We start from the raw sequence: 72089 nt of genomic DNA, 5'->3' as shown, positions 1-72089 counted from the left end.
CTGATTCTCTGTCACTGGACTTATCATGAATTGTGAGGAGTATTCCATCTCGCGGGACAAATCCATTCGCCGGCACTTGCTCAACCCTCACCTCCTTGATTTCCTTCGACACTGTAGGTATTTGACTAACAGGAACCTTGTTATCTCTATCCTTTTTAGACTTCTTCCTTGAACTAAGGCAAAATGAGAGCACACAAAGGATCACTATAATGAATAATCCAACCGCAATTCCAATTACTTCCCAAACCTTAATACCAAAAATTGGAGTTTTCTTGGACAATTCAACTTTCAGATCAGAACCCATGTCTTAGAAAAAGCCTTGATGCCTACAATATATGTAACAAAACAAACAAAATTTGGATAAGAAAGAAACATTAAACAAATCGCATCAGCTTTCAATTTTTTTCGTTTAGTAATAGGTAACATCATGCATATATCAGACCCCTGGAATCTTAATTGATGGATACCATTTAACTAAAAAGCAATGTGAGCAAGCATCATAATGCGTTACAACAACACAATTAGGCTAAAAAAGGAAACAGAATATTCAGCACTTACATCATAAACCAACTTGTGTTACTAGATATTATTACATAAGCATAAACATTCTAAGTAATACAAGCATTCAAACATAGTCTTTCTAACTCTTACCTATCTGTACGGACTCAGATTCACAAGGTCAAAACCACAAATCTCAGATCTCTGAAACCCCTTAACATGAGTCACCCCTTTTACACAAAGAGACCAAACCCAAAAATCTCAGATCTTTGACTATGGGTAACACACAACAAAGAACCCAAATCTACCCAGTTCTCAAAAAAGTAAACTTTTTATATGGAAAACAGCGAATGCTTCCTGGGTATGGCAAATGTGAGTGTAAATCTGAACTTTCAGCGGTGGTGGATGAGAATTGAGAAGAAGTAGAAGAAAAGGGATGTGAAGTAGAAGAAGTCAGTGGTAGGTTTTGAGCTTAAGCAAATACAATAGATGCATTGGAATTTTCTCAAAATTTTCTCCAATGCAGTTAAAGAAAGAAAGAGAGAATCATGCAAATGCAAAACTTGCAAAGAAATGAAGAAATGGTTTGCAAACTCTGCATCTGCATCTGCTAGTTGCTATTGGGATATTCCTCAGCTGTCTGTCAGGAACATGACTGATGATTATTGCCAATTATTTATTTTTTTGCACCCTTTTTATTTATTTTTGGATTTGATTGATGGTTAGCTTTGTAATATTAGTTACACTCTTGTTGTCCGATACCTTAACGAGTGCCTCATAAGTCATAAGTTCGGAACAGGGTCCTTACGTTACTCATTACTCGAACCCAACAAATTAAAATTTATTGCACATTATTATACGCCGAATATTGCCCCGTCATTCTTATCCAACGCACTTTTGTTTTAGAGTGCTTCAGTGCTTTTTTTTTTTTTTTTGAGTTGGACTTATAAATTTTTAACTTAAAAAAATAATAATAAAATTGATAATTAGGTTTTTGAACATGTCTTGCTTAAAATTTCGTTAGTTTTGTTTTTGTGATTTTTTCTGTTTATATTATACTTGCACGTTAATTAATATATCATCATTCACTTCTAAAATAGGAATAATAATGCGTGAGAATTATTTAAAGAAAATTGTAATAAGGCATTATTTATTTATTTATTTACTTATTTATTATTATTATTATTATTATTATTATTATTATTATTATTATTATTATTATTATTATTATTATTAATTTTCCATGATATTTCCAAACTTGACAGAACAAAAATTAATTCGTCGAGAGTTTGAATTTTATTTAAGTTAATAAATTACAAGGTATGATTTGAATTCTCAATATTTGCTTAAATAGAGTAGTGAGCTTTTTTTATTATTATTATTAACAATGAGCTTAAAGTCTAAGGAAAAACAAACTAAAAGACATCAGCTCTTCAAAGTAAGATGTCGATAAAAAGGAGGGGCACGGATTCGGTATACCGTCCTCTTTTGGACACCGAAACGCCAAAAACTTATTTGGCTTATTGGTGAGCGTTTTCAATAGAAAGCCATTAGATCTTTTATATTTTTTTTTAGTTCAATGGTGAAGATTATCCTAAATGTAGTTTGATGTAATTGGTTATTTAATATCTTTTTGCAGCTTTTGTGTTAGTGAGTTGTTTGAAAAATATTATTTTCTTGATGGTTATTATTGTTATATCAGAAATATATGTGGGTTTATATCAAAAAATTAAGAATATGTAAGATTAAATTAATTAGAGCTAAACATTTTCTATTATGTTAAGTGCCATCTTCAACTCCTTCAACCTTTTAGCAGTGAAGCCAAACCGTCCATTCTTCAATACTTCCCTAACACTCTCCAACATCTCATTCGCCACAAGAACTATCCTCACAAACCTTTAACAGCTCCTTCTTCTCCTAATCTCTGCCACAACCTCGCGCACCTCGGCATCAACCATCTAGTCGGAGATGAGCTTGAGGACTCCGACGTGGTTGTCGGAGAAAAGTTGGGACTGAAAAATGGCGCTATTGGCGAGAAAAAAGAGTGACTCGAAGTTGTCGCAGCGGGAGAGGATGTAGGATTGGACCTTAGATCAGATCTGAAGGGAATACGATTAATCGCTAGATGACGAGGCGGAAATTTAGTGTGGAGAACAGCATTGTTGGATCGGAGAGGTCGTGCATCGAGAGATCTCATGACAGAGATAAATTCCGTAATCTCCACCATCGAGTATACACGCACCACTGCAGGGTCACTGCAGTAGGAGTACTTGCCAGAGCCGGAGGAGGGAGCGTGTCGAAGAAGACGGTGCCGAAGCCGTCATAGGAGAGCGCCGGAGAAACCGGTGTCGAAGCCGCCATGGCCGAGTGGAGAGGAGAAGGAGTTGGTGGCGCGACGAAAGAGTGAGTAGGAGAGGTGGTGGAGAACTTTGTTGTCGACACCGACGGTGAAGATAATAGAAGAGGTGGTGTGCTTACGACAGCGGAAGAAGAGAACGAGGAAAAAGAGAGAGGTGGTGGTGACAGTGACAAAAGGGAGAAGAATACTGTGGTAGTGGTGGTGGTGAGGGAGATTCGGTATTAGTTTTTAGAAGTTCAACATGAAAAGTAAGGGTGGAGGAAGTCGGAAGATATGGAGACCGACGAGAAGGTTATGAGATAATGATGGAATGGACACCGTGATTAAAGTGAATAAAATAAAAAGAAAAAAGATAAAAAAATGAAAACATCCCTCTCTTAAAAAATTATAACAAAAAGGACCCGTTAAAGTAAAATATTTTATTTTGACCAATTTAGCTTATTGGTCCGCCAAATAAGTTTTTGGCATTTCGATACCCAAAAGATGCCGACATACTGAATCCGTGCCCGAAAAAGAGAGAGATAAGAAGATAAATTTGATAGTTAAAAAGTAAACTATGACTATAATTAGTCATTCCATTTATACAAGAATTTGTTTATTAGAATTGATGTTGTATTCTCCAATTGATTAGTTCTGTTGCACCTTTTTTTAATTGTCAAAATAAGGACTCGAAAAAATGCAAATCAATTTCATCATAAATAATAAGCCTTATTATTACAATAACTGAGTCTATCTCCATAATCACATAATTATATCTTAAATTTACAACAAAATTTACACCCACTAAAATTTTTTAAAATTCTACTAAAGTAACTAAGATAAAAATTAAGTTTACACTAAAATTAATTAAAAATCTTATACCTAATTATTGAACTAATCCAAGTTAATTATTATTATTATCCTTTTAGTATGTCTTTATATATAAATAATTTTTTGAAATTTTAACTTAGAAATATAAATATATTTTTAATATTGTTTCTTAAGTTCATTTTTTTACATCTTTAAAGGAATACTATGTTTAGACAGAAAAGTGAATAATAAATTTGGAAAACAAAATTCAACACCTATGATAAGTTATATTTTACAAGTACTCCTAAAAATGAGTAAATTAAATTTGGATATTTTGATTAGCTGTGCAGAAAGTTTAAGATGTGTTATTTAATTTTATTATTGAATTTACTGGTTCTATTTAACTAGCCTTTTAATATTTTATGGGCATCCCATTATTATTTCCTTTTAATGTCTTTAATTATGTATATAATAAATATTTAAATGAGTCAGTAACAAAATTTAGATTAAATATTAATTTTCAATAATTTTTTATTATTTTATAATTTTTTAAAGTTATTTTTATTGAAAAACATTGGTTCATCTGTCACTACTTTTAATAAAAGTTCTAATATATGTATTGAATAAATAAATTTCTAATAAATTTTATTACAAAAAAATTATTGAAAAACAAATTAAATCCCTTACAAACTGATTAATTTGTCTCAAAAACTTCTATAATAATAAAAAATTTTAGAAACAAAGATATCCAATTTAAAAGTTTTTGAAAATGTATTTGAATGTTCACTGCTCTTGATATTAGTACAATTCTTGTGCTAGTTTTTGATAAACTATATGAAAATAAGGTTGCATTATTACTGATTATTACTATAATTTTTAGCTTAATTATAAGTGTTTGACTTAATAAATAATATCAAGAGTAAAATCATTTCCAACTTTTATCATAGTAAAAGTACATCAGGTGTATATATGTTACATAATAAAATGTCTCTTACCAAATAATAATAGGCAAATTACACTTACCTTACTTGACTCTGGGTAAAATCTAACCTACCTCCTTTCCTAAACACTTTTATAAGATGGATAAACAGACAAGAGCCATAAATTTTACTAAACCTCAAGCTAATACAACTTGGGCGATATTCATTGTGGAATTACCAGATTGTCTTTAGTTATTTATTTATTTATTTTTGCAGCATACGAATTAACCCCTAAGGTCCAAATTTAACATATTATTTTTTTATTAAAAAAATGACAAATTAGTTTTAGTTTCTAACCCTTCGAAAAAAAGATATTTGACAGCACGATTAAATTATTATTTAATTATTAAAAAATTAAATAGTTTTTTGTTAAAAATTATTTTATTTAAAAAATATTATATTTATATATAAGCATTGCAAGTTAAATGCTCCCCGGTGACACATAACGAGAACCCTACAATTTCAATTGATTGCATAGGAAATCTAGTATAGAATTTTGGCATTTTTTACTATTTTATTATGAAACATTTTTGACGTGGTATTATTAGTGATCGCTGATTCCTCCATGTAAATGTAAATACAAAAGTTGTACGGCGAAGACAAAGTTGTAATGAATAATTATTTGATGATTGTCCAACTTTTCACGGTTACATCTATATCGTCTTGAAGTATACTAATTACGGGATAGTAATTTCTTTAATAAATTAGTGAATAAGCTACTATTTTTATGTATAAATGTTTAAAATATTAATAAATAAGTTATTCTCCACGCGGTTTATAAGTTATTTATATTCATGCGCTTTTATGTTTTTTTCTGTGTTACTTTTTTTTCTTTTTTTCTCTATGCCTCTTCTTTTTTTCTTCTTCTTCTTCTTCTTCTTCTTCTTTTTCTTCTTTTTCTGGGCCTCTTTTTCTTCTTCATAATTTTTCTTTCTCGTTATCGTCGTCATCAACACCACCTCTTCCAACTCCTCCTCTTCCTCCTTTTTTTATTTATGGAAATTTCTTCTCCTCTTTTCTTTTTCTCTTTCTCCTTCGTCATCAGTTATCTCGTTGTTGAAAATAATAAATAATTTAAGTTCAGATTGTTAATTGAAATAGAATGAAATTGATTATTGTTTTAAATCCAATCAAACGGCTAAAGGTGTGGTTCAATTAAAAAAAATATAGCATTAGAGATAATATTTTTCTACAATAAATTTGGGTGTAACACGAAGATACATGGGTGTAATACGAAGATATTTGAGTGTATTTTAAGAATTTTTGGGTGTATTTTTATTTTGATAAGTTTTGCATAATTCAAAACTCTTCCTGTTCCTCCTTCTCATCTTTTACTGTTTTTTATCATCATCACCATCTTCTTTTTCTTTCTTATTCATCTTTTCTTTTTTATTTTACCTTCTCAAGTTTCTTCTTGTTTTACTTTCTTAACAAAAATAAAAACAAAAGAATCAAACAAAGAAAAAGAAGAAACACATAATGCTGCATAATTACTTGGAAGAGGATGAACTTACATTCATTTAACTAAAAGAAAGAAAGAAATAAAGAAAAAAAAAGAAGAAAAAAACGCAGCATTAGAAAAAATATTTTTCTATATTTGCAGCAAATTTGGGTGTAACACGAAGATATTTGAGTGTAACACGAAAATATTTGGGTGTATTTTTATTATGATAAATTCTACATAATTCAAAAATCTTCCTCTTCCTCCTTTTCATCTTCTACTGTTTCTTTTTTTTATCATCATCACCATCTTCTTCTTTTTTTCTTATTCATCTTTTTCTTTTTATTTTACATTCTCAAGTTTCTTCTCTTAACAAGAATAAAAATAAAAAAATCAAACAAAGAAGAAGAAGAAACACATAATGCTCCAGAATTACTTGGAAGAGGATGAATTTACATTCATTTAACTAAAAGAAAGAAAGAAATAAGGAAAAAAAGAAGAAGAAAAAAACGTAGCATTAGAGAAAATATTTTTTTTGTATTTGCAGCAAATTTGGGTGTAATACGGAGATATTTGGGTGTAGCACGAAGATATTTGGGTGTATTTTAAGAATTTTTTGTGTATTTTTACTCTGATAAATTCTGCATAATTCAAAACTCTTTCTCCTTCTCCTCTTCATCATCTTCTACTACTTCTTCTTCCTCATCTTCTTATTTTATTTTCTTATAATTCTTCTTAGGGAAAAAAATCAAACAAAAAAGTATATATAATGTTGCAAAATCAATAAAAAGAAGAGGAGAAAAAAAATGAAGCAACAACAACAGTAATAAAAAAACAACGATGAAGATAAAACACGCAAAGAAAAAGAAGGAGACGAAGAAGAAGAAAGAGGAGGAGGAAAAGAAGGAACGTGAAGAAGAAGAAGTATCTTCTATAATGGCGAGTGAGAGCGCGTTTTGAAAACAGTTGAGTGACGCGCGTGTTATCACGCTCCATTAGATGAATGTAATTTTTGTTAGACTTAGCCCAACTTATAAGACTTGTAAGTCAAAAAGACTTGTATATATAGTAAAACTCTTTAAAACATGAAATAATAAATATTATATTCATATACAAAAAATAAACTCTAGTTGGTAAAATTATCCAAATGACCGAATCTATATTAGAACACCACTTTTATTTTTCAAAGTACCATTTCGAACAATTTAGTTTAACCTAACTAACTCTAAATTTCCAGTTATATGTTTGTGGTAACTTCAAGTGGGATAAGTTGGTGGCAGTAAGATTTGGAGATTTGGGATCGGATGAGGTAGAATTATTATTAGAGTTCTAATTAAAAATTTAGAGTTAGGTTAAATTATATTTGAAGGAGTAATTTAAAAAATTTTAAATAATTTTTTAGAATTTAAAAAGTTTTATCAATTAAAATTTATTTTTTATGAATATATTTTGAGTTTTTTATTTTATAGATAAATTTGTCAAAATATTTGTGAGTATAAATAATATCTTATTCTAAATTATGTTAAAAAAAAGTTTATTGAATTAATTATTCATATATATATATATATATATAATATAATATAATAACTAATTTTCGTATCCACATATATATTTTATGGTTATTTTATTGTTTGATTAATGCTGTGATACCAATGGCTATTGGAGTCATTTTACCCATAGACATAGATAAAAGAAAAGAGAAATGGATAAAAATTCAGACTATGTGACACAAAGTGATGAAAATGAAAAGAGTAAAAAAAGTTACACACAAAAGAGGGCCAATTCTCAATTGAGGGATTATGTGATTGAAACTTATAAAACAAAGAAAGGCACATGTTGACATTATGACTCGTATGATTCTTAATTCCTAATTTTGGGAATGCTTCTTCTTCCTTCCTTCTAGCAATAACACCAATTTCTTTGCCAATTTCAGGTGTGGCTTGGAAGTCGATGGTGCTTTTACTTCTTATCTATTTTTTTCTTTCTATTCGGTCATAAACTATTGGTTATACCCATCTCTGTTCTTACTTGTTTTTCCTTTTCTATTTGGTCATATACTCTTGTTGCTAAATTTGTTTTCTTACTACTCACCTAGTATTTGTTAAGATACTGGTTTATCAAACTTTATTCTTATAAGTTAATACTATTTGAGAAGTTTTTATAATTATTTTGCTAGTGGGTGCTACAGTTGTTTTCGTCAACACCATGGCTGAAAATACAATGGAGGCGAGAAGAAAAGCTCTGGTTAGTTACTGTAAAAAATGGTATGTCAGAAAGGAAGTTCATTGGAAACAGATGTCTAAGTCTCGGCATGTTAAGTTGATGGATAAGAACACCAGGTACTTTCACCATGTTGTCTCTGCAAGGAGAAAAAACAATTGTATTGAAACTCTAGTGATAAATGGACGGTTGGTAAGGAATCATGTAAGGATAAAAATTGTAATAAAGGACTTTTACAAAAACTTATATCATCAGGAAGCTTCGGTGCTGGTTGGTTTTCGTGATGGGTTGGTTAATCAGATATATGAAGATGAAGTGGCTGCGTTGGAGATAATGTCGTCGATTGAAAAAATAAAAGAAGCAGTTTGGGATTGTGAATCGTCTAAGGCACCAGGTAATGATGGTTACAATATGAACTTTATCAAGAAGTGTTGGAGAGAGATTGGGTCAGAATTCACTACAGCAACGGTGGATTTTTTTAAACTGCAAAGCTACCGAGAGACTCTAATGTTACCTGGGTGGCTCTGTCTCCTAAGTTTGTTGGGACAAAGGAGATAAAAGACTTTTGCCTAATCAGTATGGTAGGATATGTGTATAAGGTCATATCAAAGGTATTGGTACGAAGAATAAAGAGCTTAATGACTGGATTAGTAGGAAAGACACAACTACTTTTGTGAACATGAGGAAAATACATGATGGAGCTTTGATTGCTTGTGAGACTTGGTTGAAGATGAGGAAGAAGAATGCAGCGATAATCAAGTAGGATTTTCAAAAAGCATATGATATAGTCAAATGGAGTTTTATGGATATAGTACTGCAGAAGATGGATTTTAGTACTAAATGGCAAAGTTAGGTCAATGAGTGTATTTGCTCAGCAGCTATGTCGATTCTGATAAATGGTTCGCCATCTAAATCCTTTAAGATGGAATGAGGTTTTAGAAAAGGAAATCCTCTTTCCCTTTTTTTTTGTTCTTGTTGTTGATGTGCTCTATAGGATGGAAGCTGAGGTTGTGAGGAATAGCAGGATCTCTCTATTGTTGGTTGGAAGGCACAACACTGAATTGTCTCACTTACAGTTTGTGGATGACACCATCTTGTTCTGTCCACAGTATGAGGATACAATCAGAAATTACAAAAGGCTTTTGCGGTGTTTTGAGATGATGTCTGGGTTGAGTATTAATTTTGATAAATCCAGCTTGATCCTAGTTAATTGGAGAGGGAGTGGACGCGAAGGATGTGTAGTTTGTTGGGGTGTAAGGAAGCATCCTTACTAGTTAAATACCTTAGTGTTCCATTTGGAGCAAACTCAAGACTTGTCAAGACATGGAAATCGATTATAGATAAGGTGGAAGAGAAACTCAGTTTGTGGAAAGCAAAAACGTTAAACAAAGCTGGTAAACTGGTTCTTATTAAATCAGTACTTAATAGTCTGCCAATGTACTACCTTAGCTTGTACAAAATGCTAAAAGCAGTAGCAGAGAAGTTAATCTCACTGCAGAGGAGATTTTTATGGAGTAATGAAGATGGTAATCATGGGATACCATTAGTGAAATGGGAAATAGTATAAGTTCCAAGAAAGCTAGGAGGTGTAAAACCTGAGAAATTAGTAAATGATTAGCCAATAAATTAATTATTAATCAAATAAATTAGAAAATAGAATTTATGATTTAGTGAGGTAGAACTAATTAAAATAATAATTTTGACACTATATTTAAATAATTTGACCCAGGATTGGGCCGAACCGGACCCGTATTGGGCCCAAGGCCCAACCCAAAGCAATAAAATGAAAGAGCTTCAGCTCTCTCTTTCCCATTACATACAGATACACTCTGGAAACTTAGAGGGAGAAGAGTGGAAGAACATGCAAACCCTTGGCTAGATTTCAACTTTATATAACTTTTGATCCGGAGTTCCAATCGCCACACCGTTTGTGGCCACGCAACCGCAGCATCGAGCTCTACAAAGCTCAGTGGTCAATTAGGTAATGAAGTATCAGTTTTAATCTCAGTTTTTCCTTCCCTAAATTTTGAAAATTATATGAATTGGATGTTGTGATTTTGGTTAAATTGATGTTCTAGGGCCAAATTAACTTGATGAATTTACGGGTCTTGTTTAATTAAGGCACGAGTGAGGTAAGGGCTCTCTAAACCTTGTGGATTCTTGGATTTATATGTTGAGTATTGAATTTTGGTCTATGGATGTGGTCATGTGTATTAGGTAGTGAATATATGATTGTGGAACACTCTTGAAGAGATTGAGAGCTTGAATTGGGTATCTTGGTGGCTGAATTTTGTTTGGAGTGACCATGGGGCTATGGAACTTTGAGAGTCGGAGACCTTGAGTGTCTTTGGGCTATATGAGGAAATCGGTCAAGGTATGGTTTAGGTTTCTCATATTTAATATGTAATGTCTAGTGAAAACTTAGGTTAGATGACCATAGGATAGGTTGAAATGTATGAGTATGTTTAATGCTTAGCACCTTTGATGATGATTGTGATATAAATTGAGTATTTGTTGGATGATTGTTGTTTATAATGATAATATGATGTTAAGTGATCAGTTGATGATGATTGATATGATGACATGAATATATATGTATATTGAGTAGGTGGATGATAATCTTGTTGGTATATTTGAGAAATTGATGCATGAGATTGTTAAAAATTTAAGAATGATGAGGATGAGAGAGTAAGGATGATTTATAATTAAATGAGATATATGTGACCGGGTAGTAGACAGTGGCGATGTCCACCTGCTTTGGGTATGAGATAGGGAAGAAGAATTATGAAAAATGAATTTAATTATAGAGTTTTGAATGAATGTATGTTTGTGATACCTGGGTAGTAACAAGAATGGTGGTTTGTCCCGCTTGCTCCAGGTTAATGTTTGATATTTGATAACGATGATGCTTGATTTAAACTGTATGAATATATGTTTGAGATACCTAGATAATATCAAGGGTTGTGGTACGTCCTGCTTGCTCCAGGTCAATGCTTGAGATTCCTAGGTAGTAGTTAGGAAGGTGGTTCGTCCCGCTTGCTCCAGGCAAGTGATTGTGACGTCTGGGTAGTAGCAACGGTTGTGGTTCCTCCAACTTGCTCCAGGTGAGCTTTTAAACACCTGCTTGGGTAGTAGCCGCAGTAGTAGTTATTCCATTGGCTTTGGGTTAAGCGAGTAGTAGTAAGGGGGTTGTAGCTTGGTGCACGAAATTGTGATCTCAATGGCACTAACAACTTGGTACGCACAATTATAATCTCAACTCTTTTTCACAACTTCACACAACTAACCAGCAAGTGCACTGGGTCGTCCAAGTAATAAACCTTACGTGAGTAAGGGTCGATCCCACGGAGATTGTCGGCTTGAATCAAGCTATGGTCATCTTGTAAATCTCATTCAGGCGGATTTAAATGGTTATGCAGTTTTAATAATTAAAATATAAATAATCATAAAATAAAGATAGAGATACTTATGTAATTCATTGGTGGGAATTTCAAATAAGCGTATGGAGATGCGTTGTTCCTTCTGAATCTCTGCTTTCTTATTGCCTTCATCCAATCCTTCGTACTCCTTTCCATGGCAAGCTGTATGTTGGGTGTCACCGTTGTCAATGGCTACTTCCTGTCCTCTCAGTGAAAATGGTCCTCTACGGTCTCTGTACGGCTAATCAACTGTCGGATTGCTCGTCTCGGATGAAAAATACCATGCACAGATATCGTATGGCTAATCAGCTGTTGGTTCTCGATCGTGTAGGAATAGGATTTACTATCCTTTTGTGTCTATCACCACGCCCTACAGTCGCAAGTTTGAAGCTCGTCACAGTCATCCCATCCCAGATCCTACTCGGAATACCATAGACAAGGTTTAGACTTTCCGGATCTCAGGAATGCTGCCAATGAATTCTAGCCTATACCACGAAGATTCTAATCTCAGATTCAGATGCCCCATTGTCAGAGGGGAGTCGATGTGAATCATTGATTAGAAAACCAAGAGATATACATTCAAGCTTGTTTTCATGTAGAACAGAAGTGGTTGTCAATCACTCGTTCATAAGTGAGAATGGTGATGAGTGTCACATAATCATCACATTCATCATGTTCTTGGGTGCGAATGAATATCTTAGAATAAGAATAAGCATGAATTAAATAGAAGAACAATAGTACTTTGCATTAATACTCAAGGAACAGCAGAGCTCCACACCTTAATCTATGGTGTGTAGAAATTCCACCGTTGAAAATACATAAGAACAAGGTCTAGGCATGGCTGAATCGCCAGCCTCCCCAAATGGCATATGAATTTGAAAAAATAGGGAATAAGACCTGATCCCAAGATCAAGGATGATCGAAAGATGTGAGTACAATAGTAAAAAGTTCTATTTATACTAAACTAGTTACTAGGGTTACAGAAATAAGTAAATGATACAGAAATCCACTTCCGGGCCCACTTTGTGTGTGCTTGGGCTGAGCATTGAAGCTTTCACGTGTAGAGGCCTTCTTTGGAGTTAAACACTAGTTTGTAACTTGTTTCTGGCATTTGACTCTAGCTTGCAACTTGTTTCTGGCATTTAACGCCAGAATAGGGCAGAAAGCTGGCATTGAACACCAATTTGCGTTGTCTAAACTTGAGCAAAGTATGAACTATTATATATTTCTAAAAATCCCTGGATGTCTAATTCCCAAGGCAATTGATATCACGTCATTTGGACTTCTGTAGCTCAAAAAAATCCATTTCGAGTGCAGGGAGGTCAGAATCCAACAGCATCTGCAGTCCTTTGTCAGCCTCTGAATCAGATTTTTGCTCAGGTCCCTCAATTTTAGCCAAAAAATACTTGAAATTACAGAAAAACACACAAACTCATAGTAAAATCTAGAAATGTGAATTTTGCTTAAAAACTAATAAAAATATACTAAAAACTGACTAAATCATACTAAAAACTATGTAAAAATAATGGCAAAAAGCGTATAAATTATCCGCTAATCACAATACCAAACTTAAATTGTTTCTTGTCCCCAAGCAACTAAAAAGAAAATAGGATAAAAAGAAGAGAATATACAATGAATCTCACAATATCAATGAAACTTAGTCCCAATTAGATGAGCGGGGCTAGTAGCTTTTTGCTTCTGAACACTTTTGGCATGTCACTTTATCCTTTGAAATTCAGAATGATTGGCATCTATAGGAACTCAAAATTTTAGATAGTGTTATTGATTCTCCTAGTTCAGTATGTTGATTCTTGAACACAACTACTTTATGAGTCTTGGCCGTGGCCCTAAGCACTTTATTTTCCAGTATTACCACCGGATACATAAATGCCATAGACACATAACTGGGTGAACCTTTTCAGATTGTGACTTAGCTTTGCTAAAGTTCGCCAATTAGAGGTGTCCAGAGTTCTTAAGCACGCTCTTTTTGCTTTGGATCACGACTTTAACCACTCAGTCTCAAGCTTTTAACTTGGACCTTTATGACACAAGCACATGGTTAGGGACAGCTTGATTAGCCGCTTAGGCCTGGATTTTATTTCTTTGGGCCCTCCTATCGATTAATGCTCAAAGCCTTGGATCCTATTTACCCTTGCCTTTTGGTTTAAAGGGCTATTGGCTTTTTCTACTTGCTTTTTCTTTTGCTTTTTCTTTTTCTTTTTTTTTCGCCATTTTTTCATTGCTTTTTCTTGCTTCAAGAATCAATTTCATGATTTTTTAGATTATCAATAACATTTCTCTTTGTTCATCATTCTTTCAAGAGCCAACAATTTTAACATTCATAGACTTCACTATCAAAAATATGCACTGTTCAAGCATTCATTCAGAAAACAAAAAGTATTGCCACCACATCAAAATAATTAAACTAATTTCAAGATAAAATTTGAAATCTAAGTACTTCTTGTTCTTTTGTAATTAGGCACATTTTTCATTTAAGAGAGGTGAAGGATTCATGGAATTATTCATAACTTTAAGACATAGACACTAGACGCTAATGATCATGTAATGAAGACACAAACATAGATGACACAATAAGCATAAAAATCGAAAAACAGAAAAATAAGAACAAGGAAACCAAAGAACAGGTCCACCTTAGTGATGGCGGCTAGTTCCTCCTCTTGAAGGTCCAATGGAACGCCTAAACTCCTCTATGTCTTTTCCTTGCCTTTGTTGCTCCTCCCTCATAGCTCTTTGATCTTCTTTAATCTCATGGAGAATGATGGAGTACTTTTAGTGCTCCATCCTTAGTGCTTTAGGTGCTCCTATCCTCAGTAGCTCCCAATAGTTGTGTAGAGGACAATGTATCCCTTGAGGCATCTTAGGGATTTTTTTATGAGGGAATTTCTCATGCTCTTGTTGAGGTCCATGAGTGGGCTCTCTTGTTTGCTCCATCCTCTTTTTAGTGATGGGCTTGTCCTCTTCAATGAGGATGTCTTCCTCTATGACAATTCCAGCTGAATTGCATAAGGATCACCTTTTTCTTAGCCACAACTTCATAGAAGTGGTCTTGATGGACCTTTGAGATGAATCTCTCCATCTCCCATGACTCGGAGGTGGAAGCTTTTGACTTCCCTTTCCTCTTTCTAGAGGTTTCTCCGGCCTTTGGTGCCATAAGTGGTTATGGAAAAACAAAAAGCAACACTTTTACCACACCAAACTTAAAAGGTTTACTCATCCTCGAGCAAAAGAAGAAAGAAAGAAGGGGAAAAAGAAGAGAATAGAGGAGATGGATGGAGAGAGTGAATTCGGCCAAGGGGGTATAAGGTGTTTGTGATGTGTGAAAATGAAGGAGTGAAGAGGGGTATTTATAGGGAAAGGGAGGGAGAGTGGCCTAATGGAATTGGGTGGGTTTAGGAGGAAAAATGTTTGAATTTTAAAGTGAGGTAGGTGGGATTTTTAGGGAAGAGGTATGGAGGTGATTGGTGAAGAGAATATAGGGAAGAGGATATGATTTGATTGGTGAGTGGGAGAGAGAGACGGCGGGGTAGGTGGGGATCCTGTGGGGTCCACAGATCCTGAGGGGTCAAGGATTTCTCATCCCTGCTCTAATTAGGTGTGTAAACGCCCTTAGTGTGCAATCCTGGCGTTTAACGCCAGACTGCTGCTTGTTTCTAGCGTTAAATGCCAGCTTTTATTCCTTTCCTGGTGTTAAACGCCAGGCTACAACCTGTTTCTGGCGTTTAACGCCAGCTTGTTGCTTCTTTATGGCGTTTAACGCCAGTCTGGTGCTTCTTTCTGGCGTTTAACGCCCAGAATGGTGCCAGACTGGGCGTTAAACGCCCATTCTGCTACCATTACTGGCGTTTAAATGCCAGTAAGTTTCTCCTCCAGGGTGTACTATTTTTGATGCTGTTTTCGATTTTTCTTTAATTTTTGCAGTTATTTTTGTGATTCCACATGATCATCAACCTAAAAAAAAGAAAATAACATAGAAAAAATAAATTTGGATTGCCTCCCAATAAGCGCTTCTTTAATGTCAATAGCTTGACAGTGAGCTCTCATGGAGCTTCACATATGTTCAGAGCATTGTTGGGGCCTCCCAATACCAAACTTAGAGTTTGAATGTGGGGGTTCAACACCAAACTTAGAGTTTGGTTGTGGCCTCCCAATACCAAACTTAGAGTTTGACTGTGGGGGCTTTGTTTGACTCTGCATTGAGAGAAACTTTTCTTGCTTCCTCTCCATGGTTATAGAGGGAGATCTTTGAGTTTTAAACACAAGGTAGTCCTCATTCAATTGAAGGATCAACTCTCCTCTGTCCACATCAATCACAGCTTTTGCTGTGGCTAGGAAGGGTCTTCCAAGGATGATGGATTCATCCTCATCCTTTCCAGTGTCTAGGATTATGAAATCAGCAGGGATGTAAAGGCCTTTGACCTTTACTAGCACGTCCTCTACCTGTGCATAAGCCTTTTTCATGGATTTGTCTGCCATATCTAATGAGATTCTTGCAGCTTGAACCTCAAAAATTCCCAGTTTCTCCATTACAGAGAGTGGCATGAGGTTTATGCCTGACCCCAGGTCACACAGAGCCTTCTCAAAGGTCATGGTGCCTATGGTAAAAGGTATTAAGAACCTTCCGGGATCCTCTTTCTTTTGAGGTAATGTATGCCTAATCAAGTTATTCAGTTTATTGGTGAGCAAGGGGGTTCATCCTCCCAAGTCTCATTACCAAATAACTTGGCATTCAGGTTCATGATTGCTCCAAGGTACTTAACAACTTGCTTTTCAGTAATATCTTCATCCTCTTCAGAGGAGGAATACTCGTCAGAGCTCATGAATGTCAGAAGTAGGTTCAATCACTACAAGAAAAATACCCATTCAGCCACACTTTTTTTAGGCTACATTTGAAAAGCGTAGCCTATTCATAGAATAGGCTACGCTTTTTCCCGTGTTGCCTTTTTATAAGAGAAAAGGATACACAAATGCGGCATCATTTAAAAAGCGTAGCCTTAGGTATTATAGAAATCACTTATAAAGCGTAGCCGTAGGTTGATATCTATAGGTTCACTTTTCGTATCAAAGGAGACGCTTTTAAAGGGTAACCTATTTGTTAAGTTTTGGGTGCATTTTAAAAGTGATGCCATCGCTTGCACTGATTGAAGCTGTGCCGCCCTCACCATCATCGCTGTGCAGCCCTCACCATCGTTGCTGCGCCGCTCTCACCATCGTCATCTCCGTGCTTCTCATCATCGTCTTTGCTGTGCTCACATCATTGAATAGGTATGTATTGATTTCTATTTGCTTCTGAAATTGATCAGTGGCTTAGGGTTCCTATTTTAGGGGTTTTAATCTCTCAAAATATGGGTTTGTGAACTGTAATTTGATAACATGCATGCTGTTGTTGATGAAGATGTGTGGTATTTTAGGGTTTGTGAACTGTGATTTAATATATAGCTTGTCTATTTTCTCTGTATTTTTGTTTCTGAGACTGAATCCAAATGCAGCGTTAATAAGCTTTTGTTTCTGTGATTTCTCAATGAATAAGTTGGCTTCCGTTTTTCTGTTTTTAGCTTCCTATTTTTAGCTTCCTGTTTTTAACAGAGTTCTTGCAGTTTGAACGGTTTCTTGGTTAGCCAGAAACAGAACTGGTGTGAAGAATGTAAAGAATGAAAGAAGACAAGGAGTAGAGAAGTAGAAGACGAAGAAGAAAGGTGAGCTGAATGAGCTATAACATTTGCACTCATTGACTCCATTGACGCCACCGCAGCAAGTAATCCGTTGTAGCAGGTAACTCTTATGCGCATTCTCTTTTTCTTTTTTCTGTAGCCTATGATTGGATTCAACAATGGAGCTTCTCTTTATATTATTTCACTTTTGCGATTACGTTTCTCTGTGTTTGAACTTTGAAGTGAAAGTGCAAAATCTCTTTAGGACTCGCTATTCAAATTTATAATGTGTTTCATTGCTTGCTTCAGTGTGTAATTTCATGATTTAACTTTTTTCTATATTCAATAGGTGAACGGTGAGCATTTAGGACCAGAATGATTGAATGTTGGTTGTTGATTAATAAATTACTGTTTGAATTTGCATTGTAATAAATAATTGAGTTCATATTTAAACAGCCTAATTACAGAATATTAGGCTTTAATGAAGCTTTTTCGCCAATGAGGTTTTCTTTTCTATGATTTATGAGGAAAGTTCATTTTGAAAATTAAGCTTATTTTGTTTGGTACACAAGTTAATAATAGATTTACTTGGGATTTGATTACTCATCCATTTGGTCAGTTAATTTGTTGCATTTCATTCTAATTTTTGAAATGGCGAAAATATGCACGTGCTGCATTCTATGATTCTCTGCACTATGTACTTATTTCTTCTTGTTTTCCAGTTGAATCAAAGTATTTTCTGGAAAGTTTTCTCTGCTTTCATCATAATTCATAGCTGTGGGTTTAGTGTTGGTCTTTGATTGTTGGAGCATTTTGAGGACTTGCTCATTGAAGAAGCAAATTGATGCTGAAGCTCATGCTGTTCATGTTTGACTTGCAGAGCTTAGTTTGGTTGCTTCCTTCAAAAGGCATGTGACGTGAGCACAAGTTTAAATAAATACATAGTGATGAAATTGAAAACTCATTAAAATAATAATAAGGTTTATATAATATGGACCTGTAAGTGTAACAAGTGGCTTGATTCCTGCATGTTCAGCTAGTGCCTTTTATGCACTGATCTTGACTCATATGAAATAGCAAGCATCTCTCTATAAGATTCTGAACCTGCATTATCATTATTTTCCATGCATGTCAATATAAAATAACTAGTACTAAATTAGAACCAATGTCCAAAATGTAAAGAAATTAAAGTATGAGTGAAAAAAACTAGTTATAATAGTTAGAGTAATTATCTATTATTAGAAACTACTTTTTGTTATTTTTGTTAACTTGAGGAGTATATATAAATAGCTCTTCTATATACTTGTGTGATAGATAACAATGAATATCCAATACAGTTTTCTAATATTTTCTTTTTCATAATCTTTTCCTTTCTGTCAAATATTTGAATTCTTTCTCATGAGTTCAAATTCTGTTCTTAGCTCAAACACTATCAGTTACTTTTAGAATTTCATGTTAGTGATATCAGAATTACATGATTATGAGTTCAAGTTTTTCCATATTATTTAATTAATTAATGAATTTGTGCGTGATTTCTTTTTAGGAAAGGGAGATTTAATAACATGTTCTAAGCAAAAGAATTCAGAGTTATTTCACGCGGTTCTTGGAGGCTTAGGACAATTTGGAGTTATAACAAGAGCAAGAATTTCTCTTCACCCAGCACCCACAAAGGTACGTTTCATTTTAAAAAATATAAAAAAATAATTTATTTTTAATTTTATATTTTTTAAATTAAGATTTAAAACTTAAATTTTAACATATATTTTATACTGATCATTAATCTTAGTGGCTGATTTTAGTGACTTAACATAATCGTATCAATTTATAATGCTATTTTATACAAAGATATCAACATGAGAGTATTCAATGTATAATACTATTTGGGTTCAAATTTAAATATGGTGGTGACTTTTACACCAAGCAATGCAAAAGGAAAAACACTATTCGCCTAATTAATTTTTATTCAAAAAAAAAATGTCGGTGTGGAAGCTATAGTTCCAGCAGCTTCAATGTATATTATGATGATAGTGGAAAAAGAAAATTATCATGTGCTCGTTATTGGAATATGAAATTATATCCTCTTTCTGTAGAGCAAATAAAGAAGTTTTAAATTAAAATAATTATTTTAAGTAAAATATGATCATTTTTATTTTACGATAATAATATTAATAGTAGTTTCTAAAACTAAAAAACCGGGTGTTGTAATTTAAATTTAATCATTATAATTAATGTATTAATTCTAGTGTATGTAAAACAATTTATGCACATGTATAAGATATTAAAATTATAATCTTCTAACTAAGCTGCACGAACTCGGGTAGGTTAATGATGATTATTGTGGGTCACCTTGTTCTTCATAATATTAGTACTAATATATTATAATAATAATTTAATTATTCTGTTTGTCTTCAATTAGTTGTTTCTGAATTGTGACTTCAACTCTTTAGAATATTTTATCACTTGAGAAATTATACTATGTTATAGTTGATGTTCTGAAGAAAAAACTAGAGTATAGACTCTATTTGATTTGTGCATTACTTCAAAACTTCTTGATTTTTTCTATTTTGGATTCTTCTTCCTTTTTTCTTGTGAGATTCATGCTTTAGATTTGAATTTTGGGCTGTTATCAGATTGCTTGAGAATAGATACTCTACAAATTAAAATTTTTTTAATCCAACTGTTTGATCATTTTCTTGTTCCAGATTTGAGCTACAATAGTCAATAGGTTATTGAATTTAGAATGATAAGTAATGTCATTCAAATAAGTTTAATAAATATCTCATAAAGTAATTTCACCTTCTTTAATTTCTCGTCTCTGGATGCCAATATTAATTACTTTTTCACCTTCATTTGGGCCTTACACACACACAATCCCATGCCATTTGTGGACTCCCTAATTGACCCCCTTTTCCGACGCCCATGAGTCACCCCTACCCTGCTGCTTCTATAGTTATAATTAACCCCTTCCCCTAATCTGCTTTTATAGGCAGAATTTTAATTCCACTTTACATCTATTCTATCCTTTTCTTTTTTGGTGCTCTCTCTATCATTTGGATTTGCTTCCTTTTGCTGCAATTCCTTTTGTATTTTATTTAATTTTCCCCCCTTAAAATTCTCCTTTTATTCTTGTTGCTTTTGGACATAAAATTATTATGAAAAACCCACTTGATCTGTTACACGAAATGACTTAAAAAAGCATGCAGAAATTTCTAAACTCAAGCAACAACACCAAGAGGAAGTCACATCTTTGAAGGCTGAACTTGGAGACATGAAAGCCAAACAGCAGCACCAAGAGGCTGACCTTCATGGATTGCGAAACATGATTAAGTTACTAGTTCAGCGATCTGAACCTGGAATGAGGCCGGAAGAAATTGAAGCTTTGTTACAAGATGCCCAACACTCTCCAATTGATGCAAATAGCGCTCATGGATCAACACATATTCCAAACATAAATATGGTATGACCAGTTTTTTTTTATTCCCTAATATTTGTTTATATATTGTTAATTGTTAATTAGGATTCTGAATATCTACTGTTAAATTTAAAATTTTTATTTGTTAGAACTTAGGAGGATGCCAAATTTTTTAATTTGAACTGAAATTGAAAAAGATGAAAGCTGTGATTTGGGCTTTTTGGTTTTGTTTTTTCGTTATGTAATTTTATTATTATTGTTATCAGGGTGGAAGTTGTAATTTTTCTGGTTTTTCTGATTTTTCTGGTTTTATTTTTTCATGCTATTATGCGCTGCTTGTCACTTGCACAATGTACTTGAGTTTCTGATTTTAGTTCCCATTTAGTATGAAGTCGTGTTACTCCGTTTTTTAGTTATGTCCTTTATGGTGATTTATAGTATTCCCTGAATATGATTGTTATTTTAAAGCAAAAGACTTTGGTTTATTTAATTATTTATTCAAACATAGTATGGTTTTGTTTCTTATTTTATGTTTTTGGTGAAATGAAAAGAAGAGTAGTTTCAATTATCCTATGCCGCTCGGATATTGTATATGTTATTAATATGTTAATAATTACTTTTTTCTTGTTGTACTTTTTCAAATTATAATAATTTTTTATATAATTATGCAGGATAATTCTGAAGATGCGAGTGAAGATTGAGATGCTGATCATGATGGTTTAGTGACAAAGATGGAAATTGAAAGATGTATGGTTGATGATGATATCTTTTATTAGAAGCTAAGATACATTTATATGATATAATATTTTGGTTTTTCCTAGTTTATTAGCAGTAAACTCTAAGTGCATTATATGAGTATACTTATTCTAGTTTGAGATGTATGAATACTCAAAATTATGATCATCCCAATATTTTTGTTTCATTGTATAATTATATTTTGTTTCAGTATAATTTTTATTATTTAAAGATTATTGTATAGTATTATTATATATGTATTCATTTTTATTTTATAATAATTAACTAATTTAATTAAAAATACAGGATTATATATATAATTATATTCTCAAATATTAGAGTTTAAATAAAAAAAATTGTTAGAAATTTCTGTTTATATATATATATATATATATATATATATATATATATATATATATATATATATATATATAAACAGAAATTTAAAAAAAAATGAGAGACAAAAGGCTACACTTATATAGAGTAGCTATAGGTATACTGTTTGCTACATTTATAAAGTGATGCTGTAGCCCTCAAAAGTGTAGCCTATTCTTCAGAATTACGGTAACTATTAGTGCTGAAAAGCGTAGCCTTAGGTCCTGAACAGCATCACTTAAAAAGCGTACCCTATTCTCAAAGGCCAGAAGCGTAGCCTTTGATACAGAAAAGCGTAGCCTTTGAGAATAGGCAACACTAGTATAGGCATCCCCTACAAAAGTGTCTTCGAAGCCTAAAAAATGTAGCCTTTTCCTAAGGCATCACTTTTTTTCGTTTTTGGCTACACTTTTCAAATGTACCTGAATGGGTGTTTTTCTTGTAGTGAATGAAATCTCTATGGTCTCTAGATGAGCCTTAGATTTAGTAGGTTCCTCAATTGGGAACTTCTTTTTGTCCAGAGGACGTCCCATGAGGTCTTCCTCATTGGGATTCACGTCCTCCTCCTCTTCTCTAGGTTTGGCCACACCAAGTAAGGTTATGGCCTTGCACTCTCTTTTTGGATTCTCTTCTGTATTACTTGGGAGAGTACTAGGAGAAGTTTCAGTGACTCTTTTACTCAGCTGGCCCACTTGTGCCTCCAAATTTCTAATGGAGGACCTTGTTTCATTCATGAAACTTAGAGTGGCCTAAGATAGATCAGAGACTATGTTTGCTAAGTTAGAGGGGCTTTGCTCAGAATTCTCTGTCTGTTGCTGAGAGGATGATGGAAAAGGCTTGCTATTACTAAACCTATTTCTTCCACCATTATTAAAGCCTTGCTGAGGCTTTTGTTGATCCTTCCATGAGAAATTTGGATGATTTCTCCATGAGGGATTATAGGTGTTTCCATAGGCTTCACCCATGTAATTCACCTCTGCCATTGCAGGGTTCTCAGGGTCATAAGCTTCTTCTTCAGAAGATGCTTCTTTAGTACTGTTGGATGCATTTTGCAAACCATTCAGACTCTGAGAAATCATATTAACTTGTCGATTCAACATTTTGTTCTGAGCCAATACGGCATTCAGAGCATCAATTTCAAGAACTCTCTTCCTCTGAGGCGTCCCATTACTCATAGGATTCTTTTCAGAGGTGTACATGAACTGGTTATTTGCAACCATTTCAATGAGTTCCTGAGCTTCTGCAGGTATTTTCTTCAGGTGAATAGATCCACCTGCTTAATGGTCCAATGACATCTTAGACAATTGATGAGCGGATAATTTATACGCTTTTTGGCATTGTTTTTAGGTAGTTTTTAGTAAGTTCAAGCTACTTTTAGGGATGTTTCCATTAGTTTTTATGTTAAATTCACATTTCTGGACTTTAATACGAGTTTGTGTGTTTTTCTATGATTTTAGGTAATTTCTGGCTGAAATTGAGGGACTTGAGCAAAACTCTGATAGGAGGCTGACAAAGGACTGCTGATGCTGTTGGAATCTGACCTCCCTGCACTCAAAATAAATTTTCTGGAGCTACAGAACTCCAAATGGCGCGATCTCAACGGCGTTGGAAAGTAGACATCCAGAGCTTTCCAGCAATATATAATAGTCCATACTTTATTCGGGAATTGTCGACGTAAAGTGGCGCTCAACGCCAAGTACATGCTGTTGTCTGGAGTTAAACGCCAGAAACACGTCACGACCCGGAGTTGAACGCCCAAAACACGTCATAACTCGGCGTTCAACTCCAATAAAAGCCTCAGATCGTGGATAGATCAAGCTCAGCCCAAACATACACCAAGTGGGCCCCGGAAGTGGATTTATGCATCAATTACTTACTCATGTAAACCCTAGTAGCTAGTCTAGTATAAATAGGTTAATTTACTATTGTATTAGACATCTTTTAATCACTTTAGATCTGAGGATCATCTCTGGACGCCTAGTCCTTAGACCAGGGGGGCTGGCCATTCGGCCATGCCTGAACCTTTCACTTATGTATTTTCAACGGTGGAGTTTCTACACACCATAGATTACGGGTGTGGAGCTCTGCTGTACCTCAAGTTTCAATACAATTACTATTATCTTCTATTCAATTCTCTTTTATTCTTATTCCAAGATATGCGTTGCACTTCAACTTGATGAATGTGATGATCCGTGACACTCATCATCATTCTCACCTATGAACGCACGTGACTGACAACCACTTCTGTTCTACCTTAGGCCGGGCGCATATCTCTTAGATTCCCCAACAGAATCTTCGTGGTATAAGCTAGATAGATGGCGGCATTCATGGGAATCCGGAAAGTCTAACCTTGTCTGTGGTATTCCGAGTAGGATTCCGGGAATCTGGAAAGTTTAACCTTGTCTGTGGTATTCCGAGTAAGATTCCGGTATTGAATGACTGTGACGAGCTTCAAACTCCTGAAGGCTGGGCGTCAGTGATAGACGCAAAAGAATCAAGGGATTCTATTCAACCTGATTGAGAACCGACAGATGATTAGCCGTGCTGTGACAGAGCATTTGGACCATTTTCACTGAGAGGATAGGATGTAGCCATTGTCAAGGGTGATGCCTCCAGACGATTAGCCATGCAGTGACAGTGCATAGGACCATTTTTCCGAGAGGATGAAAAGTAGCCATTGACGATGGTGATTCCCTACATACAGCTTGCCATGGAAAGGAGTAAGAAGGATTGGATGAATGTAATAAGAAAATAGAGATTCGAGAGGATTGTAGCATCTCCACACGCCTATCTGAAATCCCCACCATTAATTTACATAAGTATTTCTATCCTATTTTATTTTTTGTTTATTATTAATTTTCGAAATCCATAACCATTTAATCTGCCTAAATGAGATTTACAAGGTGACCATAGCTTGCTTCATACCAACAATCTCTGTGGGATCGACCCTTACTCACGTAAGGTTTATTACTTGCACGACCCAGTACACTTGCTGGTTAGTTGAACGAGATTGTGGAAAGAAAGTGCTGAGTTAATGTTTTTATGCACATGCCAAAGTGCCATTATTGTTGATCACAATTTCGTCCACCAAGTTTTTGGCGCCGTTGCCGGGGATTGTTCGAGTATAGACAACTGACGGTTCATCTTGTTGCTCCGATTAGGTAATTTTCTTTTCAAAAATCTTTTTCAAAATTTTTCTTTTCTTTTTCGTTTTTCAAACTTTATTTTCGAAAAATATAATAAAAATCCAAAAAAATTAATAAAATCATAAAAATAAAAAATATTTTGTGTTTCTTATTTGAGTCTTGAGTCAATTTTTAAGTTTGGTGTCAATTGCATGCTTTAAAAAAATTTTTCTTGTATTTTTCGAAAATTCCATGCATTCATAGTGTTCTTCATGATCTTCAAGTTGTTCTTGGTAAGTCTTCTTGTTTGATCTTGATGTTTTCTTGTTTTGTGTTGTTTGTTGTTTTTCATATGCATTTTTCGTTTGTTAGAGTCCATGCATTAAAGATTTCTAAGTTTGATGTCTTGCATGTTTTCTTTGCATCAAAAATTTTTCAAAATTATGTTCTTGATGTTCATCATGATCTTCAAAGTGTTCTTGGTGTTCATCTTGACATTCATAGTGTTCTTGCATGCATTCATTGTTTTGATCTAAAAATTTCATGCATTGAGTATTTTTGTTGTTTTTCTCTCTCATCAATAAAAATTTCAAAAATAAAAAAATATCTTTTCCTTACTTTTCTCCAAAATTTTGAAAATTTGAGTTGACCAAGTCAAAAATTTTTAAAATTAGTTGTTTCTTATGAGTCAAGTCAAATTTTCAATTTTAAAAAATCTTATCTTTTCAAAATCTTTTTCAAAAATCATATCTTTTTCATTTTTTTCCTTATTTCTGAAAATTAAAAAAAAATTATTTTTCAAAATCTTTTTCTTATCTTTATATCTAATTTTCGAAAACTAGCTAACAATTAATGTGAGTGGTTCAAAAAATTTGAAGTTTGTTACTTTCTTGTTAAGAAAGGTTCAATCTTTAAGTTTTAGAATCTTATCTTGTAGTTTCTTGTTAGTTAAGTCATTTTAAAAATTAAATCTTTCTCAAAATATCTTTTTCTTAAAAATCTTATCTTTTTATCTTATCTTCTTATCTTTTTATCTTATCTTTTTCAAAATTTGATTTCAAAATATCTTATCTAACTTATCTTCTTATCTTTTCAAATTTGATTTTAATATCTTTTTCAACTAACTCTTTGACTTTGTGTTTATCTTTTTCAAAACCACCTAACTACTTTTCCCTCTCTAATTTTCGAAAATACCTCTTTCTTTTTCAAAAATTCTCTTTAATTGTTTTAAATTTTAATTTTAATTGTATCTTATCTTTAATTTTCGAAAATTACTAACCCTTTTTTTAAAATTATTTTCGAATTCTATACCTCTTCTCTCTTATTCTATTTAATTATTTATTTACTAACACTTTTCTTCACCTCTCTTCATCTAAAAATCCGAACCCAATCTATCCCTTGTGTTTGGATTCTTCACTTTTCTTTCTTCTATCCCCTTCTTTTTCTACTAACATAAAGGAATCTCTATACTGTGACATAGAGGATTCCTCTTTCTTTTCTTGTTTTCTTCTCTTTCATATGAGCAGGAACAAGGAAAAAGACACTTTTGTTGAAGCTGATCCAGAACCTGAAAGGACTTTGAAGAGGAAACTAAGAGAAGCTAAATTACAACAATCCAGAAGTAACCTTTCAGAAAATTTCGAACAAGAGAAGGAGATGGCAGCCGAACCCAATAATGATAATGCAAGAAGGATGCTTAGTGACTTTACCAAGCCCACGTCCAAATTTGATGGAAGAAGCATCTCCATTCCTGCCATTGGAGCCAATAATTTTGAGCTTAAGCCTCAATTAGTTGCCTTAATGCAACAAAACTGCAAGTTCTATGGACTTCCATCTGAAGATCTATATCAGTTTTTAACTGAGTTCTTGTAGATTTGTGAGACTGTAAAGACGAATGGAGTAGATCCTGAAGTCTACAGACTCATGCTTTTCCATTTTGCAGTAAGAGACAGAGCTAGAATATGGTTGAATTCACAACCTAAGGATAGCCTGGACTCATGGGATAAGCTGGTCACGGCTTTCTTGGATAAATTCTTTCCTCCTCAAAAGCTGAGCAAGCTTAGAGTGGATGTTCAAACCTTCAAACAAAAAGATGGTGAATCCCTCTATGAAGCTTGGGAAAGATATAAGCAGTTGACCAAAAGGTGTCCATCTGACATGTTTTCAGAATGGACCATATTGGATATATTCTATTATGGTCTATCTGAATTTTCAAAAATGTCATTGGACCATTCTGCAGGTGGATCCATTCACCTAAAGAAAACGCCTGCAGAAGCTCAAGAACTAATTGACATGGTTGCAAATAATCAATTCATGTACACTTCTGAGAGGAATTCCATGAATAATGGGACGCCTCAGAGGAAGGGAGTTCTTGAAATTGATGCTCTGAATGCCATATTAGCTCAGAACAAAGTGTTGACTCAGCAAGTCAACATAATCTCTCAAAGTCTGAATGGATGGCAAAATACATCCAACAGTACTAAAGAGGCAGCTTCTGAAGAAGCTTATGATCCTGAGAACCCTGCAATAGCAGAGGTAAATTACATGGGTGAACCTTATGGAAACACCTATAATTCATCATGGAGAAATCATCCAAATTTCTCATGGAAGGATCAACAAAAGCCTCAACAAGGCTTTAACCAGGGTGGACGCAATTGGTTGAGCAATAGCAAGCCTTTTCCATCATCTTCTCAGCAACAGACAGAGAATTCTGAATAAAACACTTCTAATTTAGCCAATTTAGTCTCTGATCTGTCAAGGGCCACTTTCAATTTCATGAGTGAAACAAGATCCTCCATCAGAAATCTGGAGGCACAAGTGGGCCAGCTGAGTAAGAAAGTCATTGAAACTCCTCCCAGTATTCTCCCAAGCAATACAGAAGAGAATTCAAAAGGAGAGTGCAAGGCCATTGATTTAATCAATATGGCCGAATGCACAAGGGAGGAGGAGGACGAAAATCCTAGTGAGGAGGACCTCCTGGGACGTCTCTCAAGCAAGAGGGAGTTTCCTATTAAGGATCCAAAGGAATCTGAGGCTCAAATAGAGACCATAGAGATTCCATTAAATCTCCTTCTGCCATTCATGAGCTCTGAAGACTATTCTTCCTCTGAAGAGGATGAAGATGTGATTGGAGAGCAAGTTGCTCAATGTTTAGGAGCTATCATGAAGCTGAATGCCAAGTTGTTTGGTAATGAGACTGGGGAAAGTGAACCTCCCTTGCTCATTAGTGAACCAGATACCTGGATTCAGCAAATTTTACCTCAAAAGAAACAAGATCCTGGCAAATTCTTAATACCTTGTACCATAGGCACATTGACCTTTGAAAAAGCTCTATGTGATCTGGGGTCAGGGATAAATCTTATGCCACTCTCTGTAATGGAGAAGCTGGGAATCATTGAGGTACAACCTGCCTTGTTCTCATTACAATTGGCAGACAAGTCATTGAGACAAGCTTATGGAATAGTAGAGGACGTGTTAGTAAAGGTTGAAGGCCTTTACATCCCTGCTGATTTCATAATCTTAGACACTAGGAAGGAAGAGGATGAGTGTATCATCCTTGGAAGACCTTTCCTAGCCACAGCAGGAGCTGTGATAGATGTCAACAGAGGTGAATTAGTCCTTCAATTGAATGGGGACTACCTTGTGTTTAAGGCACAGGGCCATCCCTCTGTGATAAAGGAGAGTAAGCATGAAGAGCTTCTCTCAGTTCAGAGTCAAGAAGAGCCCCCACAGTCAAACTCTAAGTTTGGTGTTGGGAGGCCACAACCAAACTCTAAGTTTGGTGTTAAGACCCCATATCCAAACTCTAAGTTTGGTGTTGGGACTATACAACATTGACCTGATCACCTTTGTGGCTCCATGAAAGCACAATGTCAAGCTATTGACATTAAAGAAGCGCTTGTTGGGAGGCAACCCAATTTTATTTATCTAATTTTTATTTTATTTTATTTTATTGTTATTTTGTGTTTTATTAGGTACATGATCATGAGGAGTCACGAAAAAATCATAAAAAATTAAAAACAGAATAAAAAACAGCAGAAAAAATTCGCACCCTGAAGGAAAGGCAGACTGGCGTTCAACGCCAGTAAGGAGCATCTGGCTGGCGTTCAACGCCAGAATAGAGCATGAATCTGGCGCTGAATGCTAGAAACAAGCAAAATTCTGGCGTTTGAACGCCAGGAATGTGCCTTGAGAAAAGCTGGCGCTGAACGCCAGTAACAAGCATGGAACTGGTGTTCAACGCCAGAAACATGCTACACATGGGCGTTGAACGCCCAGAACATGCTTCACATGGGCATTAAACGCCCAGAACGTGCATCACCTCGTTGTTTAAACGCCAGAATGGTATGCAAAGGCATTTTACATGCCTATTTGGTGCAGGGATGTAATTCCTTGACACCTCAGGATCTGTGGACCCCACAGGATCACCTCAGGATCTGTGGACCCCACAGGATCACCTCAGGATCTGTGGACCCCACAGGATCCCCACCTAACATATTCCCACCTTATCTCCTAATCCTATTTCACTCTTCCCCATGTCACACTTCCCATCAACTTCAATCTCTCTTCCCAATTACCCCCTTCACCACTCACATCCATCCACTCTTCCCCAAAAACCCCACCTACCTTCAAAATTCAAAAACACTTTCCCACCCAAACCCACCCTAAATGGCCGAACCTACCCTCTCCCATTTTCCTATATATACCCTTCCATTCTACTTTATTTTCCCACAACACAAATCCCCTCTTCTCCACCTTGGCCGAAACACCATCTCTCCTTCTCCTCCATATTTTCTTCTTCTTCTTCCTCTCTTCTTTCTTCTATTGCTCGAGGGCGAGCAATATTTTAAGTTTAGTGTGGTCAAAGCATAATCTTTTTTGTTTTCCATTACCATCAATGGCACCTAAGACCGGAGAATCCTCTAGAAAAGGAAAAAGGAAGACAAAAGCTTCCACCTCCGAGTCATGGGAGATGGAAAGATTCATCTCTAAAAGCCATCAAGACCACTTCTATGATGTTGTGGCAAAGAAGAAGGTGATCCCTGAGGTCCCTTTCAAGCTCAAGAAAAATGAGTATCCGGAGATCCGACATGAGATCCGAAGAACAGGTTGGGAAGTCCTAACCAACCCCATACAACAAGTCGGAATCTTAATGGTTCAAGAGTTCTATGCCAATGCATGGATCACTAGGAACCATGATCAAAGTATGAACCCGAATCCAAAGAATTATCTCACAATGGTTCAGGGGAAATACTTAGATTTTAGTCCGGAAAATGTGAGGTTGGCGTTTCACTTACCCATGATGCAAGGAGATGAACGCCCCTACACTAGAAGGGTCAACTTTAATCAAAGGTTGGACCAAGTCCTAATGGACATATGTGTGGAAGGAGCTCAATGGAAAAGAGACTCCAAAGGCAAGCCAGTTCAACTAAGAAGACTGGACCTCAAGCCTGTGGCTAGAGGATGGTTGGAGTTCATTCAACGCTCCATCATTCCCACTAGCAACCGATCTGAAGTTACTGTGGATCGGGCCATCATGATTCATAGCATCATGATTGGAGAGGAAGTAGAAGTTCATGAAGTCATCTCCAATGAATTCTACAAAATAGCCGAAAAGCCCTCCACCATGGCTAAGCTAGCTTTTTCTCACCTTATTTGCCATCTATGTTACTCAGCTGGAGTTATCATAGAATGAGACATCCCCATTGAAGAGGATAAGCCCATCACCAAGAAGAGGATGGAGCAAGTAAGAGAGACCCTCCACGGATCTCAAGAGATGCATGAGGAAGCTCATCATCAAGAAATCCCTGAGATGCCTCAAGGGATGCACTTTCCTCCCAACAACTATTGGGAACAACTCAACACTTCCTTAGAAGATTTAAGCCACAATGTGGAACAATTAAGGGTGGAACATCATGAGCACTCCATCATTCTCCATGAAATAAGAGAAGATCAAAGAGCAATGAGGGAGGAGCAACAAAGGCAAGGAAGGGACATAGAAGAGCTTAAGGACATTGTTGGACCTTCAAGAAGAAGACGCCACTAAGGTGGATTCATTCCTTGTTCTTATTTCTTTCTGCTTTTCGGTTTTTATGTTGTGTTTATCTATGTTTTGTGTCTCTACTTCATGATCATTAGTAGTTAGTAACTATGTCTTAAAGCTATGAATAATTCCATTAATCCTTCACCTCTCTTAAATGAAAAATGTTTTAATTCAAAAGAACAAGAAGTACATAAATTTTGAATTTATCCTTGAATTTAGTATTAATTATATTGATGTGGTGACAATACTTTTTGTCTTCTGAATGAATGCTTGAACAGTGCATATTTTTGATCTTGTTGTTTATGAATGTTAAAACTGTTGGCTCTTGAAAGAATGATGAACAAAGAGAAATGTTATTGATAATCTGAAAAATCATAAAATTGATTCTTGAAGCAAGAAAAAGCAGTGAAAAAAAAAAAGAAAAGCTTGCGGAAAAAAATGGCGAAAAAAATAGAAAGAAAAAGAAAAAGCAAGCAGAAAAAGCCAATAGCCCTTAAAACCAAAAGGCAAGGGTAAAAAGGATCCAAGGCTTTGAGCATCAATGGATAGGAGGGCCCAAGGAAATAAAATCCAGGCCTAAGCGGCTAAATCAAGCTGTCCCTAACCATGTGCTTGTGTCATGAAGGTCCAAGTGAAAAGCTTGAGACTGAGTGGTTAAAGTCGTGATCCAAAGCAAAAAGAGTGTGCTTAAGAGCTCTGGACACCTCTAACTGGGGACTCTAGCAAAGCTGAGTCACAATCTGAAAAGGTTCAGCCAGTCATGTGTCTGTGGCATTTATGTATCCGGTGGTAATACTGGAAAACAAAGTGCTTAGGGCCACGGCCAAGACTCATAAAAGTAGCTGTGTTCAAGAATCAACATACTTAACTAGGAGAATCAATAACACTATCTGAAATTCTAAGTTCCTATAGAAGCCAATCATTCTAAACTTCAAAGGAAAAAGTGAGATGCCAAAACTGTTCAGAAGCAAAAAAGCTACAAGTCCCGCTCATCTAATTATAATTAATATTCATTGATATTTTGGAATTTATAGTATATTCTCTTCTTTTTATCCTATTTGATTTTCAGTTGCTTGGGGACAAGCAAAAATTTAAGTTTGGTGTTGTGATGAGCGGATATTTATACGCTTTTTGGCATTGTTTTTAGGTAGTTTTTAGTAAGTTCAAGCTACTCTTAGGGATGTTTTCATTAGTTTTTATGTTAAATTTACATTTCTGGACTTTACTATGAGTTTGTGTATTTTTCTGTGATTTCAGGTAATTTCTGGCTGAAATTGAGGGACTTGAGCAAAACTCTGATAGAAGGTTGACAAAGGACTGCTGATGATGTTGGAATCTGACCTCCATGCATTCAAAATGAATTTTCTGGAGCTACAGAACTCCAAATGGCGCGCTCTCAACGGCGTTGGAAAGTAGACATCCAGAGCTTTCCAGCAATATATAATAGTTCATACTTTAATCGGGAATTGTCGACGTAAAGTGGCGCTCAACGCCAAGTACATGCTGTTGTCTGGAGTTAAACGCCAGAAACACGTCACGACCCGGAGTTGAACGCCCAAAACACGTCATAACTCGGCGTTCAACTCCAATAAAAGCCTCAGATTGTGGATAGATCAAGCTCAGCCCAAACATACACCAAGTGGGCCCCGGAAGTGGATTTATGCATCAATTACTTACTCATGTAAACCCTAGTAGCTAGTCTAGTATAAATAGGTTAATTTACTATTGTATTAGACATCTTTTGATCACTTTAGATCTGAGGATCATCTCTGGATGCCTAGTCCTTAGACCAGGGGGGTTGGCCATTCGGCCATGCCTGAACCTTTCACTTATGTATTTTCAACGGTGGAGTTTCTACACACCATAGATTAAGGGTGTGGAGCTCTGCTGTACCTCAAGTTTCAATACAATTACTATTATCTTCTATTCAATTCTCTTTTATTCTTATTCCAAGATATACGTTTCACTTCAACTTGATGAATGTGATGATCCGTGACACTCATCATCATTCTCACCTATGAACGCACGTGACTGACAACCACTTCCGTTCTACCTTGGGCCGGGCGCATATCTCTTAGATTCCCCAACAGAATCTTCGTGGTATAAGCTAGATAGATGGCAGCATTCATGGGAATCTGGAAAGTCTAACCTTGTCTGTGGTATTTCAAGTAGGATTCCGGGAATCTGGAAAGTCTAACCTTGTCTGTGGTATTCCGAGTAAGATTCCGGTATTGAATGACTGTGACGAGCTTCAAACTCCTGAAGGCTGGGCGTCAGTGACAGACGCAAAAGAATCAATGGATTCTATTCCAACCTGATTGAGAACCGACAAATGATTAGCCATGCTGTGACAGAGCATTTGGACCATTTTCACTGAGAGGATGGGATGTAGCCATTGTCAAGGGTGATGCCTCCAGACGATTAGCCATGCAGTGACAGCGCATAGGACCATTTTCCCGAGAGGATGAAAAGTAGCCATTGACGATGGTGATGCCCTACATACAGCTTGCCATGGAAAGGAGTAAGAAGGATTGGATGAATGTAATAAGAAAATAGAGATTCGAGAGGATTGTAGCATCTCCACACGCCTATCTGAAATCCCCACCATTATTTTACATAAGTATTTCTATCCTATTTTATTTTCTGTTTATTATTAATTTTCGAAATCCATAACCATTTAATCTGCCTAACTGAGATTTACAAGGTGACCATAGCTTGCTTCAAACCAACAATCTCTGTGGGATCGACCCTTACTCACGTAAGGTTTATTACTTGGACGACCCAGTACACTTGCTGGTTAGTTGAACGAGATTGTGGAAAGAAAGTGCTGAGTTAATGTTTTTATGCACATGCCAAAGAGCCATTATTGTTGATCACAATTTCGTCCACCAACAATTCAGACAGACCATCATAGAATATATCCAGGATGGTCCATTTTGAAAGCATGTCAGAAGGACACTTTTTGGTCAGTTGCTTGTATCTCTCCCAAGCTTCATAGAGAGATTCACCTTCTTTCTACCTGAAGGTTTGAACATCCACTCTAAGCTTGCTCAGCTTTTGAGGAGGAAAGAACTTGGCTAAGAAAGCCATGACCAGCTTATCCCAAGAGTTCAGGCTATTTCTAGGTTGAGAGTCCAACCATGTTCTAGCTTTGTCTCTTACAGCAATAGGGAAAAACATAAGCTTATAGACCTCGGGATCAACTCCATTGGTCTCAACAGTATCACAGATTTGTAAGAATTCATTTAAGAACTGAAAAGGATCTTCTGATGGAAGTCCATAAAACTTGCAATTCTGTTGCATCAAAGAAACTAATTGAGGCTTTAGCTCAAAATTGTTTGCCCCAATGGCAGGGATTGAGATGCTTCTTCCATGGAAGTTGGAATTTGGTACAGTAAAGTCACCAAGCATCTTCCTTGCATTGTTGTTGTTGGGTTTGGCTGCCATATCCTTTTTTTGTTCGAAAATTTCAGTTAGGTCCTTTTCAGAGTACTGTGCTTTAGCTGCTCTTAGCTTCCTCTTCAAGGTCCTTTCAGGTTCATGATCAGCTTCAACAAGAATGCCTTTTTCCTTGTTCCTGCTCATATGAAAGAGAAGAAAAAAAGAAAGTATGGAATCCTCTATATCACAGTATAGAGATTCCTTTATGTGAGTAGAAGAAGAAAATAATAGAAGAAGGAGAAGAGAAAAATTTGAACACAGAGAGGAAGAGAGGGTTCGAATTTTAAGATGAAGAGAAGTGTTAGTGAATAAATAAAATAAATAGAAAGAGAGAGAGGGAAATTTGAATTTTAATTAAGAAAAAAGAAAAATATTTTTGTTTTTATTTTAAAATATAGTTTGAATTCGAAAATTAAGAGAATAAATAAAATTAAAAGTTAAAATAATTAGTTAAATAAAAAGATTTTTGAAAAAGAGAAAGGTGATTTTCAAAATTTAGAGAGAGAAAAGTAGTTAGGTGGTTTTGAAAAAGATAAGAAATAGTAAAACAAACAAAAAGTCAATTAGTTAGTTGAAAAAGATTTGAAAATCAATTTTGAAAAGATAGAAATTTAGAAAAGATTTTTTGAAATCAAAGTTTGAAAAAGATATGATTTGAAAAAGATATGATTAAAAAGATATGATTGAAATTTATTTTGAAAAAGATTTGAAAAAGAAATTTCAAAAAGATTTGATTTTGAAAATTGAAGTTGATGACTTGACTAACAAGACACTAAAAGATATGATTCTAGAATTTAAAGATTGAACCCTTCTTAACAAGAAAGTAACAAACTTGAAATTTTTGAATCAAAACATTAATTGTTAGTAATAATTTCGAAAATTATGAAATAAAGATAAGAAAAAGATTTTAAAAATCAATTTTAAAAATTTTTCGAAAAACATGAAATAAAAATGAAAAAAATTTGATTTTTGAAAAAGATTTTGAAAAGATAAATTTTTTAAATTGAAATCTTGACTTGACTAACAAGAAACAACTTATTTAAAATTTTTTTGACTAAGTCAACCCAAAGATTTCGAAAATTATGAGTAAAATAAGGAAAATATATATTTTTTTATTTTTGAATTTTAATGAGAAAAGAGAAAAATAACTAAATGACTCAACACATAAAAATTTTGGATCAAAACCAATGATGCATGCAAGAACACTTTGAATATCAAGATGAACACCAAGAACACTTTGAAGAACATGATGAACCTCAAGAACTTATTTTTGAAAAATTTTCAAGAAAAGAAAAACATGCAAGACACCAAACTTAGAGATTTTTCATGTTTAGACACTAACAATTCAAAAATGCATATGAAAAACAACAAAAGACACAAAACAAGAAAATATGAAGATCAAACAAGAAGACTTGTCAAGAACAACTTGAAGATCATGAAGAATGCAATGCATGAATTTTTCGAAAAATGCACAAATTTTAAAAACATGCAATTGACACCAAACTTAAAAATTGACATTAGACTCAAACAAGAAACACTAAATATTTTTGTTTTTTTGTTTTTATTAAATTTTTTTTGAAAATTATTTTAGAAAAATGAAAAAGAAGAAGAAATTTTTTTTGAAAGATTTTTGAAAGTTTTTTGAAAATAAAATAAAGGTTGAAACAAGAAGAAAATTACCTAATCTGAGCAACAAGATGAACCGTCAGTTGTCCAAACTCGAACAATCCCCGGCAACGACGCCAAAAACTTGGTGCACGAAATTGGGATCTCAATGGTGCCAACAACTTGGTACACACAATTGTAATCTCAACTCTTTTTCACAACTTCGCACAACTAACCAGCAAGTGCACTGGGTCGTCCAAGTAATAAACCTTACGTGAGTAAGGGTCGATCCCACGGAGATTGTCGGCTTGAAGCAATCTATGGTCATCTTGTAAATCTCAGTCAGGCGGATTCAGATTGTTATGGAGTTTTAATAAATAAAATATAAATAAATACAAAATAAAGATAGATATACTTATGTAATTCATTGGTGGGAATTTCAGATAAGCGTATGGAGATGCATTGTTCCTTCTGAATCTCTGCTTTCCTATTGCCTTCATCCAATGCTTCATACTCCTTTCCATGGCAAGCTGTATGTTGGGTGTCACCGTTCTCAATGGCTACTTCCCATCCTCTCAGTGAAAATGGTCCTCTGCGGTTTTTGTATGGCTAATCAACTGCCGAATTGCTCGTCTCGGATGAAAAATACCATGCACATATATCGTATGGCTAATTAGCTGTTGGTTCTCGATCGTGTAGGAATAGGATTTACTATCCTTTTGCGTCTGTCACCACGCCCTACAGTCGTGAGTTTGAAGCTCGTCACAGTCATCCCATCCCAGATCCTACTCGGAATACCACAGACAAGGTTTAGACTTTCCGGATCTCAGGAATGCTGCCAATGGATTCTAGCCTATACCACGAAGATTCTAATCTCAGATTCAGATGCCCCATTATCAGAGGGGAGTCGATGTGAATCGTTGATTAGAAACCCAAGAGATATACATTCAAGGTTGTTTTCATGTAAAATGGAAGTGGTTGTCAATCACGCGTTCATAAGTGAGAATGGTGATGAGTGTCACATAATCATCACATTCATCATGTTATTGGGTGCGAATGAATATCTTAGAATAAGAATAAGTATGAATTGAATAGAAGAACAATAGTATTTTGCATTTATACTCGAGGAACAGTAGAGCTCCACACCTTAATCTATGGTGTGTAGAAATTCCACCGTTGAAAATACATAAGAACAAGGTCTAGGCATGGCCGAATCGCCAGCCTCCCAAAATGTCATATGAATTCAAAAAAATAGGGAATAAGACCTGATCCCAAGATCAAGGATGATCGAAAGATGTGAGTACAATAGTAAAAAGTTCTATTTATACTAAACTAGTTACTAGGGTTACAAAAATAAGTAAATGATGCAGAAATCCACTTCTGGGCCCACTTGGTGTGTGCTTGGGCTGAGCATTGAAGCTTTCACGTGTAGAGACCTTCTTTGGAGTTAAACGCCAGTTTGTAACTTGTTTCTGGCGTTTGACTCTAGCTTGCAACTTGTTTCTGGCGTTTAACGCCAGAATAGGGCATAAAGATGGCGTTGAACGCCAGGTTGTGCCATCTAAACTCGGTCAAAGTGTAGACTATTATATATTGCTGGAAATCTTTGGATGTCTACTTTTCAACGCAATTGAGAACGCGCCATTTGGACTTCTGTAGCTCAAAAAAATCTATTTCGAGTGCAGGGCGGTCAGAATCCAATAGCATCTGCAGTCCTTTGTCAACCTCTGAATCAGATTTTTGCTCAGGTCCCTCAATTTCAGCCAGAAAATACCTAAAATCATAGAAAAACACACAAACTCATAGTAAAGTCCAAAAATGTAAATGTTTCTTAAAAACTAATAAAAATATACTAAAAACTGACTAAATCATACTAAAAACTATGTAAAAACAATGCCAAAAAGCGTATAAATTATCCGCTCATCATAGCTCAAACCCACTTGCTCTGCATGGGTGTTTTTGTCCATGGTCAGCTACCAGAATGTCTCAGGTTGGCTATATAACCAACAGATGATATCATCAGCCATAGAACAGGCATGCATCATATGCATTTATGTGTTTTGATTGCTTGTGCATTAATTGGGATTGCCTAAGTGATTATAATATGCTATTTGTTATATTTGCTATCCATATTATTTGTATTCTACCTATGTTTACTTTATCTGTTTGTATGTCTGTTGTTTTTTCAGAGTTAGGGATTGGAGGAAAGGTGGAGAATTTAGGGTTTTGGATAGAGTTGGTTAAGTTTAGAACCTTAGACAACCACCCTTACTTATGGCTTTCGTTTTTAATTATTTAAGTTTTATAATCTAAATGTAAGAGTTCTAGGATTGCCTCTGACTTTTCCAGGGCCTTATTTATTATATATGTGGGCACCTTAACCATACTGAGAACCCCCGATTTTCATCCCATACAATATTTGTGGTTTTTCAGATACAGGTTGAGAAGCCCTACTTTATGTATTCTGGAGACTCTGATGAAGCGAAGAACTCTTGAAACTCAGGGGTGTACTTTGTTTATATTTATATATGTATATAGATTCTCCACCTTGTATTTTTTGTTTGTCCCTTTTAGAGGTTGACTCGGAGAAACAGGTTGTCAATTTTTCTGCTTTAGGTCATTTTGGGATTCTCATGTATATATATGTTTATATGCTCTGTCCGATTTTAGCTTCATGATCCGGGTCAGGAGCCTTGTTATCTGTATCTTGAAACTCTCTTATGCTACTTTGTTACGTTAATGCTTACGTGAGTGACGTGTTATTCTGCTTACACTTTGTTTTAAACCTTCTTTAAAAAGGCTCCTAGATATAAGTTTTTTTAATTATATTATATATATAATTTTACTTTTAGAGGTTGTAATACCTCACCACTTTTGTTTTATGATTTAAGCTTAAGACTCTGTGTGGCAGGGTGTTACAGGAGATCTGGGAGTGGGGGATGCAGTACTTCAAAATATAACACAGTTATTCAAATGGTAGTGGTGGTTTTCTAAGGAAAATTGTCTATTATAGAAGAAGATCGTGTATTCTTGTAATAATTTAAATTCTAATGTATTGCTTTGTCATCAGTATGTATCTGCTAGAGGGGGACCATGGAAAGATATTTGTCAGTTGCTGATCAAGGAGTAGGAGGTGAGGGAGATGATCAAGGGTTTATCTTTGGAGGTAGGTAACGGTAGACAAGTCAGATTTTGGGAGGATAATTTGTTGCCAACTAGTGTATTGAAGGACACTTTCCCAAGGCTTTTCTCGGTTTCGAATCAGAACGAATCTGTTATAGGGGATTGTGAATTCTGGGATGCGCTAGAATGGATATGGAACTTTCAATGGAGAAGGAAACTATTCCAATGCGAGTTGAAACTAGTTAACCAACTTCATGAAGTTCTACAAGCAATCAAGTTAATAACTGAGAGAGAGGACCAACTGGTGTGGAAATTTGATAAATCAGGCGCTTATTCTATTAACTCCTTTGTGCAGGTTTTGCAAGCGAAAATACTTCTGGAGGACATTACGAGTTATAGTTTCACTAGTTCTATTTGGACAGGTTTAGTACCTCCATGTGTTGAGTTATTTACCTAGTTTGTGCTAGTTGGTAGAGTCAATACTAAGGAGAGATTACGTAGGTTAGGCCTTATTGATCAGCGTGATAGCATGTGTATTTTATGTAAAAAAAATGTTGAGGACTTTCACCACTTGTTTCTTCGTTGTCAGCTTACTTGACAGATGTGGTGTGCATAGTTGTTCGACTATGGTAGATTGTGGGTTGTTTCAGGGACAATTAAACAACACTTTCAAAGCTAGACAGGAATAACTGTAAGGAAGGAAGAATCTTCTTGGTGTCTAATTGACTTTTTTGCTATCGTTTGGCAAATATAGATGGAAATGAATGACATAATCTTCAGGAGTCAAGAAACAGGAGTTGCGGAAGTTATCAATAGGTCACTTATGAGCTACAAAGAGTAGAGTAGAGTTGATCTAAATGGTTATTGATGGAAATGCCGGAGATGACTATAGATTGATTCTTGTCTTCTGTTTAGTTATTTGTCCCCTTTTGCTCCATTTTGTTATGTTGAGCTCCTTTACTTCAAAAAAAAAACCTACATGCAAAAGTGGATACAATAACTAGTGAGCTTTCTTGCTTAATTGATGTTTTGAACCAAAAAAGACTGCAACTGATGCCCGTTTTACTCATCTGGAGGCAGCAATTGATAACCTATAACAACCGAAGAATACAAACACTTCAACTCATGGTGGTAAATTCTCAATAACAGAACCATACACAAAAATTGATGATCCTATTCGCAGTTGTAAGACCCCAGATTTTTAAAAGTTAAATAAGAAATTTATTTATAATTTATTATATATAATTGAGATTATATTTTTAAGAGATTTTATATATCAATTAAGCAATTTCTTATATATGATTTAAAGCTTTAGTGATTAAAAGATAATAAAAATTTTATATGCTTTAATTTGAATAATTAGATTTTTAGCTTTATTTTATAATTTAAAGAAAATTAATTTGATTATCTCCAAATATTGAATTAGAGCATTGAGTTGAAAATAATTTGTAAATTGATGATTAAATGATAATTTTATAGATATTATTATTGGATTTGGAATTAGTTCAGTTACTATATTAATCTTTAATTTTATTAAAATTACTAAATTACCAAAAATCCCTAATTTCATACACAGAACCCTAATCCCCAAATTGAAATCCTAACCCTATTACCCAATTCACCTACACGTATAACCCCTACTACATGTTCATTCTTCAATTAGCCACGCTTACCCTCCCTCATGACTCACTCACCACCGCCAACTTCTACATACAATACAACTTCAGCAAACAAAATGGAAAAGAAAAGAAGAGAAATCAGAAGAAGAGAAAAGAGAGTGACAGAAAGCTGAGAAGGGAAGAGAGGGAGAATCAGAGCTATGGGAGTAGAGAGAAGCAGAGCAAGACAGCGCCGGCGCCGTGGGTCTCGCCACCACCGTTGACGCTGCTGTGGACTGCGAAGCTGCCGCCGCTTCCATTGACGAAGAGGAGAGAAGGGGACGCCGTTGAGCAAACTTGCAAGAGAGGGAACTGCCTTCCGCGCATCACAATCATCGAGTCCGAGGCGGAGAGGAGGAGCGCGAGAATTCCATCACTGTCAGATCCATCGCATCACCGTTGGGGGGCTTCGAAAGGGGGAAAGGAAATTGATTCCGTTACACCCGTTGCCGGAGGGGGAACTAGCTGTGCCACCATGCCTCTATTACCGGGAAACACTGTTGCCACTGTCGAAATCCACTGTCACTCTGTTTTTGCATTTTCCCTTTGTTACAGTAAGCCATTCTATTCTGAAACCCTCACAACTAGTGTATATGCGTTATGTTATGTTTTTGGTAAAAATTTTGAGGTTTTGGTAATAAAGGATTGATTTCTGGTTGTTGCATATCGTGTTTGGGGTTGCTGCCGTTGTTGCGAGGGTGGAATGGGCTGTGGTTGTGACTGCTGAGGGTATAGGCCAAGAGGAAATGGAATTTGTCATGTAGTTAAATCACGAACGAGGTAGGGGTAATTTGTTAAACTTAATTCACTAATAAAAATTATTTTAAGTCGATATTAATAAGAAAAATATATTTTTATGATTTTGCAAGTATTATGAATTGATTGAGTTGCTTGGAATGAATATAAATGCTAGTTTCAATGGTTTATTGATTGATTGGAGATGTTTAGTTAACTTTTGTACTTGATTTAAGGCTATTATGATGATGGTTGAATTGTGACTGTTTCTGATGATTATTGAGTTGGAAAGTCGATTTGATTAAATACTATGTAAAATGATTTTCTTGGTTTGAGGTTAATTTGATATAGAAAATGAATTCGCCTTTGAAACGATCTGAGATATTGGGAATGAGTTTTATTGATTTATCGAAAATGATTTTTGATATTATAACTAGTCAGAGTTATTGGAAATGGTTGAAAAGAGGTTGAGAATGGTTCGCTTGGGACTCGAAAAGGGTGGCAAAGTTTGATTTTTAGGGGAGATGCTGTCGAAATTTTATTATAAAACTTAAGACTTTGTTTAGTTAGAAAAAGGTTGGACTTGGGAAATCGTATTGTTTGGTTTTTGATTTATTAATAAAAGATTTATTTTTGGGTTTGATTTATTAAGGAAAAACTTTATGTTTTGAATGTGAATTGTTTAGAAAATATTATGTATTGAATTTTTACTCATTAAAGAAGATTTTATGTTTTGTGTTTGATTAAAGAACTACATTTTAAGAAATTATGATTCAAGGAGTTTATTAATTTTAAAGAACAAGTTTGATTGTCATCCTCCCTAAAGTCTCGAGACTCTACCATGAGATTTACTTAATAAATGATTCTTGTTAGTCTTTTGAAAGGGGTTTAAATCTAAAATGGTTTTGAAGTTGGTGTTGGTTTTTAATAAAAATGATTTGAGTTCGGTTTGTTAAGAAGAAGAAAGAAAGGGAAAAGAGAACACGACACATGTGATTTATGAAATGATTAAAAGGTCACGAGAGGGTGACGGAAAGTAAGTGGTTAAGGTGCTGATGTGAAATTGTTAAGCCGTGGGCTTTATGTGTGAATGATTGTGCGGGGATACCCGTGTATATGGAATGACTTCCAAGAGAAAGCGGCACATGCTTTAGCTGGAGAATCAGCGCCTACAAGTACTTACAGAAGTCATGTTCAGGCATACTTCAGCTGGAGAATCACCACCTGCAAAGGTTTGGGACCTTGCAGAGGTTATGTCGCTGGAATGCCTTATCTGATTGCGAGACGGATTGCGTCGGGTGCGGGTCGAAACCGACAAATGAGCTCATTAGCTGGGTTAGGGATAGACATTTATCATGTTGCATTTGTGTGCTTAAGTGTTTTAGTTTGCTTGTTTGATGAATTCTGCTTAATTGGTAAGTATTCTGTGTATGTATTTGCCTTGAATTTGATTATGTTTGTGATTGATTATGTTGAGATTGAGTTTCGATGGTAAATTGTTTTGATTTGGGCCAGAGGCCAAGATTTGGTTATGTTTGGGTCGGAGGCCATGATTGACTGGATTAGAGATAAGTTTTGATTAAAATGTCATTTTACTTGGAATTTTTGTGAGAGAAATACGAATTTTAGATTTGAATAATAAGTTGATAATCACTATGTTTTGAAAATAGTTTTAATTACAATATCTTCTTACGACAATTCTTAAAATTCCTCTACTGAGAATCCTTTCGAGGATGATGTTCTCACTCCTCTACAGACTTTCTTTCAGGAAACGGACGAAGACACTTATGAAGAGTTTTTTTAGTTTAACTTATGCAATATGCATGGATGTATTAGTTTACTTATTATTATATTTACCTCGTCATTAATATTATGATTTTTGTAAGAGGGATAGGAGTTATATGATTTGTATATATCTAATATGTATAAGTTACTTGAGTGTAAGAAGTTTTGTTTATGTATATGCTTGTTTATTTTATTGTAAAAGTATTTTTCCAATTTTTCAAATAAAATAGCAACACGGTTTCGAGTCAAAGGCTCATATTTTATTATTAAGTACATGAAGTCGTCATAATACCTCTTGCTGTCAGAATGGCGCAACCGGAAGCGTGACATTCTGATAGTGAGGGTGTTACAGTAACATCCATGTTGAGTTCCCAAAGTTTGACGGTTCTAATATTCTTCATTGATTATTTCGTGCGGAGTAATTTTTTGAGTTCTACCAAACCCCCGAAGATCAGAAGGTAAACTTGGTAGCTATACATTTTGAGAAAGAGGTTGTCCCCTGGTTTCAAATGATCCACAAGACATACCCATTTCATTTTTGGCAATTATTGGCTAGAGCTATTGAATCACAGTTCGGTCCCTCACCATTTGATTCTCCAAGGTCTGATTTATTCAAACTCACTCAAGTTGGATATGTTCATCAATATTATATAGAATTTTCTGCTTTAACAAATCGTTATTACGGTTTGAACCCTGATGCTATTTTGGATTATTTTATTGGTGGATTAAAACCGGAAATTCGAAAAGAGGTGATAGCACAAGCCCCGGATAATTTGATTTGTGCCAATTTTCTCGCCAAATTGTATGAAGATAAAGCTGAGACCAAACCAAGAAACATCAATTGGTCAAACAAAAATTATACACAATCTCGATACACAACTCTCACCCACTCAATCAAACACTACTCCTCTCACAAATCTCCCTCCTTTATTAAATTCACCAATTGCTAAGACACCCACCAATCAAAGAAATCTTGCCATTAAGAAGATTTCCCTAGCAAAAGTAGAAAGGCGTAGGGAGAACGGACTTTGTTTCACATGTGATGAGAAATATAGTGATGAGCGGATAATTTATACGCTTTTTGGCATTGTTTTTAGTATGTTTTTAGTATGTTTTAGTTAGTTTTTATTATATTTTTATTAGTTTTTAGTTAAAATTCACTTTTTCTGGACTTTACTATGAGTTTGTGTATTTTTCTGTGATTTCAGGTATTTTCTGGCTGAAATTGAGGGACCTGAGCAAAAATCTGATTCAGAGGCTGAAAAGGACTGCAGATGCTATTGGATTCTGACTTCCCTGCACTCGAAGTAGATTTTCTGGAGCTACAGAAACCCAATTGGCGTGCTCTCAATTGCGTTGGAAAGTAGACATCCTGGGCTTTCCAGAAATGTATAATAGTCCATACTTTACCCGAGATTTGATGGCCCAAACAGGCGTTCCAAGTCAGCTCAAGAATTCTGGCGTAAAACGCCGGAACTGGCACAAGAATGGGAGTTAAACGCCCAAACTGGCACAAAAGCTGGCGTTTAACTCCAAGAAAAGTCTCTACACATGAAAGCTTCAATGCTCAGCCCAAGAACACACCAAGTAGGCCCGGAAGTGGATTTTTATGTCATTTACTCATCGTTGTAAACCCTAAGCTACTAGTTCTCTATAAATAGGACCTTTTTGCTATTGTATTAGGCATCTTTTGATCACTTTAGATCTCTAGATCATCTTTGGATGTCTAGTTCTTAGATTATGAGGGCTGGCCTCTCGTCCATGCCTAGACCTTGTTCTTATGTATTTTCAACGGTGGAGTTTCTACACACCATAGATTAAGGTGTGGAGCTCTGCTGTACCTCGAGTATTAATGCAATTACTATTGTTCTTCTATTCAATTCAGCTCATTCTTGTTCTAAGATATTCATTCGCACCCAAGAACATGATGAATGTGATGATTATGTAACGCTCATCATCATTCTCACTTATGAACGCATGCCTGACAACCACTTCCGTTCTATAAGCAAACAATGCTTGAATGTTTATCTCTTGGATTCCTTAATCAGAATCTTCGTGGTATAAGCTAGAATTGATGGCGGCATTCAAGAGAATCCGGAATGTCTAAACCTTGTATGTGATATTCTGAGTAGGATTCAAGGATTGAATGACTGTGACGAGCTTCAAACTTCTGAAGGCTGGGCGTTAGTGACAGACGCAAAAGAATCACTGGATTCTATTCCAACCTGATTGAGAACCGATAGATGATTAGCCGTGCTGTGACAGAGCGCGTTGAACATTTTCACTGAGAGGACGGGATTGTAGCCACTGACAACGGTGATGCCCAACATACAGCTTGCCATGGAAAGGAGTAAGAAGGATTGGATGAAGACAGTAGGAAAGCAGAGAGACAGAAGGGACAAAGCATCTCCATACGCTTATCTGAAATTCTCACCAATGAATTGCATAAGTATCTCTATCTTTATTTTATGTTTTATTCATCTTTTAATCATTAACCCTCCATTACCATTTGAATCCACCTGACTGAGATTTACAAGATGACCATAGCTTGCTTCATACCAACAATCTCTGTGGGATCGACCCTTACTCGCGTAAGGTTTATTACTTGGACGACCCAGTGCACTTGCTGGTTAGTTATGCGAAGTTGTGATAAAGAGTTGAGATTGCAATTGAGCGTACCATGTTGATGGCGCCATTGATGATCACAATTTCGTGCACCAAGTTTTTGGCGCCGTTGTCGGGGAATTAAATGTCTTAACTACAATTTTGCATTTGTTCCCTGCAATAACAGTGCCAAGTTTTGATCCGGCAACAACACCAAGTTTTTGGCGCCGTTGCCGGGGATTGTTCGAGTTTGGACAACTGACGGTTCATCTTGTTGCTTAGATTAGGTATTTTTCTTCAGAATTTTTAAGAATGAATTCTAGAGTTTCAAGGTGATGTTCTCATCATCACCAAAGCTTATTGATTCTTATCAATTTAGCTCTTGAATGCAATGTCCTGCTGAAGCTTGGCTAGCCATGTCTAATCATTTTTGACTAAAGCTTTAGACTAACATTGCATGATTCCTGGAATTCTTATTAAAAATTTTGAATCTATTTATTTTCTTTTCCATATAATTTTCGAAAAATCCAAAAAAATTACAAAATCATAAAAATAAAAAATATTTTATGTTTCTTGTTGAGTCTAGTGTCTCATTTTAAGTTTGGTGTCAATTGCATGTTTCTGTTCTTCTTGCATTTTTCAAATTCATTCATGTGTCTTCATTGATCTTCAAGATGTTCTTGATGATTTCCTTGCTCTGATCTTTAAATTCTCTTGTTTTGTGTGTTTTGTTGTTTCTCATATGCATTCTCAATTTGTTAGTGTCAGTAGTATACAAACTTCTAAGTTTGGTGTCTTGCATGCATTGTTTATTTGATTTTAGTTGCATTTTGATTATTCCTCATTATTAAAAATCCAAAAAATTTTTAATTTGTGTCTTTTCAAGTCAATAATATAGAAAATTGAAGATTTAGAACATTCAGCAAAGAAATTACACAGAAAAAGCTGGGCGTTCAAAACTCCCAGTGAGGAAGGAAAACTGGCATTCAAACGCCAGCCAGGGTGCCTGGCTGGGCGTTTAACGCCCAAAAGGGTAGAGTTTTGGGCGTTAAACGCCAGAATGGATACCATTCTGGGCGTTTAACGCCAGGATGGCACAAGAGGGAAGATTTTGTTTTTAATTCAAATTTTTTTCTAGTTTTCATAATTTTTCAAAATCAAATCTTTTTCAAATCATATCTTTTCAATCATATATTTTCAAAATCAATTTCTTTTTTTTAAAATACTTGCTAACAATTAATGATTTGATTCAACATTTCAAGTATGTTGCCTTTTCTGTTTAGAAAGGTTTAATGTCTGAATCATATCTTTTCTTGTTAGCCAAGTCATTAATTTTAAAAATCAAATCTTTTTAAATTGTTTTTCAATCATATCTTTTCAATCATATCTCTTTAAAACCATAACTTTTCAATCATATCTTTTTAATCACATCTTTTTCAAAATAGTTTCAATCATATCTCTTTGATTTCCAATTTCAAAATCTTTTTCAAAATCACTTTATTTCTTTCTCAATCTTAGTTTTCGAAAATCAATTACCATTTTTCAAAATTTCTTTTAATTAATTCACTTTAATTTTCGAAAATTTCTTCCCCTCTTCTCACATCCTTCTATTTATGGACTAACATGCACAATTCGAACTCTATCTCTCTTGATAAGTTCAAATTCTTCTACCTCTTTCTTCTATTTTTCTTTTCCTCTAACACCTCAAGGAATCTCTATACTGTGACATAGAGGACTCCATATTTTCTTGTTCTCTTCTCTTTCATATGAGCAGGAGCAAAGACAAAAGCATTCTTGTTGAGGCTGACTCTGAACCTGAAAGGACCTTGAAGCAAAAGCTAAGAGAAGCTAAAGCACGACTCTCTGTAGAGGACCTAACAGAAATCTTCAAAGAAGAAGAGCCCATGGCAGCCGAACACAACAACAATGCCAACAATGCAAGGAAGGTGCTGGGTGACTTTACTGCACCTACTCCCGACTTCTATGGGAGAAGCATCTCTATCCCTGCCATTGGAGCAAACAACTTTGAGCTTAAGCCTCAATTAGTTTCTCTAATGCAACAGAATTGCAAGTTCCATGGACTTCCATTGGAAGATCCTCATCAGTTTTTAGCTGAGTTCTTGCAAATATGTGACACTGTCAAGACCAATGGGGTTGACCCTGAGGTCTACAGACTTATGCTATTCCCTTTTGCTGTAAGAGACAGAGCTAGGATATGGTTGGACTCACAACCTAAAGAAAGCCTGAACTCTTGGGAAAAGCTAGTCAATGCCTTCTTAGCAAAGTTCTTTCCACCTCAAAAATTGAGTAAGCTTAGAGTGAAAGTCCAAACCTTCAGACAGAAGGAAGGTGAATCCCTCTATGAAGCTTGGGAAAGATACAAACAATTGATCAGAAAGTGTCCATCTGACATGCTTTCTGAGTGGAGCATCAAAGGTATCTTCTATGATGGTCTGTCTGAACTGTCCAATATGTCATTGGACAGCTCTGCTGGAGGATCTCTTCATCTAAAGAAGACGCCTGCAGAAGCTCAAGAACTCATTGAAATGGTTGCAAATAACCAATTCATGTACACTTCAAAAAGGAATCCTATGAACAATGGGACAAATTAGAAGAAAGGAGTTCTTGAGATTGATACTCTGAATGCCATATTGGCTCAGAACAAAATATTGACTCAGCAAGTCAATATGATTTCTCAAAATCTGATTGGAATGCAAGCTGCACTAGGCAGTACTAAGGACGCTTCATCTAAAGAAGAAGCTTATGATCCTGAGAACCCTTCAATGGAAGAGGTGAATTACATGGGAGAACCCTATGGAAACACCTATAATTCTTTATGGAGAAATCATCCAAATCTCTCATGGAAGGATCAACAGAGACCTCAACAAGGTTTCAACAACAATAATGGTGGAAGAAACAGGTTTAGCAATAGCAAGCCTTTTCCATCATCTTCTCAGCAACAGACAGAGAATTCTAAGCAGAGCCACTCTAACTTAGCAACCATGGTCTCTGATCTAATCAAAACCACTCAAAGTTTCATGACTGAAACAAGATCCTCCATTAGAAACTTGGAGGCACAAGTGGGTCAGCTGAGTAAGAAAGTTACTGAACTTCCTCCTAGTACTCTTCCAAGCAATACAGAAGAGAATCCAAAAGGAGAGTGCAAGGCCATCAACATGGCCGAACTTGGAGAGGAGAAAGAGGCAGTGAGCGCCACTGAGGAAGGCCTCAATGGATGTCCACTGGCCTCCAATGAGTTCCCTAATGAGGAACCATGGGAATCTGAGGCTCACACTGAGACCATAGAGATTCCATTGGATTTACTTCTGCCATTCATGAGCTCTGATGAGTATTCTTCCTCTGAAGAGGATGAAGATGTCACTGAAGAGCAAGTTGCTAAGTACCTTGGAGCAATCATGAAGCTAAATGTCAAGTTATTTGGTAATGAGACTTGGGAGGATGAACCCCTTTTGCTCACCAAAGAACTGGATGACTTGACTAGGCAGAGATTACCTCAAAAGAGACAGGACCCTGGGAAGTTCTCAATACCTTGTACATTAGGCACCATGACCTTCAAGAAGGCTCTGTGTGACCTAGGGTCAAGCATAAATCTCATGCCTCTCTCTGTAATGGAGAAGCTAGGGATCTTTGAGGTACAAGCTGCAAGAATCTCACTAGAGATGGCAGACAACTCAAGAAAACAAGCTTATGGACTTGTAGAGGATGTTCTGGTACAAATTGAAGACCATTACATCCCTGCTGATTTCATAGTCCTAGAGACTGGGAAGTGCATGGATGAATCCATCATCCTTGGCAGACCCTTCCTAGCCACAGCAAAGGCTGTGATTGATGTTGACAGAGGAGAATTGATCATTCAAGTGAATGAAGAATCCCTTGTGTTTAAGGCTCAAGGATATCCCTCTGTAACCATGGAGAGGAAGCATGAAGAGCTTCTCCCAAAACAAAGTCAAATAGAGCCCCCACAGTCAAACTCTAAGTTTGGTGTTGGGAGGCCACAACCAAATTCTAAGTTTGGTGTTGAACCCCCACATTCAAACTCTAAGTTTGGTGTTGGGAGGTTCCAACATTGCTCTGAGTATCTGTGAGGCTCCATGAGGGCCCACTGTCAAGCTAATGACATTAAAGAAGCGCTTGTTGGGAGGCAACCCAACGTTATATTTATCTATTTTCCTTTTGTTATTTTATGTTTTCTATAGGTTGATGATCATGGGAAGTCACAAAATCAATTGAAAAAGCAAAAACAGAATAGAAAACAGAAAGAAAAATAGCACACCCTGGAGGAAAATTTACTGGCGTTTAAACACCAGTGAAGACAGCAAATGGGCGTTTAACGCACAGTCTGGCACCATTTTGGGCGTTTAACGCCAGAAAGGGGGCACTAGACTGGCGTTAAACGCCAGGAAGGGGCAAGAAGCTGGCGTTAAACGCCAGAAATGGGCACCAGCTCGGCGTTTAATGCCAGAATTGGCAGAAGGAGCATTTTTGCTCGCCACTTGGTGCAGGGATAAATTTTCCTTGACACCTCAGGATCTGTGGACCCCACAGGATCCCCACCTACCCCACCACTCTCTCTCTTCTTCACCCATTCACCAATCACCTCAACATCTCTTCCCCCAAAACCCCTCACCTATCAAATCCCACTATTCTCTTCACCACTCACATCCATCCTTCATAAAACCCCACCTACCTCACCATTCAAATTCAAACCACTTTCCCTCCCAAACCCACCCATTCTGGCCAAACCATACACCCCCTCTCCACTCCTATATAAATCCATCTTCACTCCTTCATTTTCACACAACCTAAACACTACTTCTCCCCCTTGGCCGAACCACAAAGCCACCTCCATCTCCTCTATTCTCGAGGACGAGCAAACCTTCTAAGTTTGGTGTGGTAAAAGCGTTGCTTTTTGTTTTTCCATAACCATTTATGGCATCTAAGGCCGGAGAAACCTCTAGAAAGAGGAAAGGGAAGGCAAAAGCTTCCACCTCCGAGTCATGGGAGATGGAGAGATTCATCTCAAGGGTGCATCAAGACCACTTCTATGAAGTTGTGGCCATGAAGAAGGTGATCCCCGAGGTCCCTTTCAAACTCAAAAAGACTGAATATCTGGAGATCTGACATGAGATCCGAAGAAGAGGTTGGGAAGTTCTTACCAACCCCATTCAACAAGTCGGAATCTTAATGGTTCAAGAGTTCTATGCCAATGCATGGATCACCAAGAACCATGATCAAAGTGTGAACCCGGACCAAAAGAATTGGCTTACAATGGTTCGAGGAAAATGCTTAGATTTTAGTTCGAAAAATGTAAGGTTGGCATTCAACTTGCCCATGATGCAAGGAGATGAACACCCTTACACTAGAAGGGTCAACTTTGATCAAAGGTTGGACCAAGTCCTCATAGACATTTGTGAAGAGGGCGCTCAATGGAAGAGAGATTCAAGAGGGAAGCCAGTTCAACTGAGAAGGCATGACCTCAAGCTCGTGGCTAGGGGATGGTTGGAGTTTATCCAACGCTCAATCATTCCCACTAGCAACTGGTCCGAAGTTACTATAGACCGGGCTATCATGATTCATAGCATCATGATTGGAGAGGAAGTAGAAGTTCATGAGGTTATATCCCAAGAACTTTATAAGGTGGCGGACAAGTCCTCTACCTTAGCAAGGTTAGCCTTCCCTCATCTCATTTGTCACCTCTGTTATTCAGTTGGAATTAACATAGAGGGAGACATCCTCATTGATGAAGACAAGCCCATCACTAAGAAGAGGATGGAGCAAACAAGAGATCCCACTCATGGATATGAGGAGATTCCTCATCATGAAATCCTTGAAATGCCTCAAGGGATGCACTTTCCTCCACAAAACTATTGGGAGCAAATCAACACCTCCCTAGGAGAATTGAGTTCCAACATGGGACAACTAAGGGTGGAGCACCAAGAACATTCCATTCTCCTCCATGAAATTAGAGAAGATCAAAGAATCATGAGAGAGGAGCAACAAAGGCAAGGAAGAGACATTGAGGAGCTCAAGCACTCCATAAGATCTTCAAGAGGAAGAACAAGCCGCCATCACTAAGGTGGACCCGTTGTTTAATCTCCTTGTCCTTTATTTCTCTGTTTTTCGAATTTTTATGCTTATGTTTATCTATGTTTGTGTCTTATGATCATTAGTGTCTTAGTGTCTATGCCTTAAAGTTATGAATGTCCTATGAATCCATCACCTTTCTTAAATGAAAAATGTTCTTAATTGAAAAAGAGAAGAATTGCATGAATTTTGAATTTTATAACAGATTAATTATTTTGATGTGGTGGCAATACTTTTGACTTCTGAATGTATGCTTGAACAGTGCATATGTCTTTTGAATTTTTTGTTCATGAATGTTGGCTCTTGAAAGAATAATGAAAAAGGAGACATGTTACTGAGGATCTGAAAAAACCATAAGAATGATTCTTGAAGCAAGAAAAAGCAGTGAATACAAAAAAAAAAGAGAAAGAGAGGAAAAAGAAAAAGAAAAAAATAAAGTCGTGATCCAAGGCAAAAAGAGTGTGCTTAAGAACCCTGGACACCTCTAATTGGGGACTCTAGCAAAGCTGAGTCACAATCTGAAAAGGTTCACCCAGTTATGTGTCTGTGGCATGTATGTATCCGGTGGTAATACTGGAAGACAAAGTGCTTTGGGCCACGGCCAGAACTCATAAAGTAGCTGTGTTCAAGAATCATCATACTTAACTAGGAGAATCAATAACACTATCTGGATTCTGAGTTCCTATAGAAGCCAATCATTCTGAATTTCAAAGGATAGAGTGAGATGCCAAAACTGTTCAGAGGCAAAAAGCTAAAAGCCCCGCTCATCTAATTAATACTGATATTCATAGATGTTTTTGGAATTCATTGCATATTCTCTTCTTTTTATCTTATTTGATTTTCAGTTGCTTGGGGACAAGCAACAATTTAAGTTTGTGTTGTGATGAGCGGATAATTTATACGCTTTTTGGCATTGTTTTTAGTATTTTTTAGTATGTTTTAGTTAGTTTTTATTATATTTTTATTAGTTTTTAGTTAAAATTCACTTTTCTGGACTTTACTATAAGTTTGTGTGTTTTTCTATGATTTCAGGTATTTTCTGGCTGAAATTGAGGGACTTGAGCAAAAATCTGATTCAGAGGCTGAAAAGGACTGCAGATGCTATTGGATTCTGACCTCCCTGCACTCGAAGTGGATTTTCTGGAGCTACAGAAACCCAATTGGCATGCTCTCAATTGCGTTGGAAAGTAGACATCCTGGGTTTTTCAGAAATGTATAATAGTTTATACTTTGCCTGAGATTTGATGGCCCAAACAGGCATTCCAAGTCAGCTCAAGAATTCTGGCGTAAAACGCCGGAACTGGTACAAGAATGGGAGTTAAACGCCCAAACTAGCACAAAAGCTGGCGTTTAACTCCAAGAAAAGTCTCTACACATGAAAGCTTCAATGCTCAGCCCAAGCACACACCAAGTAGGTCCGGAAGTGGATTTTTATGTCATTTACTCATCATTGTAAACCCTAAGCTACTAGTTCTCTATAAATAGGACCTTTTTGCTATTGTATTAGGCATCTTTTTATCACTTTAGATCTCTAGATCATCTTTGGATGTCTAGTTCTTAGATTATGGGGGCTGGCCTCTCGTCCATGCCTAGACCTTGTTCTTATGTATTTTCGACGGTGGAGTTTCTACACACCATAGATTAAGGTGTGGAGCTCTGCTGTACCTCGAGTATTAATGCAATTACTATTGTTCTTCTATTCAATTCAGCTCATTCTTGTTCTAAGATATTCATTCGCACCCAAGAACATGATGAATGTGATGATTATGTGACGCTCATCATCATTCTCACTTATGAACGCGTGCCTGACAACCACTTCCGTTCTACAAGCAAACAAGGCTTGAATATTTATCTCTTGGATTCCTTAATCAGAATCTTCGTGGTATAAGCTAGAATTGATGGCGGCATTCAAGAGAATCCGGAAGGTCTAAACCTTTTCTGTGGTATTCTGAGTAGGATTCAAGGATTGAATGACTGTGACGAGCTTCAAACTCCTGAAGGCTAGGCGTTAGTGACAGACGCAAAAGAATCACTGGATTCTATTCTAACCTGATTGAGAACCGACAGATGATTAGCCGTGCTGTGACAGAGCGCGTTGAATATTTTCACTGAGAGGGCCGCATTGTAGCCACTGACAACGGTGATGCCCAACATACAGCTTGCCATGGAAAGGAGTAAGAAGGATTGGATGAAGACAGTAGGAAAGCAGAGAGACAGAAGGGACAAAGCATCTCCATACGCTTATCTGAAATTCTCACCAATGAATTGCATAAGTATCTCTATCTTTATTTTATGTTTTATTCATCTTTTAATCATTAACCCTCCATTACCATTTGAATCCACCTGACTGAGATTTACAAGATGACCATAGCTTGCTTCATACCAACAATCTCCGTGGGATCGACCCTTACTCGCGTAAGGTTTATTACTTGGACGACCCAGTGCACTTGCTGGTTAGTTGTGCGAAGTTGTGATAAAGAGTTGAGATTGCAATTGAGCGTACCATGTTGATGGCACTATTGAAGATCACAATTTCGTGCACCATATAGCTTCGGCCATAAATTCCCGAATAAACAACTTTTACTCTTGCAAATTGAGGATGAAGTTAATGAAGAAGTGCGACTGGCAGAGACTATTACAACTGAAGCTGCTGCTTTACCCGTTGATTCTTTAACAAAAAATGTTCAACATTCTGAAGCGTACCAGCCTTACCTCTTTATGAATGCATTACATGGGAGTATAGGAAAGGAAACTATGAAGTTTGAAGGAATAGTAAATGGCGTGAATATACATATACTACTTGATAGTGGGAGTTCAGATATCTTTATGCCCCTCACGAATTGCATAATTTCTAAGTTACCAAGTTGGCATCAACCTACATACTAAGTGATTATGGGTAATGGCCATACCATAGCTACAGAGGGCTTCATAGCTAATGTGCCAATGAAAATTCATGGGACTGATCTTAATATTCATGTATTCTTACTACTCGTGGCTTCATTTCATTTTATGTTAGGTGTCTCCTAGCTCAAGCAATTAGGAACACATGCAGCAAACTATGTTCATGTATTATTTCATTACTATGACTAAGAAAAGTTGATTACTTTGAGTGGATTGCAAACCTTCAAATCAATAACTACACAACTGCATCATTTTAGAAGGCTATACATGACAAATGTAATTGAAGAAATGTATACATTGGAAGCTGCTCCAATTGTTGAGGACCCAAAATTTCTAAATTTTTCAGAGAAGATGGAACCAGAGATGCGATCATTGCTGCAATCTTATAACTATGTCTTTACTAAGCCAACCAGATTTCCCCCGAAGAGAGCATTCAATCACCGCATTCCATTTATTGATGGTTTAAAACCTGTCAAGTCTAAACCATACAGACAATCGCATAGCGAAAAAACACAGATAGAAATGATGGTAAAAGAAATGCTGCAAGAAGGGATCATACAGCCTAGTAATAGTCTTTCTGCATCACCAATTATTTTGGTGAAGGAAAAGGATAGGACATGACGATTTTATATAGATTACAGAGCTTTGAATGCAATCACAGTGAAAGATAAGTTTCCTATGCCAACAGTTTGATGAACTCCATAGCTCTAAATTCTTTTCAAAGTTGGATTTAAGATCTGGGTACCATCAGATTTTAGTGCAACCAGAAGATAGACATAAAACAGCTTTCAAGACTCACCAAGGGCTATATGAATGGCTGGTAATGCCATTTGGGTTAACAAATGTGCCAGCAACCTTCCAAGCACTAATGAACTCAGTCTTTGAACAGGTTCTGCGAAAATTTGTGTTAGTTTTTTTTTTTATGATATACTAGTTTATAGCGCAACATGGACACCCCACTTAGGCAACTTAGAAATTGTGTTACAATTACTTAAAGAAATCCAATTGTTTGCCAAATTGTCAAAATTCTCTTTTGGTATGGAGAGTATTGATTACCTTGGACACGTCATATCTGGTAATGGCGTAGCCGTGGATTGGAATAAAGTTCAAGCAGTGATGGAATGGCTAGTTCCGAACAATTTGAAGCAGTTGTGAGCCTTCCTGGGACTTACAGGATATTATAGAAGATTCATTCAGTAGTATATATCTTTGGCAGCTCTTTTGACAGATTTATTGAAGAACGACAATTTTAATTAGTCCAATGCAGCACAAGAAGCTTTTGATAGGTTGAAAAAAATATTATTCCAAGGGCCAGTGCTAGCATTACCAGATTTTTCACAGCTTTTTCTGTTGAAAACTAATGCTTCTGGACTTGGTATAGGGGTTGTTCTAAGATAAGCGGGTTACCCAATTGCGTATTTTTCAAAGAAATAAGGTGCTTATGCTCGAGAATTATTTGCAGTTATAGAGGCACTAGCAAAATTTAGACATTACCTGGTAGGGCATAAATTCACAATTAAAATAGATCAATAAAGCTTGAAGCATTTATTAGACCAATCACTCCAAACGTCGAAACAACAAGTTTGGTTACATAAATTCTTGGGCTATGATTTTAAAATAGAGTATAAGGCAGGAAAGGACAATATTTCTGTAGATGCATTGTCTCGAACTTGTTATATGGCATGGAGCCAACCAACGTGCTAGTTCCTTGAGAAGATTAAGAAGGCTCAAGCTGCAGAATAATAATTACAAGGAATTATTATGGGAAATGAAGATGCAAGGGACATGTCAGTGAGAGGAGGTATGGTATACAAGGGTGATAGATTGGTAGTTCCTACAAAATTTGAATTGATTCATCAAATTTTATATAAATTTTATTCATCTCTGATTGGGGTCACGCGAGTCTTATGAGGATAGCAGCTCAAATTACTAGCAACTTTTATTGGGATCACATGATGCAAGATATTAAGAAATTTATAACAAATTGTTATATTTGTTAAAAGGCTAAGTCATTAAACACCTTTTTTGTCGGTTTATGACAACCATTGCCAATACCAGAGAGGGTGTGAAAAGATATAAGCTTGGACTTCATCACAGGTCTGCCGAATTCTTCAAGCTATACAGTAATTATTGTGGTAGTTGATAGACTATTAAAGTATACTCACTTCATCCCTATGAGAGAGGATTTTAATGCGAAACAAGTGGTTGAATTATTCTTTACTCAGGTGGTGAAGTTATATGGCATGCCACGAATAATAGTTTCTGATAGAGACAATTTTTACCACTAATCTATGGCAGCAATTATTCAAGTTACAAGGGACAACCTTATCAATGTCTTCTGTATATCACCCACAATTTGATGGCCAAGCGAATGCTGTTAACAAAATTTTAGAGATGTTCCTCAGATATTACACATATGAAAGCTCAAAGCACTGGTCCAAAGCTCTTGCTTGGGCTGATTGTGGTATAATTTTTCTTACCAAACAAGTGCAGACATGTTGCCGTTTGAAGCAGTTTATGGAAGAAAAGTTCTGACTATTACCAAATATGCTATGGAGGCAATTGATCCGCCACAAGTACAAGAGATGCTATCAGATATATACCACATTCTGCAACAATTGAAAACAAACTTGAAAAAAAGCTCAAAATAAAATAAAAATATTGACAGATAAACAGAGAACCGATAAAAAATTTGTAGAAGGAGAGTTTATCTTGGTTAAGCTTCAACCTTATAAACAACACTCGGTGCAGTTGAGAAAAAAAATAAAAAATTGAGCCTAAGGTATCTTGGACCATTTCAAATTTTTAAAAGGTTTGGCAAAGTTGCTTACAAAGTAGAACTACCACCAGGATCTAAGATACATCCAATTTTTCATGTTTTCATGTTAAAGAAATTTCAGGAAGACCTTTTAGCACAATATATTTTTTTACCATATCTCTCCACAACACAAAGACCGTTACTATAGCCAATTGCTATATTAAATAAGAGAATTGTTAGAAATGGTTCAAATGAGGTTATACAATTACTAATTCAATAGGAAAGCATATCTGAATCTGAAGCCACATGGAAAAACTATGATTTGCTGACAACTCACTATCCTCAACTCAATCTTGAGGACAAGGTTATTTTCAAAAAGTGGAGTAATGTTGTGATACCAAGGACTATTGGAGTCATTTCACCCATAGACATAAGTGAAGAAAAAGAGAAATGGGCTGAAAATTCAGACTATATAACAAAAAGTGGTGAAAATAAAAAAAGTAAAAAAAACTACAAAAAGGACCAATTTTCAATTGAGGAATTATGTGATTGAAACCTATAAGATAAAAAAAAGGCACATATTAACATTATGACTGGGATGACTCTTAATTTCTAATTTTGGGAATGCTTCTTTTTTTTCACTTCCAGCAATAACACCAATTTCTTTGCCAATTTCAGATGTAGCTTGGAAGTCGATGGTGCTTTTGCTTCTTATTTATTTTTCTCTTTCTATTTGATTATAAACTCTTGGTTTTACGTATCTTTATTCTTGTAAGTATTATTTGAATTTATGTATTTTTGTTACGGAATTTTTTTTTCTTAGTACTCAACCAGTATTTGTACCAGTTTATCAGACTTTATTTTTGTGAGTTGATACTATTTAAAAAGTTTTTATAATTATTTAGCTAGTGGTGCTATAATTAAATTTTATTGTATGTGATAAGCCGAAAATGTGTAACTTAAAAATGAATGAATCAATAAATAAACCAGCCACTTTTTTAAAAATAAATTTAAATTGTTAATGACCAGAAAACTATAACAATAAAACTACTTCACATATTACATTCTCATTACTCAACCATACTACTTCATCCAAAAGTATTTTCACTCCACTTTATCATAATTTCCACGTACTAATTATGCGAAAAAAGAGTCTAGTATGTACTAGATAACAACAGTGTAGGAAAAGGAAATATTGGTCCTAAAATGAGTGTATATAAGTGACAAGTCATGCTACAAATCATTTTCAAAACAAGGAAGCAATAGAAAACGAAAGGCAAGGCACAATTATATGATGTTCTTGGAAACAAGAGACATGAAAGCTATAGAGAAAAAGAAATGCCTGCTGGCAATTTGGAATTATTGGTGTATCTCATCTCCAACAACTGATCTCAGTTCCTTATATAATGTTTCCGGGTCCACCATCTTTGGATGGGTTGCATCGCATCGTTTAATTAGTTGTTTAAACATTCATAGCTTTCGCCCTATTTGGTAGGCTACTAGTTTTTTCTTACGCCAATTTTGTTGTCTACTTATTACTTAAGTACTTTTTAAGTAAATTGATGATAAATGAAGAAAAAATAAATAAGATTGTTTTCTTCTAGCGATATTCTCCAATTTTATAATTTAAGGACTAATTTATCGTAGATTTAATGAATTTTATTTAAAAAATTTTATTAGTTAATAAATTATAACATGCACAAAACGAAATTCTAATTTTGACACTTGAGTGAATTAATCATTTTACTAATCTAAATTTATTACCATAAAGTTATCTTTTTTTTTTTGAAAAATGATATTTGTCCTATTTTTACTGTTTACCTTTATTGTATATATTTGTTACTAATCTAAAAAATAAATATTTTATCAATCACTTTATATTCATACTAAAGTGAAAGGTGCAGATAAGGGCAATCCATATAGTATTATTCATTCGGGTTATGTTAGGATTTATGATGCTAACTAAAAAATTAATCAAAGAAAGGATAAACTGAATTAGAAAGGAAACTAACATCTTATACATAGAAGAGATCAGAAGAACAAACTTATAAAAGAGTAGTGTTAATACTTGCTGGACTGGAATGGTTTGTAGTTGCCAATGTTTACACTATATATATGGAGGTTTACAAACAACAAGAATTTGCCAAAATAAAACCATAGGAGAAGAATAAATCTGTATTCATTCGCAAAAAGTTTTATAATTAAATTAATTTTTCAAAAATTATAAAATTAATCATGTTTGTTCTTTTAACACTTTATGAATAATTTTTGTCAACAATTAATAATGTAGAATGTTAGATTATATTGAAATTAGAAGAACGAATTTTTCAGAGACGAATTTAAAGAACACACATTTTTCAGAAATTAATTTAACCATTAACTTATTTTTAGATTATTATCATTTTCTTTAACCACTAAATTATAATTATTTTCGTTTATTATGGTATAATTTTCTTATTTTAATTGATAAATTATAATTATACTTAAAAAATTAAATAAAAAGCTTCACGTGACTGTTGGGCATGCTAGCTAAGTAGCTATAGCATATGCACAGCATATACTATGATGAACAATTCAAAGCGGTCGTTAGGTTATTAGAATTTTATCAATCAACTACTAATTTCTAATCAATTATCATGTGAGAAATCAAATGACACGATGGATTGTTCACAATGTGGCTTGAATGGTCCAAACTGCCCCACTATGGAAGCTTCATGGTTTTACATTTATATATATATATATATATATATATATATATATATATATATATATATATATATATATATATATATATATATATATATTAAGATTCTATAATCAAACTTTAAATTTAATTTATTAATTATAATATTTTTTAATAGATTCAAATATTAAATTTGCATTGTAAGGAAATAGAAGGCATTATGTAATTTCTTTCTCCACCAATTAAGGTTATTATATTTTTTCTCTCTTTATTCAAAACAACGATTACTTTTATTACTTTCATTTGTTTATTTTTTTTCAACTTATTGTATCTTTTTGTTATGTTCATTATCAAAAATAAAATAATCACACACCATAAAATTATTTAAAATATATTTTGAAACATGGTTTTTATATTGAATATGTTTATAATTTGTTTTATGTGTAATTATATTATTTTATATGTGTTATAGATATTTTGATGCAATATCTTAAATTGTAAAAAAAAAAATATAATGCTTTCGAAACACATTTAAAATTCATTCTTTCTTCACACAAATTTTACATAAAAATATCCAAAAATATAAATACATTCACAATTAAATGAACAATATAAATACATCTAAAATTAAGTATTGACACATCTAAATTATATTAATATTACAAGTTTCAGATCAAACAAAGTAGTACAAAAAAATTATCAACACAAACATATCCCAAAAACATCTAATATTATGCATAGATTAAAAAGATGTAACATTTTATTAAACAGAAAAAAGGGATAAAAGATCAAAAATTCTAATAACATAGAAAATTTGACTGACGTAACAAATCCTAAATCAAACAGAACGGTGCAAAAAAAAAAATTATTAATGCAAATACATTTAAAAAAAGTACCCAAAACACATCCAAAATTATACATGAATTAAAAAGATAGAATCTTTTACAAAATAAGAAAAAAAAGGAATTGGAGTCAAAGAACTCTACTAACCTAAAAAATACGAAGGAGGTGATGCTTTACGAGACGAGAAGCCGCAGTGAAGAGACGCTGAGGAGGCGGGGAAGAGGAAGAGTGCATTGGTGAGACGCGTTTTCAGCACAGAAGAAACGGAAAAGAGGAAGACCATGTTGATAAAAAGATAATGGAAGATGCAGCGAAGATGAAAAGCGTGTTGATGGAGGAGCACAGCATAGAAAAAGAGCACACGCAAAGGAGTAGCGTGGTGATGGAGGAGGAGTATGGCGACGGTGTTGAGTCTGCAGCGGAATTTGACTTCTAATAGCTACAAAGTAATATGAAATTGAACACTACTCACAATAATGCACTCGCTATATAAGAAAAGGAAATAAAATAAAATAATAATAATAATATGAAAAGAAGATGTGAGTATATATAGTTGTTATTGTTGATGATATCAATTACAATTCTTGAGACGTATATATAGTATCTCTATGCTATAACTTCAACGAATAGGAATAAAATTCTCCGACAAAAACTCCTTACTAAACATTTTGAGTTCTCTTCTATTAAAACTCAATTTTAATTTTACTTCCTAAAATTACTCTTATCCTTCCTTTATTCTCACAATTCTCCACCTCGGTCACAATTTGAAATCTACTCAAATTTTGGACGATCAAAGTGTGGTATTCATATATGGTTGTGTCAATTTTACAATGACTGCGTACGTGTCCTTGTTCAGGATCAAACCAATCGTAGTTCTTTTATTTCTCCATGTAATGCCTAACATGAAGCAATATTGAGCAATTCCAAACAGTGTTGGAACTTGTTTCCTGACACTACTTTAGTTAACATATCAGCAGGGTTTTCATCTGTGTGTACTTTTATAAGAGAAATGTTACCTTTCTCTATAACATCGCGCACGAAGTGATATCTTACATCAATATGCTTGGTACGAGCATGATGAACCTGATTTTTAGCCAAATGAATTGCACTTTGACTATCACAACTCAGATTCACGCAATCTTGCTTCAACCCCAAATCATCTAGAAGACCTCTTAGCCACAATGCTTCTTTCACCCCTTCTGCTACTGCCATGTACTCAGCTTCTGTAGTAGATAGTGCCACTGTAGCTTGTAACATCGATCGCCAACTAACTGGAGCACCTTGTATTTTATATACATAACCAGTCGTAGAACGTCTTCTATCTAGATCACCAGCATAATCAGAATCAACAAAGCCGCTGATTTGACATGATTTTCCACTAAAGCATAAACCTGTGTCAATGGTGCCCTTCAAGTATCTTAATATCCACTTGACTGCTTCCCAGTGTGCCTTACCCGGGTTTGCCATGAACCTGCTAACGACACCGACTGCCTGTGAAATATCTGGGCGTGTACATACCATAGCATACATTAGGCTACCGACTGCACTAGCATAAGGTACATTTTCCATGTAAGCCTTATCCTCTGCTGTTATGAGAGATTGTTTACCAGAGAGCCTAAAATGTGGAGCCAACGGCGTTACCACTGATTTAGCATTTTTCATTTCAAATCTTTCAATGACGCGCTCAATGTATCCTCTTTGGCTCAAGAACAATTTTTGGCTTGATCTCTCCCTTTTAATTTTCATGCCTAATATTTTTCGTGCAGCACCCAAGTCTTTTGTTTCAAATTCTTTACCAAGTTGAACCTTTAACATATCTATCTCTACCTTGCTCTTAGAGGCAATAAGCATGTCATCCACATATAATAGAAGATAGATATAATCACCTCCAGGAAGCTTACAAATGTATACACAACAATCATAATTACTTCTGGAAAAACCTTGTTTTAACATAAAGGAGTCAAATCGCTTATACCATTGCCGAGGAGATTGTTTTAATCCATATAGCGATTTCCTCAAGCGACATACCTGACTTTCTTTACCCTCAACCTTGAAACCCTCAGGTTGATACATGTAGATTTCTTCTTCTAAGTCACCGTGCAAGAATGCAGTCTTCACGTCTAGTTGTTCCAACTCAAAATCACCATGAGCGACAAGACTTAAAAGCACCCGTATGGAAGTGTGTTTCACCACTGGAGAAAATATCTCATTGTAATCAACACCTTCTTTCTGTGCAAATCCCTTTGCTACTAACCTAGCTTTGAATCTTGTACCATTTGACTTAGTAGGATCTTCTTTTCTTTTATACACTCACTTACAACCAATTGCAGTCTTTTCCACGGGCAATGGGACCACATCCCATGTCTTGTTCTTATGAAGAGATTGCATCTCTTCCTCCATAGCGACCAACCAACTCTCTCTATCTTTGTCTTTGATAGCTTGTTTGAAGGTGACCGGCTCATCATCCTCCACTGAGAGTGCATAATCTACCAAGTTTAGCTGCCCATAATGTCTCAAAGGCTTGTCTGACCCGAACTTCTGAACAAATTTATAATTCCTCTTTGGTCTAGTAGATGCCAAAGAATCTTGCTGCTGCTGTTGTAATGCATGTGCATTTTCTCGCTGAATTTCCTCATGATCAAGTTCATCCTCTACGTCATCTCGAGTAGCATTAGGATGCTCCACCTGAACATTATTAGAATCTATTTGTTGGTATTTAGACTCTATCTCCACCACTTGAGTATTTGAAGTTTTTCCAACATCACCATCATCTGGCACCACATCTTTAGACAAAGCTACCATAGATCGTTCATCAAAGGTAACATCCCTGCTAATTACAAACTTAGAATCATTTACACTCCAAAGGCGATAGCCTTGAACCCCTCTTGGATACCCCAAAAAGATTGCCTTCTTAGCTCTATCATCAAGCTTATTATCTTTGACATGATAATAGGCTGTGCATCCAAAGACTCTGAGTTTCTCGTAATCTGCATGTTCCCCTGACCATACCTTATAAGGTGTGTTTCCATCTAGAGAAGAATGTGGGGATCGATTCACTATGTAGCAAGCTGTAGCAACCGATTCTGCCCACCATTCTCTGCCTAACCCGGAATTAGAGCGCATACACCTTGCCTTCTCAAGTAGCGTACGATTCATTCGTTCGGCGACTCCATTCTGTTGTGGTGTTTCTCTAACTGTCCAGTGTCTTGCAATGCCTTCTCGATCACAGAACAACTTGAAAACTCCATCCGTGTACTCTGTGCCATTATCTGATCATAGAGTTTTCAACTTCCTACCCGTTCGATTTTCAACCATTGCTCTCCACCGCTTAAAAGTTTCAAATACCTCATTCTTATGTTTGAGGAAGTAAATCCAAACATATCTGGAATAATCATCAACAAAAGTAACAAAATACCTGGAACCACCCTTGGAAGTAACTTTAGCCGGGCCCCAAACATCAGTATGCACGTAGTCTAACAACCCTCTGCTTTTATGCTTGCTTGTAGAAAACTTCACCCTATGTGCCTTTCCATACACACAATGCTCACAAAATTCCATTTGTGGTTTCTTCATATTCTTCAGCAAACCTTGTCCACAAAGCAATGATAGACCTTTTTCTAACATATGTCCAAGCCGCATGTGCCATATTCTCGTGCAATCTGTTTGATCTCTACTTCCACCGATTCCAACTGCTAACTCACCTATAACTGTTGTCCCCAAAAGAGAATAAAGATTACCGTGACGAACTCCTTTCATCACTACCAAAGAACCACGAACAACTTTCAGTACCCCATTTTCCGCAACTATTTTGCAACCATTTTTCTCCAACAAACCTATGGAGATCAGATTTTTCCGCAAGTCTGGAATATGTCTCACATCCTTTAAGGTTCTTACGACACCATCATGCATCTTGATTCTTACAGTACCCAACCCCACAGTTTTACAAGCATGATCATTGCCCATTAAAACTGTGCCACCATTTATGCTTTCATAGGTAGTAAACCACTTCCTATTTGGACACATATGGTGAGAGGCTCCTGAATCAAGAATCCACTTATCGAAGATTTCATAAGATTGTTCTGTCACAGAGTAACAATCTTCCTCATCATTTGAGACGTAGCTTGCTTCTTGCTTTTCTTTTGGGTTGTCGTTGTTCTGTCTCTTGAAAGTTATCTTCTTATTTGGACAATTTGCTTTGAAATGTCCAGCCTCACCACATTTAAAGCATGTTCTCTCCGCGTGAGGTCTAGATTTTGGCCTAGACTTTCCACGCTTATTACCTTTTCCTCTTTCATTAGTCCTTCCTCTAGCCGCGAACAATCCTTGTGCTTGATCATTATACTCTCTTCCATTTGAAGATGACATTATACTTGTAGCAACCTTACGTAGATCATCCGCTAAAAGTGATGCCCTCGTCTCATCCATGGTCAGAGTGTCACCCACCAGCATCAATGTCTGCACCAGATTTTCATAGGACTTCGGTAATGAAAGTAACAATATGAGTGCTTGGTCTTCATCATCAACCTTCACATCTATATCCTTTAAGTTTGATATGATCCTGTCAAACTTATTGATATATTCTCGGATTGAGGTGCCTTCCTCCATCTTGCATGTATACAATTTGGATTTTAAGTAGATCCTGTTAGTTAGAGTCTTCGTCATGAAATTACTCTCTAACTTTAACCAAACGCCTGCTGCAGTTGCTTCTTCATTTACCAAAAAAGCAACATCCCTCTCAAGGCATAAGATTATTGCAGCCCGCGCCTCAAGATCTAATTCTTCCCAATCCTCATCTTTCATTTCCTCCGGCTTTTTCTCTTTTCCTGCCAGTGCCTTGTGTAACTTCTGTGATATAAGCAGATTTTTCATCTGCATCCTCCAATAGGAAAAATCATTTTTCCCATTGAACTTTTCGATTTCATATTTGCCTACTTTGACATTACTACTAGTAGAAGCCATTATATTCAAAATTGAATTTTACCACTCAAATAATGAATAATATAATGTTGGCTCTTGATACCAATTGTTGAGTCTGCAGCGGAATTTTGACTTCTAATAGCTACAAAGTAATATGAAATTGAACACTACTCACAATAATGCACTCGCTATATAAGAAAAGGAAATAAAATAAAATAATAATAATAATATGAAAAGAAGATGTGAGTATATATAGTTGTTATTGTTGATGATATCAATTACAATTCTTGAGACGTATATATAGTATCTCTATGCTATAACTTCAACGAATAGGAATAAAATTCTCCGACAAAAACTCCTTACTAAACATTTTGAGTTCTCTTCTATTAAAACTCAATTTTAATTTTACTTCCTAAAATTACTCTTATCCTTCCTTTATTCTCACAGACGGAGACTTGTTTCAGGCGATGCAGCTGCTAGGTTTTTACATGGTTGAAATCTGTTTTGGGATATTTAGGGGTTTGTTTTAGGATGTGTTAGGTTGCGTTTGGTTCTAAAAATAGGATAAGACAATACACTGAGAACAAAATACAAATAACAGAGACACAAAAATTAATGTTTTTTATTTTGTTTGGTGATAAACTAGAACAAATTATAAAAGTCTAATTTATTCTATTTTTTCATTCAAAAAATTTGGAAAGAAAAATATAATAATAAAAGTATAATTATGAAAAATTAACAAGAAATAATGAAAGAAAAAAATAAGTTGTCTCTTGTTAGTGTCTTTATGTCATTCCTGTCAGAATTGATACAAAATACATTAATTCAGTGTCTTTGGATTCAATATCTCAGTCAATATCTCATCTCCCAAATACGATTTTGTGTCTCTATATCTCTGTCTCAATGTTTCGTGCCTATAAACAAACATAGCTTTATTGTTTAGGAAGATTAAAACTGATTTGGACATTTAAAATTGAATTTTTAAATTTTAATTTTACTTAAATTGATGTTTGAATTTGTATTTTAAATTAAAAAATATTAAATCTATTTAAAAGTGTTTGTTTTAATTTTTTTCAAAATTAATGTAATAAAAAACTGACAAAAACTAGTTTAAAGAATACCTATAGTTAAGTGGGGCAATCTAGTGTACAGATGTGCCTGTACAGATTTTTGTCCTTTTGTAGCTGAAAAAGCGTGTCATTAAAAGTGTTGCTTAAAGAGAAAATGTTACCCTTAATCGTTAACTTGGCTCTGATACCAAATTTTAAAATGTAATTTCTTTTTTCAAAATTATTAACTCTTCATATTTTGCTTTGAATGAGTTTATAATTTGTATAGATTTGGTTAGTGGTACTTTATAATTTGTAATTTCATAATCAAAAGTATTGAGCATTTCTACTATTACTAATTCTGATTTCATTTTTATAGTTTTTCAATCTTGTTTTAGTTTATAATATTCTTTTTTGCATTGATTATTGTATATAGAATCTTTTATCTGTTTGTCTTTTTCTTTAATATAATTTTTCAAATCCTCCAAAACTTCTTTTATTTCTACACTTTCTGTTGTTTCTAAATATCTTTTTAATTTTTCAACTTCATTTTCCATTTTTTCTTTTAACAGCTTTAATTCTTTTAAGTCATAATATGGTGTTTCAGGCATTTATAAATTTTTTAAGTTTAGCTCCAACTTGTTTATATTTGTTCTTATTTCTATCCTTTTTATTATAAGGTTATTAATTTCGAACTGAAGATTATTTAATTCCCTTTTATACTCCTTTATTTTACTTTTTAATTTTTTCGCCCTTTTTCTTTTTATTTTGTTTTCTGGTCTTTCAATCTTTGTATACTTCATTATTTATCTTAGAATTTCTGCAAATTCTATCATCGATTCATCACTATTTTCTAGAGATTCTATTAATTTTTCTAGCTCTTCAACTTCTCCTTTCAATTTGTCATAGATTATTTTTAGAGCTTCAAATGCTCTTTAATTTATTTCAGAAAACTGTAAATAATTCAACCGATTTTCTCTTTCAAAGAGCTCTTGTTTCTTATCTTGATAGGTTACATATATTTTCTCTTTATTTATTGTCATAACTTAATGTTTAGGGTTTCATTTAATTTTTCGACCTTTTTTTGTTAATTCTTTTATTTCAGAATTTTCTTCTTTAATCTTTAACTTAGATAAACTTAAAGGGCTATTAATTTTGGATTCTCTTATTTGAAAATTCGATGAAACTAATTTTCCTGATGGTTCTTTTAGTAAAAGAACTGGGTTTTCAATAGCTTTATATTTTGGTATTTCTGTTTTTACAATTTTCTGAAATAATTAATCGACATAAATTCTTTCTCTGTTTTTAAATATTATACTATGATGGCTATTTGTTAAAGCATAATTTATTGCATATGTAATTGAAAATGGTTCATCGTCTTGTTCCATTAGATTCTTTCTGTGAAATTTATAAGCCAAACTTATAGATCTTCCAAGATTTTCAGTTGATAAAGGTATAGCATATCCAAGATGGGCATTGAATTTAACATTTACGTTTGCCAAATTTCCATGAACAATTCCAATTATTTGATCTATTGGGTCATCAGTAATTCTTTTGTCACAGATTCCTAAGCTTATTGGTGAATTAATTCCTTTCATATATGTAGATTTGATTAAGACTTGTATAGTACTAATATGAATCCATCCAATTTTAGATCTTTTTTGTTGATCCTTAATTTTCTCAATCTGTTTACTCAATTCTTCATCATTTATCAAAGCTATTTCAAGTTCTCCATTAGCAGATTTTATCTTTATAGGGGCTTCAAGTTGAATTTTTCCATAGTATATTATATTTTTTCTATTAAAAACTTCTTTTAAAAGATTTTGTTTATTAAAATTTTCATTTGATTTGAGATTTAATTCTGTTTTTAGAACAGTCTATTTTTCATTATCTAATAAGGCAGATAATCTATAATAATCAGATTCTTCGTTAATTCTAAACTTTCTAAATAATTCATAACTATGAGATTAAGATAAAGGCGTACCTTTCTGGAGAAAAACTTCCTTTATTTAGAATATTTTACATAAGATGTTTTTATCTCCAGAGGGGAGATTGTAGATACTAACTCCAGAGGGGAGTTTAGAATTGGTTTTTCCTAAGGGAATTCTTCTTCAAACTATAGAATCGCCTCGACCGCTTCCTCCTTGCTCTCCTAGCATATGAGTACTCTTAGCCTTCTGCTTTCTATTATTTGATGATCTCTACAATTGCCTAAGCAACCTATTTATAATGGTTGGGTCTGATGGACAATTCCCATCCTTACCCTTCTTATGACGTCATTGCTTACGTCATTGTTTATTATCTTGCACCAGCTACATTGTTGGTGCTCTATGACCTAAGCGCTTACGTCACTATGCAATAATGTTGAGAGATGCTTCAGATGTGCTGTCCTCTTCTTTCATTATGTGGCCTTCAGATGCGTTGTCTCCTTCCTTTATCATGTGGGTTGATTCCGTTTTATTATTGCTTTCTTCAGATAACTCTGAGACACATAGCTGGCACTTGTGGTATTCTCTGTCTTTTATCAAATAGCAGAGATTCCTCTTTATCCCTTTGGGGAGCTTTTCTAAGAGTCCAGATAAGTTGTAGAATGCTGATTCAAATTCCACTAAGAGTCTCATCTCTCTTTCTTCAATTTCATTCCTTTTACTGGACACAAGCAAAGTATTTCTGCTTTTATAATTGATTCTTGAGTTCTTTCAAAGACCCTTGCTAGTGTGCTGGCTAGTCTTCCTTCATGACTGTAGATTGATAAATCTTGAACTTGATCAATTGGTTGAAAATTTCCTGGGAAGATGGACATGAAGATTACTTGATGTGCTGGAACCAAGCATTCTTCTTCATCATTAAAAATAGGTTGACTATTCGTAAATTTTAGGGATATATCCCTTGGATTTACGTTGTCAATCATATTTTTAAATCTTTTTACTGCATCAATAAATCCTGCAGGAAACTCACTAATAATTTTCAAATCATTAAAAATTAAAATTGTATCAATTAATCCATACTGGAAAAACTGATAGGTGTCAGATGGGGAAGCATCTGGAAATATAACCAACTTTGTTAGCTGTTCTTTTGCAATAGGATAATATCCCAAGATTGCCCTTTTTTCTTCAGTCCAATTTAGGACTATGTTAAGGGTTTCTCTGAGATTTGATCTACAGACCCTTTTCTTTTCCTTGATTTCGGCCCTTGTAGGAATGTTTCTTATTATTCCTGTTCTCTGGGTTTGAATTGGAGCTTTATCTGCTCTTTTTAGGGTTTGCTCTGGATGAAGAGCTTCATATTCCCTGAAAGATTCCTTTGCTTCTTCCAATGTTAAAAACCCTCCTTTATGAATTATCCTTGATTGATGTGTAAATGGTGCTGCTTTTTCCCAGGCATCATATACTCCTTTCATGGGGCCATTATAAATTACATAATATTTTTTATCTTGGGTGGATTTTTTAATAATTTCAGCAATTGTTTTATTTTCTGGAATTTTTTCTTCACCTGATTTGTCCACCACGCTTAGCTGGCTGAACTCTGATGGTTTTGGTTGTTGTGTTGATTTCATTGCTTCGATGGCCTTTTTGAGGGATTGGATCCGTGTCCTTATTTGCTGACAATGCTTGCATTTTTCAAGTTCTTGTTCGTATTTCTGAATTTCTTGATCTAATGCGTTGTAGACGAACTCCATTCTCTTGTTAATGTATCTGCAATAACATTTTTGTCACCCTTAATATATTCAATTTTTATTGGATATTGTAACAAAAATAATTGCCATCTTACCAATCGTCCATGATTATAATCAACTTTTAAATTATATCGTACGAAACCTGTTAGATAACTTGAATCTGTCCTTAATGTAAATTCTCTGGGTAGTAAATCAATTTTCCATTTCTTAAGAGATTTAATTGCTGCTAGAGTTTCCTTTTCATGAGTGCTATATCTCCATTCTGTTGGAGTAAAAGTTCCTGAAATATGCATGCAAAGTAATTCCTTTGGGGAATATTTAGAATCTAGTGATTCTTTTTCTTGTTCCAAACTTTTTATAGCTTTCTTAGCTTTTAGACATCCTGACCAGGTTATGTCTGAAGCATCTGTTTCTACTATTAAGTAGTCATTTTCTTCTGGAATATAAAGTTCTGGAAGTTTTTCACATAATTCTTTAATCCTTTGAATTTGCATACTGTCTTTTCATCCCATTTCCATTCTTTTTTAGTACTTATTTTTGGAAATAAGCTTTTAGTGTATTCTGTTATATTCTTTAAAAATCCTTGATCAGAAATATAATTTATACATCCTAAAAATCTTTGTAATTATTTTCTATCTTCTATTTTATTGGGAAATAAATTTACCTTTTCTAGGACATTTGGCTGAAGTTTTAGCTTTCCTTGAGTGGATAGAATTAATCCAAGAAACTCTATTTCTTGTTTTGCTATTCTTGCTTTCTTTTTGCTAAGAACTAGTCCTTTTTCTTTACATCTTTCTAAAACTATTAATAATTTTTGAAGATGATCTTCTTTATCCTGTTTTGTAAAAATTAGTATATCATCAATGTACACTAAAACAAATTCATTTAACTCTTTTAGATTTTCTTCCATAAATCTTTGATAAATACCTGGAGCTTGTTTTAATCCGAATGGTAATACATTCCATTCATAGAGTAACACACTTGTTGATTCTTTTGTTGGGCAAGTAAAAGCAGTTAATTTCTTTATTTCTTCGTCTAAACGAAGTTGCCAATATCCTGATTTTGCATCAAGAGATGAAAACCAAGTCGCTCCTTTTATTTTTTCTAAAATAGAATCTTTTCTTGGAAGTTTATGGGCATC

At 35.1% G+C, this 72089-nt stretch overlaps 1 protein-coding gene, 1 long non-coding RNA gene and 1 other non-coding gene across 7 annotated transcripts in view; 1 reads left to right on the top strand and 2 right to left on the bottom strand.

Annotated features, from left to right (window-relative positions):
- Nucleotides 1-1326, bottom strand: part of LOC112710687 (probable receptor-like protein kinase At5g18500) — a 4751-nt gene extending 3425 nt beyond the window's left edge. The window contains exons 1-2 of the mRNA XM_025763033.3: nucleotides 652-1326; nucleotides 1-326 (exon numbers count right to left, since the gene is read on the bottom strand). The exon at nucleotides 1-326 is cut by the window's left edge and continues 370 nt beyond it. Of these exons, the coding sequence (XP_025618818.1) occupies nucleotides 1-304 (304 nt within the window). The 5' untranslated portion in view covers nucleotides 305-326; nucleotides 652-1326. The remainder of the gene's footprint in view (nucleotides 327-651) is intronic.
- Nucleotides 1327-16829: 15503 nt separating this feature from the next.
- Nucleotides 16830-21709, top strand: LOC112710686 (uncharacterized). 5 transcript variants are annotated; one of them, XR_003156953.3, is made up of 5 exons: nucleotides 16830-16989; nucleotides 17322-17496; nucleotides 18919-19046; nucleotides 20579-20832; nucleotides 21459-21709. It is a non-coding gene; the product is annotated as an uncharacterized lncRNA (long non-coding RNA). The 5 variants fall into 5 exon arrangements; XR_003156952.3 differs by having other exon boundaries at nucleotides 16842-16989; nucleotides 21472-21709; XR_011865561.1 differs by lacking the exon at nucleotides 20579-20832 and having other exon boundaries at nucleotides 16842-16989; nucleotides 17347-17496.
- Nucleotides 21710-27077: 5368 nt separating this feature from the next.
- LOC112713164 (small nucleolar RNA R71) lies at nucleotides 27078-27181 on the bottom strand. Its single transcript, XR_003158138.1, has one exon. It is a non-coding gene; the product is annotated as a small nucleolar RNA R71 (small nucleolar RNA).
- Nucleotides 27182-72089: the final 44908 nt, after the last annotated feature.

This window comes from Arachis hypogaea, chromosome 9, assembly GCF_003086295.3.
Source record: "Arachis hypogaea cultivar Tifrunner chromosome 9, arahy.Tifrunner.gnm2.J5K5, whole genome shotgun sequence".
Taxonomy (NCBI): Eukaryota; Viridiplantae; Streptophyta; class Magnoliopsida; order Fabales; family Fabaceae; genus Arachis; species Arachis hypogaea.
Note: the sequence above shows the minus strand (reverse complement) of the source record. Positions and strands in the feature narration are given on the sequence as shown.